This window comes from Gossypium hirsutum, chromosome A01 (assembly GCF_007990345.1).
Source record: "Gossypium hirsutum isolate 1008001.06 chromosome A01, Gossypium_hirsutum_v2.1, whole genome shotgun sequence".
NCBI classification, from domain to species: domain Eukaryota; kingdom Viridiplantae; phylum Streptophyta; class Magnoliopsida; order Malvales; family Malvaceae; genus Gossypium; species Gossypium hirsutum.
Genome location: NC_053424.1, coordinates 1015563 through 1087651, shown reverse-complemented (window position 1 = coordinate 1087651; position 72089 = coordinate 1015563). Strand labels below are relative to the sequence as shown.

The 72089-nt window shown below is 32.4% G+C and overlaps 5 protein-coding genes across 8 annotated transcripts; 4 read left to right on the top strand and 1 right to left on the bottom strand.

Annotated features, from left to right (window-relative positions):
* Window positions 1-16246: 16246 nt before the first annotated feature.
* On the top strand, window positions 16247-17581 carry LOC107934121 (uncharacterized). Its single transcript, XM_016866474.2, has one exon. The coding sequence runs from the start codon at window positions 16247-16249 to the stop codon at window positions 17579-17581; it is 1335 nt and encodes a 444-aa protein (XP_016721963.2).
* Window positions 17582-38766: 21185 nt separating this feature from the next.
* On the top strand, window positions 38767-45553 carry LOC107934132 (metacaspase-1). 2 transcript variants are annotated; one of them, XM_016866486.2, is made up of 7 exons: window positions 38769-39256; window positions 40321-40651; window positions 41322-41433; window positions 41570-41758; window positions 44270-44357; window positions 44490-44678; window positions 45406-45553. In XM_016866486.2, the coding sequence occupies exons 1-5, from the start codon at window positions 38836-38838 to the stop codon at window positions 44285-44287; spliced, it is 1071 nt and encodes a 356-aa protein (XP_016721975.1). In that variant the 5' UTR covers window positions 38769-38835; the 3' UTR covers window positions 44288-44357; window positions 44490-44678; window positions 45406-45553. The 2 variants fall into 2 exon arrangements, with proteins under 2 accessions (XP_016721974.1, XP_016721975.1); XM_016866485.2 differs by lacking the exons at window positions 44270-44357; window positions 44490-44678; window positions 45406-45553 and having other exon boundaries at window positions 38767-39256; window positions 41570-41914.
* A 1832-nt stretch (window positions 45554-47385) lies between these two features.
* Window positions 47386-51284, top strand: LOC107934101 (metacaspase-3). Of its 2 annotated transcripts, none has more exons than XR_001693805.2 (6): window positions 47386-47595; window positions 47944-48197; window positions 49115-49445; window positions 49658-49775; window positions 50002-50123; window positions 50323-50460. XR_001693805.2 is itself a non-coding variant. In XM_016866452.2 (6 exons), exons 1-6 carry the CDS (start codon window positions 47462-47464, stop codon window positions 51048-51050), a joined length of 1047 nt encoding a protein of 348 aa, XP_016721941.1. In that variant the 5' UTR covers window positions 47386-47461; the 3' UTR covers window positions 51051-51284. The 2 variants fall into 2 exon arrangements, 1 of the variants encoding a protein (XP_016721941.1); XM_016866452.2 differs by lacking the exon at window positions 50002-50123 and adding an exon at window positions 50991-51284 and having other exon boundaries at window positions 50323-50472.
* Window positions 51285-56665: 5381 nt separating this feature from the next.
* LOC107934155 (putative pumilio homolog 7, chloroplastic) lies at window positions 56666-60974 on the top strand. 2 transcript variants are annotated; one of them, XM_016866514.2, is made up of 6 exons: window positions 56666-58533; window positions 58612-58774; window positions 59171-59334; window positions 59738-59996; window positions 60080-60189; window positions 60483-60974. In XM_016866514.2, the coding sequence occupies exons 1-5, from the start codon at window positions 57215-57217 to the stop codon at window positions 60185-60187; spliced, it is 2013 nt and encodes a 670-aa protein (XP_016722003.2). In that variant the 5' UTR covers window positions 56666-57214; the 3' UTR covers window positions 60188-60189; window positions 60483-60974. The 2 variants fall into 2 exon arrangements, with proteins under 2 accessions (XP_016722003.2, XP_016722002.2); XM_016866513.2 differs by lacking the exon at window positions 60483-60974 and having other exon boundaries at window positions 56670-58533; window positions 60080-60452.
* Window positions 60975-63211: 2237 nt separating this feature from the next.
* On the bottom strand, window positions 63212-65458 carry LOC107934116 (peroxidase N1). The gene is made up of 3 exons (XM_016866467.2): window positions 64928-65458; window positions 64011-64173; window positions 63212-63872 (listed from the first exon to the last, which is right to left on the bottom strand). The coding sequence occupies exons 1-3, from the start codon at window positions 65321-65323 to the stop codon at window positions 63457-63459; spliced, it is 975 nt and encodes a 324-aa protein (XP_016721956.1). The 5' UTR covers window positions 65324-65458; the 3' UTR covers window positions 63212-63456.
* Window positions 65459-72089: the final 6631 nt, after the last annotated feature.

Sequence of the window (72089 nt, the reverse complement as noted above, 5' to 3'; positions counted from 1 at the left end):
TTTGGGGGCCGTTGACAAGTTCGGTGCCTAATAGCCATACACAGCAAAAATACATATAACTTCTCTCCACATTTTCAGTGGCCATGTTTATCATTCTTATTGGTGATATAGATTTGCTTCTCTTTGTTTTATTCGAAGACATGGTGGGTGATCGTTGATACATTTTAATGAAAACAAATGTTATGAATAGTATACTTATTTTAAGCACATGCACTATATAAAATTTTGAATATTGATTAAGGTCAATTAATCTCTTAAAAAAATATCTCCAAACTTTTAAATATTAAATATTTCATATATCTCAAGAGTAATATTTATAGTCTTTCAAAGTGTTATTAATATGATGATACTTGTATTTAAAGAATATATAAGATAACTTAGAAATCTAATTAAAAAATAGATATTTGAGTGTGGCAAATTCTTAACAAATCTTGTGAAAAAAGAAGCAGTACCATCATATCAGTACTAAATTGTAAAAGTTTAATTGTTATAGATTTTTAATTAGAAATAGGTTTGAGGACTTCAATTGCAATTAACCAAAGGTTCAAAATAACAATTAAACCATTTTGAAATGTGAGTTGCTGCTTTGTGATGGAAGAATCCACTTATTTTGATTAATGATAGATTGAGTTAATAAATTTTGATTAAATTAAGTTAACTAGATAATTAAAGATTAGATTAAAGTATAAATATAAAACCTTAGTGGAAATTTGTTCATCTTTCTTCTTCCTTGTCGTTCAAAGCCTAAAAACCTAAAAAAAAACCATTTTTGAACCTCAGCCAATTCGATCCATAATTGGTAAGCATTTCCAAGTCATTTTCTTGTAAAAAAAAGTTTGAGGTTGTGGGAGCTTGATTTAGCTAGCTCATGTACCAATTTTAAAATTGTTGAAGTTTTAAAAAATTTGAATTGTTGATTTCTTGAAGTTTTAGGTGTTAAATTGCTAGAAATTAAGTTTAGTTTAATAAAAGGACTAAACAGTAAGGATTAATTGATAGTTTAGTATATTAGGGAAAAATTGAAAACACATAAAATTGGAAGTAGGAATAAGAAATAAGAAGTCTGTAATGAGTAATAATGAAATTGAATTTCAATCCAAAGCTTTAAATTGAAAGTTATGTTAGTCTAGGTTTTAGGGACTAAATTCAATAAATTGATTTTTTTATAAATTGATAATTGATTGGGAATTTGTTGACTATTGACATTCTATATGTTCTATGTCAACCTGTAGCTAACGTCGACTCAGATTCATTGAGAAGGAAGGAAATGAAAATCTAAAATCGTTGATGAGTAGCTCAGAATTTTGGTTTCTATTTCTATGATTCGAGAGCCATTTATTTTTTACATGTTTATATCACTCTACATTATATGGAGTTGGAGGTGAGTTCTTGATGATTTCTTAAACGGAATTGATGTGATTTAGATTAGATATCAAAACAAGTACTAAATTGAATAGAATAGAAAATTGCATGACTTAATATATGAAATTGTTATAAAATTGAGTTGGTACTTGTTATATTCTATGTTGAATTTATAAATTAATGATGAAATAAGCATGATAAAGCATAAATTGAATTGTACAATGAAGTTAGAATTTGGTTACACTATTAGTTGTTCGGACTGAGTCGAATATATTTCACGTTGCTGTTAGAGGATGGGTGTTGTTGATGCTAACTATGGTGAAGGGAGAGGTGAAAGCTTACTTGTTTAAGTTGGAGTTTGTGACCGTTGATGGGAGACGGAATGGGAGTTGTTGAGGTCGAGACTATGCTGAGGGAAGAGATTGGTGATGGAGATAATGGGTGAGTGGAAGGTAAGAGAATGTCAATGAGAGAGAATGGTAAGAAAGGTTGGTGATGATTAGCTGGAGTTGAGAGCTCTGGGAACTTTGCTAGTAATGGTTCGGTGAGGTTGAAGTTAGTGGGTTGATTTATATGACTATGAAAATGTATTGTTAGAGTTGAGATTAGGTCTTGGTTTACAATGGGCTATGGTGCAAATTTGCCAAGGTTTAGAGATTGGAGTTTTGAATGGTGGTGAGGATAGAGCTGAGATTGGGTCACTAGGTTTTATTTTGAGTAAAAAAATAAATACGAATAACTGAGTAAAATGTTACCAAATGACATGTTAGGGAGCAAAACGTAAGAAATTAAAGTTCAATGGCCAAAACCTATATTTAGCCAATCATAAGTGACTATTTTTTTTTTTTGAGTTTACCCAAATTCATTATTAGTTCCAAAAAAAAAAAAGATTTTTGTCTCAAAATCCTTTTGGTCTATTTTTAGGGAAATAATACATCATTAGTTCTTTTTAAATATAGTACATACAATAAGAAAATGCTTAGACTTTACTATCTTACATTATAGATTTACAAAAAAAGTACCATGGAGGCCTATCTATTCAAAAAGTGGGTAAATTTGTCCTTGTACGTTAGATCAAATAGCAAATTGGCTATTCTGTTAACACTTCCATCCATTTCTATTTTTAAAAATTGGTCATTGTATACCAATGTGAGATACACATGGTATGCCATGTGCCACTATTTGGTTATTTCATAATCCACATTTGTTATTAACAGTGCAAACGTATGAAATTTTTAACGGATAGGATGAATTTTCTCTTCGATCTAACATATTAATTGCTCAAAAATAAAATATGTCATCTACTTTATTAAAATGAAAAATAAATATATCTATTGGAAAAGTTTACATAATTGAGAAAATAAGTGACAAAATGTGCTAATAAATGTTAACGTAACTTTTTTTCTTTTTAAAAGTAAATTGTTGCATTACATATTTTGCAAAAACTATGGATGTTGCTTTTATTATTTTTTGCATTTTTTTTATTATTTTTAACCGCTTTAGCCACCTCTTTAAAAAACTTTAGGTCTGATGTTTCTTTCTAAACATCATGGGGGTCTATTATGCCATTTTACGCTTCATCCCACCAGCAGATTCAGTAGCAACTTCTACTTTCGATTCTGGAGAAGCTGCAATCTCATCAGCTAAGCCAGAAGTTGGCCCATCCATACTTTGGGAATTATCTCCAGCAGAGCTTTTAAAGTTTTCAACGAGATTAGTTGCCCCTGAACTCAAAAGTACATTGTCGGCTTCCCGGGATACTTCCTCATCTATAGCCTCCTCATCTTGTCCCACTACGAATTGGATTGAAAGCACCAAAGCCAATAAGAACACAACAAAAGGAACCTTTACCATCTTTTATGTTTTTTAAAAGGTTAAGGAAAAAAGTGAGATATATTCTTATTGATGCTTAAGGATGAAAATGAGACAAAATTTAAAGTGTTTAAAATGATATAATTTTGGCGATTTTTGGGGGCCGTTGACAAGTCTGGTGCCTAATAGCCATACACAGTAGAAATACATATAACGTCTCTCCACATTTTCAGTGGCCATGTTTATCATTCTTATTGGTGATATAGATTTGCTTCTTTTTGTTTTACTCGAAGACATGGTGGGTGATCGTTGATACATTTTAATGAAAACAAATGTTATGAATAGTATACTTATTTTAAGCACGTGCACTATATAAAATTTTGAATATTGATTACGGTCAATTAATCTCTTAAAAAAATTTCTCCAAACTTTTAAATATTAAATATTTCATATATCTCAAGAGTAATATTTATAGTCTTTCAAAGTGCTATTAATACGATGGTACTCGTATTTTGACAATATATAAGATAACTAAGAAATCTAATTAAAAATAGATATTTGAGTGTGTGGCAAATTCTTAACAAATATTGTGAAAAAAAAAACAATACCATCATTCCAATACTAAATTGTAAAAGTTCAATTGTTATAGATTTTAATTAGAAATGGGCTTGAGGACTTTAATTGCAATTAACCAAAGGTTCAAAATGACAATTAAACCATTTTGAAATATGAGTTGGTGCTTTGTGATGGAAGAATCCACTTATTTTGATTAAGGATAGATTGAGTTAATAAATTTTGATTAAATTAAGTTAACTAAATAATTAAAGATTAGATTAAAGTATAAATATAAAACCTTAGTGGAAATTTGTTCATCTTTCTTCTTCCTTGTCGTCCAAAGCCTAAAAACCTAAAAAAAAAACCATTTTTGAAGCTCAGTCAATTCGATCTATAATTGGTAAGCATTTTCAAGTGATTTTCTTGTAAAAAAAGTTTTGAGATCGTGGAAGCTTGATTTAGCTAGCTCATGTACCAATTTTAAAATTGTTGAAGTTTTAAAAAAATTGTCATTGTTGATTTCTTGAAGTTTTAGGTGTTAAATTGCAAGAAATTAAGTTTAGTTTAATAAAAGGACTAAACTGTAAGGATTAATTGATAGTTTAGTATATTAGGGAAAAATTGAATAAAACGTAAAATTTGAAGTGGGATTAAGAAATAGGAAGTTTGTAATGAGTAATAATGAAATTGAATCTCAATCCAAAGCTTTAAATTGAAAGTTATGTTAGTCTCGGTTTCAGGGATTAAATTGAATAAATTGTATTTTTTTATAAATTCATAATTGATTCGGAATTTGTTGACTGTTGACAGTTCTATATGTTCTATGACAATTCTTAGTTGACATCAACTCAGATTCGTTGAGAAGGAAATGAAAATCCAAAGTCGTTGATGAGTAGCTCAGAATTTTGGTTTTTATTTCTATGATTTGAAAACCATTTATTTTCTGCATGTTTATATCACTCTACACAGTTGGAGGAGAGTTGAACAAAATTGATGTGATTTAGATTAGATATCGAAACAAGTACTAAATTGAATGGAATAGAAAATTGCATGACTTACTTAATATATGGAATTGTTATAAAATTGAGTTGGCACATGTTATATTCTATGTTGAATTTATAAACTAATGATGAAATAAGCATGATAAAGCATAAATTGAATTGTATAATGAAGTTAGAATTTGGTTGCCCTATTAGTTGTTTGGACTGAGTCAAATATATTTGGCGTTGCTGTTAGAGGATGGGTGTTGTTGATGCTAACTACGGTGAAGGGAGAGGTGAAAGCTTTCTTATTTAAGTTGGAGTTTGTGATCATTGACGGGAAACAGGATGGGAGTTGTTGAGGCCGAGAAAATGCTGAGGGAAGAGATTGGTGATGCAGATAATGGGTGAGTGGAAGCTAAGAGAATGTCAATGAGAGTGAATGGTAAGAAAGGTTGGTGATGATTAGCTGGAGTTGAGAGCTCTGGGAACTTTGCTAGTAATGGTTCGGTGAGGTTGAAGTTGGTGGGTTGATTTAGATGACTATGAAAATGTATTGTTAGTGTTGAGATTAGGTCTCAGTTTACAGTGGGCTATGGTGCAGATTTGCCAAGGTATAGAGATTGGAGTTTTGAAAGGTGGTGAGGATAGACTTGAGATTGGGTCACTAGGTTTTATTTTGAGTAAAAAAATAAATACGAATAACTGAGTAAAATGTTACAAAATGACACGGTAGGGAGCAAAACGTAAGAAATTAAAGTTCAATGGCCAAAAACTATATTTAACCAATCATAAGTGACTTTTTTTTTGAGTTTACCCAAATTCTTTATTAGTTTAAATCCCAAAAAAATATATATGATTTTTGTCTCAAAATCCTTTTGGTCTTTTTTTATGGAAATAATAAATCATTGGCCCTTTTTAAATATAGTACATACAGTAAGAAAATGCTTCGACTTTACTATCTTACATTACAGATTTTTATGATAAAAGTACTATGGGGGCCCTTGTACTAGGACATTTTGCCACATCTATTCAAAAAGTGGGTAAATTTGTCTCTGCACGTTAGATCAAACAGCAAATTGGCTATTCCCGTTAAAATTTCCATCTATTTTTATAATTAAAAATTGATCATTGTATGCCAACGTGAGATACACATGGATGCCATGTGTCACTATTTGGTTATTTCATGATCCACATTTGTTATTAACAGTGCAAACGCATGAAATTTTTAACGGATAAGACAAATTTTCTATTCGATCTAACATATTAATTGCTCAAAAATAAAATATGCCATCTACTTTATTAAATTAAAAAATAAATATATCTATTGGAAACGTGTATATAATTTAGAAAATAAGTGATAAAATGTGCCAATAAATGTTAACGTAACTTTTTTTATTTTTAAAAGTAAATTATTGCATTACATATTTTACAAAAACTATGGATGTTGCTTTTATTATTTTTTGCATTGTTTTTATTATTTTGAACGACTTTAGCCACCTCTTTAAAAAAATTTGGGTCTGATGTTTCTTTCTAAACATCATTGGGATTATTATGCCATTTTACGCTTCATCCCACCGGCAGATTCAATAGCAACTTCTACTTCCGATTCTGGAGAAGCTGCAATCTCATCAGCTAAGCCAGAAGTTGGCCCATCCACACTCTGGGAATTATCTCCAGCAGAGCTTTTAAGGTTTTCAACGAGATTAGTTGCCCCTGAACTCAAAAGTACATCATCGGCTTCCCGGGATACTTCCTCATCTATAGCCTCCTCATCTTGTCCCACTACGAATTGGATTGAGAGCACCAAAGCCAATGAGAACACAACAAAAGGAACCTTTACCATCTTTTATGTTTTTTAAAAGGTTAAGGAAAAAAGTAGGATATATTTTTATTGATGCTTAAGGATGAAAATGAGACAAAATTTAAAGTGTTTAAAATGAGTATGTTTTGGCGAATTTTGGGGGCCGTTGACAAGTCCGATGCCTAATAGCCATACACAGCAAAAATACATATAACTTCTCTCCACATTTTCAGTGGCCATGTTTATCATTCTTATTGGTGATATAGATTTGCTTCTCTTTGTTTTACTCGAAGACATGGTGGGTGATCGTTGATACATTTTAATGAAAACAAATGTTATGAATAGTATACTTATTTTAAGCACATGCACTATATAAAATTTTGAATATTGATTAAGGTCAATTAATCTCTTAAAAAAATTTCTCCAAACTTTTAAATATTAAATATTTCATATATCTCAAGAGTAATATTTATAGTCTTTCAAAGTGCTATTAATATGATGATACTTGTATTTAAAGAATATATAAGATAACTTAGAAATCTAATTAAAAAATAGATATTTGAGTGTGGCAAATTCTTAACAAATCTTGTGAAAAAAGAAGCAATACCATCATATCAATACTAAATTGTAAAAGTTTAATTGTTATAGATTTTTAATTAGAAATAGGTTTGAGGACTTCAATTGCAATTAACCAAAGGTTCAAAATAACAATTAAACCATTTTGAAATGTGAGTTGCTGCTTTGTGATGGAAGAGTCCACTTATTTTGATTAATGATAGATTGAGTTAATAAATTTTAATTAAATTAAGTTAACTAGATAATTAAAGATTAGATTAAAGTATAAATATAAAACCTTAGTGGAAATTTGTTCATCTTTCTTCTTCCTTGTCGTTCAAAGCCTAAAAACCTAAAAAAAAAAACCATTTTTGAACCTCAGCAATTCGATCCATAATTGGTAAGCATTTCCAAGTCATTTTCTTGTAAAAAAAAGTTTGAGGTTGTGGGAGCTTGATTTAGCTAGCTCATGTACCAATTTTAAAATTGTTGAAGTTTTAAAAAATTTGAATTGTTGATTTCTTGAAGTTTTAGGTGTTAAATTGCTAGAAATTAAGATTAGTTTAATAAAAGGACTAAACAGTAAGGATTAATTGATAGTTTAGTATATTAGGGAAAAATTGAAAAAACATAAAATTGGAAGTAGGAATAAGAAATAGGAAGTCTAAAATGAGTAATAATGAAATTGAATTTCAATCCAAAGCTTTAAATTGAAAGTTATGTTAGTCTAGGTTTTAGGGACTAAATTGAATAAATTGATTTTTTTATAAATTGATAATTGATTGGGAATTTGTTGACTATTGACATTCTATATGATCTATGTCAATCTGTAGCTAACGTCGACTCAGATTCATTGAGAAGGAAGGAAATGAAAATCTAAAATCGTTGATGAGTAGCTCAGAATTTTGGTTTCTATTTCTATGATTCAAGAGCCATTTATTTTCTACATGTTTATATCACTCTACATTATATGGAGTTGGAGGTGAGTTCTTGATGATTTCTTGAACGGAATTGATGTGATTTAGATTAGATATCAAAACAAGTACTAAATTGAATAGAATAGAAAATTGCATGACTTAATATATGAAATTGTTATAAAATTGAGTTGGTACCTGTTATATTCTATGTTGAATTTAAAATTAATGATGAAATAAGCATGATAAAGCATAAATTGAATTGTACAATGAAGTTAGAATTTGGTTACACTATTAGTTGTTCGGACTGAGTCGAATATATTTCACGTTGCTGTTAGAGGATGGGTGTTGTTGATGCTAACTATGGTGAAGGGAGAGGTGAAAGCTTACTTGTTTAAGTTGGAGTTTGTGACCGTTGATGGGAGACGAGATGGGAGTTGTTGAGGTCAAGACTATGCTGAGGGAAGAGATTGGTGATGGAGATAATGGGTGAGTGGAAGGTAAGAGAATGTCAATGAGAGAGAATGGTAAGAAAGGTTGGTGATGATTAGCTGGAGTTGAGAGCTCTGGGAACTTTGCTAGTAATGGTTCGGTGAGGTTGAAGTTGGTGGGTTGATTTATATGACTATGAAAATGTATTGTTAGAGTTGAGATTAGGTCTAGATTTACAGTGGGCTATGGTGCAAATTTGCCAAGGTTTAGAGATTGGAGTTTTGAATGGTGGTGAGGATAGAGCTGAGATTGGGTCACTAGGTTTTATTTTGAGTAAAAAAATAAATACGAATAACTGAGTAAAATGTTACCAAATGACATGTTAGGGAGCAAAACGTAAGAAATTAAAGTTCAATGGCCAAAACCTATATTTAGTCAATCATAAGTGACTATTTTTTTTTTGAGTTTACCCAAATTCATTATTAGTTCCAAAAAAAAAAGATTTTTGTCTCAAAATCCTTTTGGTCTATTTTTAGGAAAATAATACGTCATTAGTTCTTTTTAAATATAGTACATACAATAAGAAAATGCTTCGACTTTACTATCTTACATTATAGATTTACAAAAAAAGGTACCATGGAGGCCTATCTATTCAAAAAGTGGGTAAATTTGTCCCTGCACGTTAGATCAAATAGCAAATTGGCTATTCTGTTAACACTTTCATCTATTTCTATTTTTAAAAATTGGTCATTGTATACCAACGTGAGATACACATGGTATGCCATGTGCCACTATTTGGTTATTTCATAATCCACATTTGTTATTAACAGTGCAAACGTATGAAATTTTTAACGGATAGGATGAATTTTCTCTTCGATCTAACATATTAATTGCTCAAAAATAAAATATGCCATCTACTTTATTAAAATAAAAAATAAATATATCTATTGAAAACGTGTATATAATTGAGAAAATAAGTGACAAAATGTGCCAATAAATGTTAACGTAACTTTTTTTTATTTTTAAAAGTAAATTATTGCATTACATATTTTGCAAAAACTATGAATGTTGCTTTTATTATTTTTTGCATTGTTTTTATTATTTTTAACCGCTTTAGCCACCTCTTTAAAAAACTTTAGGTCTGATGTTTCTTTCTAAACATCATGGGGGTCTATTATGCCATTTTACGCTTCATCTCACCGGCAGATTCAGTAGCAACTTCTACTTCCGATTCTGGAGAAGCTGCAATCTCATCAGCTAAGCCAGAAGTTGGCCCATCCACACTTTGGGAATTATCTCCAGCAGAGCTTTTAAAATTTTCAACGAGATTAGTTGCCCCTGAACTCAAAAGTACATTGTCGGCTTCCCGGGATACTTCCTCATCTATAGCCTCCTCATCCTGTCCCACTACGAATTGGATTGAAAGCACCAAAGCCAATAAGAACACAACAAAAGGAACCTTTACCATCTTTTATGTTTTTTAAAAGGTTATGGAAAAAAGTGAGATATATTCTTATTGATGCTTAAGGATGAAAATGAGACAAAATTTAAAGTGTTTAAAATGAGATAGTTTTGGCGAATTTTGGGGCCTGTTGACTAGTCTGGTGTCTAATAGCCATACACATCAAAAATACATATAACTTCTCTCCACATTTTCAATAGCCATGTTTATCACTCTTATTGGTGATTTAGATTTGCTTCTCTTTGTTTCACTCAAAGGTATGGTGGGTGATCGTTGATACGTTTTAAAGAAAACAAATGTTATGAATAGTATACTTATTGTAAGCACGTGCACTATATAAAATTTTGAATATTGATTAAGGTCAATTAATCTCTTAAAAAAATTTCTCCAAACTTTTAAATATTAAATATTTCATATATCTCAAGAGTAATATTTATAGTCTTTTAAAGTGCTATTAATACGATGATACTTATATTTCGAGAATATATAAAATAACTTAGAAATCTAATTTAAAAATAGATATTTGATTGTGTGACATATCGTGCAAATTTTCTTATTTTCGATTCAATCTCAAAACTACAACAAACTACAACAATAATTATAAGAATATGCTCAAAATTAATAAAATGAAATTAAGATGAAAAAAAATATATGTTCGAAATAATAGACCAACTCATACAATCAATTATTTATACAAAGTGGAAAACTTTGGTCTCAACTTTTTATATCTCAATTACATATTACAAACACCTTTGAGTTCATTAAAGCATTTTTTTAATTAAGTGAGATTAAATAAATACGTAAATGTAAAATACTCACTTGATAAGTACAAAATTTATGGGATAAATTATTAAAATAATCACTTATGTTTGGTTAAATTTACGTTTTAGTTATTAAACTTTAATTTGTTATATTTAATTGCATAAGTTATCTGCTAAATAATATTCTCTATAGTTAGAAGTGTAAAGAGAATCACAGGTAGCCCATTAAATACCACATGACTTCCATGTCATTTCCATATAATCTAAAGACATTTCTTCCTTATCTCTTTATCTCTTTTTCCCTGATTTTCCTTATGTTATCTTCTTTTTCTTCTTATTTTTTTCCTTCCTTCGTTACCTTTTTATTTTCCCAAAAAGTGAAATTCATCTTTATCTCAACTATAAAATCTTGCCCACCTCTTAGCCGCGTCGCCTTCGCCATTCCCGATTGTATTCTCTGGTGATAGTAAGAATGGGTATGGTTAGATTTTTCATAAATCAATTCATATTGTTAAAAAATCCATTTAGGGATTTGAATCCAATAACCTCGTCCCCCACCGTTTTCCGTCGGATCATTCTCGTTTTGAAGTTAAAAAAAAATGAAAAAGAATAGCCGGGCAAAATGTTACAGAACGACAACACTAGTGATCAAAATGTAATAAATTAAAGTTTAGTAGCCAAAACGTAAACTTAACCAAATATAAGTTACTTCTTTTTGAATTTACCCAAATTCACTTTTAGTTTCAATCCAAAAAGATATATGATTTTTATCACAAAATCTTTTTGGTCTTTTTTTAAGGAAATAATACTTTTTTTAAAGGTAAATTGATTAATTCATTCAATGGAACCATACAATTCAAAGGGAAAATAATAACAAACACTCGTCGTAGATGGTCAAGGATAAACTCCATCAATACAACAAAGGCTTTAGCCTCCGCATCAATATAACATTATGACACGTTGACAATTGGCTTTGTCACAACTCAAGCACGACATATCTGGAGTGATTGCAAGCACTTAATACGATAAGGAAATCAGCCCCGGATAGTCCAAAGCGGCGAGCAAAAATCGACAAAAGAATCGAGGATTCACCAAACTAGAGAGGACAACAACAAAATCATCCCTAAAATCACTTATAAAACTAAGATTACATGCATAAACAAGACTAAAAAACGTGCTATAAGAGCAGACAAAAACTTTTAAAACTAAAGATTTGCTAAACAATAGAAAAACAAACAAAAAAACATATAAAACCTAAGACAACACGGGTCCAAATCGACACATGAAATCATTTATTATTCTGAAATACTCTCAAAACAAAAACAAATTAAGAAGTTGACGAAGAGCCACCGACTTTCCAAGAAAAACTACTGGTGGCCGATGGAGTTTTAGCGAACGACAGGCATCGCCATCTGTCCATCACTTGTGAAGACAACAAAGATACCCACAAAAAAAGATTTGCAAACTGAAAAGAGAGAAGACGTGTGTAGTGAATGAGAAGAAGAAAGAAAGAAATGATTGATGGGAGAGGAAAAAGACAGGCGATAGTCAGCCCGGAGGCCGACATTGCCGCTGAGCAAAACAAAAGATAAGAAGCAATCGACTTGGAGAAAAAAGGAGAATCTTTGGTTCTTTTTAAATATGCTACATATAGTAAGAAAAATGCTTCGACTTTACTATCATACATTACAATTTTTTACGATAAAAGTACCATGGAAAGCCCTATATTAGTAGTCGAATTGCATTTTACTCCCTCTACTCAAAAAGTGGGCAAATTTGTCCCTTCACGTTAGATCAAAGAGTGATTTGGTCTTCCTATTAAAAACTTCATTCATTTATACTATTAAAAATTGGTCCTTGTATGTCAGCATGAGATACACATGGCACACCATATGTTACTATTTGATTATTTTATCAACCACACTAGTTATTAATAGTAAAAATGTATGAAAATTTTAACGGGAAGGACGAATTTTCTCTTCAATCTAAGGAACTAATTTGCCCCTTTTTTATTAGAGGGAGTAAAATATAATTTAACTCCTAATATAAGGACCTCCATACTATTTTTACAGATTTTTATTTACATTTATGTACTATTCATTTCATTCTTGAAAAGTTAAAAGAGGTATTAAAAGATCATTCCACAAAATAAATAATATTAATTGCTCAAAATAAAATATGTTATCTACTTTATTAAATTCAAAAATAAATATATCTATTGGTAAAGTATATGATATATAGTTACAAAAATAAGTGAAAAAAATGTGTCAACTAACGTTAAATTTGTTGTGTGTGTTAGCATTATCTTTTGCATTGTTTTTATAATATTGAACGGCTTTAGCTATCTCTTTCTTAAACTTTGGGTCTGAAGTTGCTTTCTAAGCATCATCGGGGTCTACTATGACATTTCCTTCAACAAGCCGCTGGCAAAATCAATAGCAACTTCTACTTCCGATTTTGGGAAAGCTGCATCCTTATCAGTATCTGCATCAGTTAAGGCAGAACTTGGCCCATCCACTCTCTCGGAATCATCTCCGGCGAGCTTTTAATCTTTTCAACAAGTTTATCCATTCCCGACATAAAGTTAGTGTAAGACCCAAATTTTGCCCGGGGCCCAATAAAATCACAGCCCAAAAATCAAAACTCAACTAAAACCCAAAATACCCCAAGCCCAAATAAAACCCAAAATAAAAAATAAAAAAAATAAAAAAATGAAGAAAAAGAAAAAACCTAACATCTTCACCCTATGTGCCGCCCTAAGCGCCGCCCTAGTCTTCTTTTGTCTACCACTTATAAAAAGAAAAGATAGTAAATAATAATAAAAAAATATTGTAAGAAGGCTATAAAAGGCATCATAAAACCAAATGTAGAGGAAGGAGAAGGGGGATAAAAAAAACATTGTATTTTCACATAGAGATCAAAAATCCAAAGCAAAAAAAAAAAGTTGATTTTAATTTCTTGTATTCCCTTTGTTCATTTTTCATTTTTTTATTTTATTTTATTTTGTTTATTTTATATACATATATATACATAATTTAATTGAATTACTTATTTGAATTCCCTTACAAACATGTTTATATTTTTCCCTTTAAATCTATTTATGCATACCATTTGTTCCCCAATTTTAAATTATACTTTGTTTATTTCAAACACTTGCCTATATTACTATTTTTTTATATACAATGTTTATATTAAGTTTTATGCTTTATGTATCTTGTTAATTGTTGGTAAGTAAATCTTGTTTCAAATTATTTTGTATAATTATTGATTTATATTATATAGTATATCATTCGTATATTCTTTTGTATACTCTTACATGGTTGCATTTATATAATTCAGTTATGTTACAACTTGCTAATATGTACATTATTCGTTTTAAAATTTTATATAGGTACACATTACTATTGCTATGCACATAATATATATTATATATACATTTTTTTGAATCTTGGTTTTAAATTATTTTGCATAACACTAACTTTAAGTTTCCTCTTATAATACTTATTTTGAAGCTCATTTATATGTTAAACTTTATATACTTTATGTATTTTTTATTTTTATTTTTTATTTATTTTACGATCTATTGTAAATTTTTTGCATGTATTATCTGTTTATGTGTATATATATATAATTTAACTACTTTTAAATTGTTCATTTCAAGTTTATTTGTTTTAACATTTTTTATTACCTTTTAAAATATTTTTCTTAAAATAGATTTTTATTTAACCATTAGTTAGAAACGTTAAATAGTGTATGTGGTAAGATTATTATCATTGGGCATGTTTTGATTTTCGTGTTTGTACTTTTCAAAAATTTGTATAATATATTATTGATATATGTTTTCCATATTTGTTACTTTGTTTTGCATCCCCATGTATTATATTATGATTGAGATTGCCAACCTATTTGCCTGAAATTATTCATTTCATTTTCTTTGCTTCAATTGAATCGAATAAATACGTTGCAAGTTTGTTTCCATAATCACTCACTTTTAAAAAAATAAAAAAATAAAATTTCAAAGCGAGGTAATATTTCGTGTTTGGTAATTCGAGAAATTGTGCCCTAACGTGTTGGGTTTCGATTTTCTGTTTGACCAAATAAATATTCTCTCGAGATTTCGTCCATGTTCTTTTCAAATTAAAAATAAGGCAATATTTCGAATTTAGGAAATTCAAGAAATAGTACCCTAACTTACTAGGTTTCAATTTTTCTTGTTTAACCTAAATAACTAAATATCCTTTTGAAATTTCAAATGCATGAGTTTTGGAATTATAAATGATCTTGTATCGAGGATTTGAAATGTTGTGCTGGGTTGCGCTTTTTCATTTGTTCAAAACGATCGAAGATCCCTTTAGAATTTCACTCACGTTTTCTAAAAACTCTTTAAAATGAAAGAAATGTTCGATGTTTGGCAATTCGGGGAATAGTGCCCTATCGTGTTGGGTTGCAATCTCCCGTTTGTTCAAAATAATCGAATGTCTCTTCGGAATTTCACTCGTATCTTCCAAGGTGAGGCAATGGTCAATGTTTGGAAATTCGAGGAATCGTGCCCTACTGAGCTGGGTATCGATTTTTCGTTAGACCAAATAGTTGGGCATCCTTTTGTTATTTTTGAATTATAAATTTTCGAACATCGAAACAAGAAGATTTTTGGCAAAGGACTCGGGTTATTCAAATGTTATTAACAAGAACCACATTTCAAAAACATTTTTAATTTTAGACAAAAGGACAGTATTTAATCGATTTGGTACCAATTTTGGGCGTAATGAGGGTGCTAATCCTTCCTCATACGTAACCGACTCCCGAGCCTATTTTCTCATATTTTCGTAGACCAAAATCATTATTTTAGTAAACCAAAATGTTTTATTAAAACAACCCAAATTTCTTGGTGATCCGATCACACCTAAACAAGAAAAGATTGGTAGCGACTCCATTTTCATTTTCCAAAAAGTCGATCCATCATTTTTAAATCGAAATAAAAAAATAGTTTCGACAGCTTGGCGACTCCGCTGGGGACAATAAGAGAGTCAAGCCGCAAAATTGATTATTTTCTGTCTTTTTGTTGAAAATTTAAAATTTGGTTTTTAATAAACGATCCTTTTACTTTATTCGTTTTGGTTCAAGTTCCATAGAATAATATTGCATGGCATTGCATGACCACTGTGATCACACCTTCTAAGTTGGGAGTAAGAAACTATGCTTTCGTGAGGTTTTCACCTCCGCATGGGCTAGTGGATTGCTTTCGGGGTACATCCGTACCTATGATTTCGTGAGATTTTCATCTCCGCATGGTCATAGGGAAATGTATCCCCCCGAACCGAACTCGATCTATATGAGCCTATAATGGGAGAGGATTGAGGAATCTGTTGGTTCGGGTACCTTATCTCTAGAACTAAACCGCATATAGTGAACCTTAGGAACCATCCTTGGGTAAAGCCGCGTCAAGCCTTAGTACTTACCCGTATATGCGTCATAATGTGCTTGCATTCTATCGCTATTATTGACACTAACCGATGTTTTGTTTTGTTTTGTCTTTTTTTTTTTTGCATAACATTGCATAGTAAAGGAGGCGTTAATCCGTATTCAATTACTAAGTTAGAAAATTTGACATGGAGAATGAATTTCTTGGTAAAGTCGAGGATAATGCGGTCGTTCGTGCATGGTCGGAGAGGCTGCAATCAGAGAGAGGGGATAGCTTGGTAGAAGGGTATGTATCGGAGCTGCAAGATTTCACTCGCGTCAATGTAGTACAGAACGAGCTGCAAGAGTTGAGAGACATTTGGGCTAGCTGGAATGAAGGAATCAAGCAATTCTTTTACCAAAATTATGGTGATGTATCCTACCTGCTAGACATTAGAGTGGATAAGCACTTGTTCCGAGCCTTGGTGCATTTTTGGAATTCTGCGTACAAGTGTTTCACTTTTGGAGAAGTGGATTTGGTACCTACCATAGAGGAATACACTACTTTGCTCAGGTGTCCTAAAATTCAGGTTCGGAAGACTTATGCTCGGGTTTTTAGTAGTCAGACTTTCGTGAAGAAACTGATGAGCATTTCTAGGATGAGCGAGCCTTGGGTCACTGCTCGGATTCAGCAAAAAGGAGATAGCAAATGTATCCCTTGGGAGAATTTGCGAGATTTGATCTTGACACATCCAGATGAAAGAAAGAGGGTTGATCTATTTGCCTTAAGCATCTACAGATTAGTGATCTTTCCTAAGGTTTTGAGGCACGTGAACGAGGCAGTCATTGACTTGTTTGATCACCTTAAAAAGGGAATCACACCGGTACCGGCAATATTGGCAGAAACATTCAGATCTTTGAGCTCATGTCGGAAGACAGGCAAGGGGCGATTCATTGGATGTGCACAATTATTGATGGCATGGTTCCACGGGTACTTTTGGAAGGTAGACAAAGTTTCCTATCGAGTCTTCTCTGAGGGTTATTTCCCGTTGAAAGAAGAAGCAGCTATACAAAGGAGAGAGGATATCTTAGAGGAGAAGTGGATGGACATTCTTCAGAACCTCAAGGAGGGGGATATCGAGTGGAGAGCTTATTGGATGGTTCCTAATGAGATCATGTACCGATGTGGTAACTTCGATTGGGTGCCATTGTTAGGAATTTGGGGAGCTACCGGGTATACTCCACTGTTAGTCTTGAGGCAATATAAATCGAGGCAGTTTGTACCCATGACCTATGGGCTTACTCAGAGTGAATTCTCATTTAAAGATGCTCATTATAAGAAGAGAGTTCGGGAGTTATCGGATGCTTGGAAGCAAACTTGTTGGATGAAGAGGTTAGTCGTCGATTCCATGGTAACGCCCGAGTATAGTGAGTGGTTTAAGAAGAGGATTAATGATAATATTCCTAGGCCAAGCTTAGAGAATGTTCGACCTATCAGGGAACAACTAAAAACTGCACCATCAGAATTGGAAATTATAAGGTAAGATTTTGAGAAGAAGAATTCGGAGCTCGGGAAGAAGATCGAACAGTTGGAGGAAGAGAAGATGCATCTAAGGTTAGACGTTGATGTTCAGAGGTTAGAGGCTGAGAAATGGAAAAAAGGAAAAACTAAGGCCGAAGAAGACCTAGACAGCTTGAAGACGGACTACAAGAAGCTGCGCCTATCTATGAGGACTACGGGTTTAGGTAAGACTTCCGAACAATGGCGTCACGAAATTCGAGAAGAAAAAGTCAATACCGATCGATGGGAAAGAAAATTTCGAGAGGTTCAATCACGAAACGAAGATTTGGAGAAGAGTCTATCGGAAAGCAGAAATGAGAGAGGGGAATTAAGTGCTAGAGTGGCAGAACTCGAGAAGTCTCTACATCAGTACCAAAACCGCAACACCGCAATAGAGTTGAGGGCAAGCTTGAGCAAGATAGAAGAAATGAAAGGAATGATAGAAGATTTAGAAGCGTCACTGTAGAACTGCGAGATGCGGATCCAGTTTTTTGAGGCAAACGAGGATCGTTGGAAAGAGCAGCTTCACCATGCGCAAGACCAAGTCAGAAACAGAGATTACCTTATGGGGGAAGCCATAACCTAGATTCGGGAAGTAGCAGACTACTTGCAAACTTTAGCGGTTCAGGCAGACACACTGAGCGTGAAGTATGAGTTGGAGTTAGACCGCGGACAAGAGCTGGCCTCGTTGCTTAGAAAAATTAGGACTTTGAGTGTTAGAACGAGATGTTATTTGTAACTCGACCTTATGTAAAAGATTTTATTTTCAAAGTGAAATTTTCTAAGGGCAATTGAATCAAAATTGATGCCTCATTTGCATTCATACATTTACATTACATCATATCATCATGCATTAAAGGCCATAAAAGTTTTCTAATTAATTAATTAAAAATTATTTCAGTAACCTGGAAACCAACGAAAACCAACCAACCACGCACCCCTACGGTACAAGAAAAAATCAATGGATAAGAAACTCGAGAAATTGGAGCAAATGCAAAAGGACATGCAAGAACAAATGCAGTCCCAGATGGAAGAGAAGCTAACCAAAATTCAACGAGAGATGAAGGAGCAAATGATGGAGTCCCAGAGAGAGATGATGTCCCAGTTATCCAAATTACTATTGAGAGTAATAGATAAGGGAAAGGGCCCCGTGGACCAAGTTGAGGAAACTAATGAAGATCTCCAATACCCCCTGGCTTTACTCCAACGTATATACCGATGAAGCCCGAGATTAACCTACAAAAACCATCAGTCACAATCATGCCCTAGCAAGTTCAGGCCGAAGCTTCAATTCCGATGAACTTCCAAATCAGCTCAGGCTCTAACTTTATCAACAACCCGAACTATTCGCCTGTTCCCGACTTGGATGAAGTGGCTGAAGAGGAAAAGGCAAGGATAGATTCACAAAAACAATTAGAAGAACGGTGTAGATGGCTTGAACAGAAATTCAAAGCCATGAAGAGCGCGGATCATCATCAAGGGATTGACGCCAAGGATCTGAGCCTGGTCCCAGATTTAGTCCTCCCCCCTAAATTCAAAATGCCTGAATTCGAGAAATACAATGGAACAAGCTGCCCTGAAGCCCACATCACCATGTTCTGCAGGCGAATGATGGGATATGTTAACAATGACCAGCTACTAATCCACTACTTTCAAGATAGTCTGGTTGGAGTGGCGTCTAAGTGGTACAATCAACTGAGTCAAGCCAAGATTAACTCATGGAAGGACCTGGCTCAGGCCTTTATGAAGCAATACAATCATGTGACGGACATGACCCCCGACAGGATCACTCTCCAGAATATGGAGAAAAAGTCAAATGAAAGCTTCAGACAGTATGCACAAAGGTGGAGAGAGGTGCCATACAAGTTCAGCCGCCACTTCTAGAAAAAGAGACAATAATACTCTTTATTAACACCTTGAAAGCCCCTTTTATCACTCATATGTTGGGAAGCGCCACCAAGAGCTTCTCTGACATAGTGATGACGGGAGAAATAATCGAAAATGTTGTAAAGAGCGGCAAGATAGAATTGGGAGAAAGTGCTAAGAAGTCAGCCCCGAGGAAAAGGGATAATGAAGTGAACAACACGAACACATTCAACAAGGGGCAGTCCAAATCATTTATTGTAAATCAACCCAAAACGATGACCACCAATCAACAAAGCCCTGTAAGACAAGAATCCAATGCAAGGAAGAACACAGAAAGGCCACAATTCACCCCTATACCTATGACGTATAAGGAGTTGTACCAGAACTTGTTCAACGCTCATGTGGTATCCCCTTTCTACCTGGAGCCACTGTAGCCCCCGTATCCCAAATGGTATGACATAAACGCCCAATGTGAATACCACGCAGGAATTATCGGGCATTCAATTGAAAATTGCACTGCATTCAAGAAAGTGGTCGAAAGACTCATTAAGGTGGGAATCGTGAGATTTGATGACTCAGCCATACCCAATGTAGCAGGAAACCCACTCCCCAATCACACCGACCAAGAAGTGAATGGGATAAGCGAAGGCAAAAACAAGAAGATTAAGTGTGAGGTTGCGAAAGTCAGGACTCCGTTGAGACAAGTGTGGAGGGAGATGCTCATGAGAGGTTTGATCGCGTTGGATTTGTGAAGAGAATCCAAAGAAGAGAGGAACTACTGCAGGTTCCACAATGAGGTGGGGCATGAAATCCAAGAGTGTGTGGAGTTCAGGGCCCTAGTGCAGAACATGATGAACAATAAGGAAATGGAATTCTATGAAGAGACTAAAAACCCCGTAGAGAGAGACATATGTGCGTCGGAGGGATATTCGACGGTACAAAATCAAACAGTTAACTACCCCATGGTTATCATATCGAGACCTAAAAATAATGAAGCTAGAATTCAACTACCACCAAGGGTCATAATCTAGAGACCTGCAGTCTTCCATTACAAAGATAGCAAAAGGGTCCCATGGAATTATGATTGTAATGTGACAATTCTGGGGAAGGAAAGCCTGGTCGACACTTTAAAAGAGGACCAAGATAGGGGCTCCTATACACGTAGCCGGAGACGTTACGCTACAGCGAGTGAGAAGGCACAACCCGTAAAAGGAAATGCCCTAGTGGTCGAAAAGGTGAAGGAAAAAGCGACCAAATCTGAACTTCCTATCAATGAGCTAGTTAACGAAGAAGAGGCTAAGGAGTTTTTAAAATTCCTAAAGCATAGTGAATACAGCGTGGTGGAACAGCTACATAAACAACCAGCTCGTATCTCAGTGCTGGCCTTACTTCTAAGCTCGGAAATTCATCGCAGCGCGCTAATAAAGATCTTGAATGAAACGTATGTTGCCAATGATATCTCCGTTAACAAACTGGACCGATTGGTTAGTAACATAAGTTCCGACAACTATATCTTCTTCAATGACGATGATATACCACCCGGTGGCATGGGGTCGACTAAAGCATTGAACATTACCACATGCTGTAAAGGGTATACGCTGCTAGGCGTACTGATTGACAATGGGTCGGCTTTGAACGTCCTGCCTTTGACCACACTGAATAGATTACCTATAGACAGCTCTCACATGAAGGAGTGCCAGAACATCGTAAAGGCATTTGATGGCACGGAGAGAAATGTGATGGGCAGAATCGAGGTACCTCTTCAGATTGGGCCAAACACATATGAGGTGGACTTCCTCGTAATGGACATCAAGCCCTCATACAATTGCTTGTTGGGAAGGCCCTGGATATATTCGGTTGGGGCAGTGCCTTCCTCGTTGCATCAGAAATTGAAGCTAGTATCGAAGGGAGATTGATAACGATCAAGGCTGAGGAAGATATTATTGCAACTGTGAGCAATAATACACCCTATTTGGAGACAGATGACGAAGCAATTGAATGCTCATTTCGATCTTTGGAATTTGTTAATGCGACGTTCATCACCGACGGAAGCAAAATTCTGGTGCCAAAATTGTCCAAAACCACGAGGATGAGCCTCCAGCTGACGATCAGACGAGGGCCCTACCCGAAAAGGGACTTGGGAGACATCTGCAAGGAAAGGTTGAAACGTCAATGCCAAAAGACAAGAGAGACCGCTTCGGTTTAGGATTTAAGTCGGATGTGAAACAAAGGAGAAGGGAGCTACAAAAGAAGCAAAAAAGAAGAAGAGCTCGATTAATGGGGAAGGAAATCAAGTGGGAACCAATGACATTCCCCCATATATCGAAAATATTTGTGTCCGGGGGAATCATTCATCCCGAGAGAGACACACCAATGGCGGGAGCTATAGAAGAAAGGCTGGAAAGCTTGGACATCAACGTCATATGCGAAGAGGAGACCGGAAGAGAGAATTTGTCGGACATTTACCTCTGCACGCCTAGAAGTGTTCTGGACAATTGGACTGCGGAAGAGATTCCTGTAGCTTTTAGAACGGATTCAGAGTAATGTCCAAAACACACTTATTGCTCTAGGCCTAGGAGTAATAAGAATCTTTTTTTAAATAGGCCGATGTTTAAAAACGATAATAAAATGCACGATTATTATCATTTTTGAGCAAATGTTATCTCGTCCTTTCAATTTCGTTCATAACCATACAAATGATTACTTTCGAATTCTTTTATTCTTGAAACATTCTTCTAAATATTCTTTCATTTGTCATTCATAATCATATCATGCAAATAAATGTTTCGAATTCTTTTGATTCTTTGTATCTGCCTTCGTCCTCATAACAGGTCCCCAGATATTAATGATACGAGTGACACTGCTAGCGACTTAGAATTTCTTTTCGAGCAAGATGGGTGTATGGATGATTCTCAGGATTTTGAAGATAACCAAGGCTGTAACCTATCTCCTGATTTGTTGAGGATAGTAGAACAAGACGAGAAACAAATCCTACCTCACAAAGAATTAGTCGAAATTGTGAGCTTAGGAGAAGGACAAGAGGTGAAGATCGGAACATGTATCACTGCGGAGATGAAGCAAGACCTCATTAAATTACTTCAAGAATTCAAAGATATCTTCGCATGGTCATACCAAGATATGCCCGGGTTGGACACTAACATCGTGGTGCACTGACTCCCCATAAAAGAAGAGTGTAAGCCTGTTCAGCAAAAACTACAAAGAATGAGGCCCGATGTCTTGCTAAAAATAAAGGAAGAAGTTTGAAAGCAGTTTGACGCTGGATTCCTGAAGGTGGTAAAATACTCAGATTGGGTAGCCAACATCGTCCCTGTCCCTAAGAAAGATGGAAAAGTGCGAATGTGTGTGGACTACAGAGATTTGAATAAAGCCAGCCCAAAAGACAATTTTCCACTACCTCATATTGACACCCTAGTGGACAACACGGCGGGACACTCACTGTTTTCATTCATGGACGGTTTTTCAGGATATAACCAGATCAAGATGCATCCTGAAGATATGGAGAAAACCACATTTGTAACCATGTGGGGCACGTTCTGTTACAAGGCGATGCCGTTTGGACTGAAGAATGCGGGGGCAACTTATCAAAGAGCCATGGTAACCCTTTTTCATGACATGATGCATAAAGAAATTGAGGTCTATGTGGATGACATGATAGCTAAGTCTCGAACAGAAAAGGAGCACATACAAGTCCTAGAAAAATTGTTCTTGAGGTTGATAAAGTTTCAGCTAAAACTCAACCCCGCCAAATGTACCTTTGGAGCCAAGTTTGGAAAGCTGCTCGGATTCATGGTTAGTGAGAAAGGGATCGAGATTGTTCCAGACAAAGTTAAAGCCATACAAGAGCTATCCCCGCCGCGCACTCAGAAAGAAGTTCGAGGCTTTCTAGGAAGATTAAATTACATTGCTCGGTTTATTTCACAACTGAACTAGAAATGTGACCCTGTCTTTTGCCTCCTCAAGAAACATAACCCAGGTGAATGGGATGAAGAATGCCAAAGGGCATTCGACAAGGTCAAACAGTATTTATCTAACGCCTCGGTGCTGATGCCACCTAACCCCGATAAGCCGTCGATACTGTATTTGGCAGTATTCGAGAACTCCATGGGATGTGTATTGGGTCAGCATGATGAGTCGGGGAGGAAAGAAAAAGCTATTTACTATCTCAGTAAAAAGTTCACGAAATGTGAGGCAAGGTACCCGCCGATAGAGAAGTTGTGTTGTGCCCTAATTTGGACAACCCGAAGACTGAGGCAATATATGTTATATCACACCTCTTGGCTTATCTCAAAATTAGACCCCTTGAAGTATATGATAGAGTCAACAGCTTTGAATGGAAGGATGGCCCGATGGCAAACTCTACTTTCTGAATTCGACATAGTCTATGTGAACCAGAAAGCAGTAAAAGGAAGTGCAATAGCAGATTTTCTGGCCAGTAGAGCCTTGGAAGACTTCGAACTTTTGAACTTTGACTTTCCGAATGAAGACCTAATGTGTGTTGCTACCACTGAAGAAGATGACCCGGAAGAGCTTCCTTGGAAACTAAACTTTGATGGGGCATCAAATGCTGTGGGTAATAGAATCGGGGTAGTCTTGGTATCCCCAAGAGGAAATCATTATCCATTCACTAGTAAATTGGATTTTAATTGTACGAATAACATGGCGAAATACGAAGCGTGCATCATGAGTATCTGTGTAGCCATAGAACGCAAGATTAAAGTGCTAGAGGTGTATGAGGATTCTGCGCTAGTGATTTATCAACTCAAGGGAGAATGGGAGACCAGAGACCCCAAGTTGATTGACTATAGGAAACTGGTCCTTGAATTGGTCAAAGAGTTTGATGACATTACCTTCTGTTACCTTCCACGAGATGAAAACCAGATGGCCGATGCTTTGGCCACCTTAGCTTCCATGATCAAGGTGAACAAACAAGAAGATGTCAAACCCATCCGGATAAGCATTTATGAAACTCCGGCCCACTGTTATAGTATAGAGGAAGATGAGAAAAAAGATGATCACCCTTGGTATAACAATATATTACAATACGTGAAGAATCGTGAGTACCTGGACCAGGCAGGCGAGAATGACAAAAGGACGCTGAGAAGATTGGCCATCGACTACGTCTTAGATGGAGAGATCCTATACAAAAGAAGATAGGATCAAGTGTTATTAAGATGCGTAGATGCTGTAGAGGCTAAGAGAATCTTGAAAGAAGTCCATGAAGGCATCTGCGGAACACACGCTAATGGCTTTACAATGGCCAGGCAAATTATGAGATTCAGGTATTATTATTCTACTATTGAAGGAGACTGTATCAATCACGCCAAGAGGTGTCATAAATGCCAAATCTACGGAGACAAAATTCATGTGCCTCATTCACCGCTGCATGTCATGGTCTCCCCATGGCCTTTCTCTATGTGGGGTATGGATGTGATTGGACCGATATCACCTAAGGCTTCTAATGGGCATCGGTTCATCTTTGTGGTTATTGACTACTTCACCAAATGGGTAGAAGCCGCTTCACATGCCAACGTGACAAAGTCGGCAGTGAGCAAATTTCTGAAAAAGGAGATCATATGTCGATACGGAATGCCGGAGAGGATTACATCTGACAATGCCTTAAACTTGAACAATAGTATGATAGTGGAAGTCTACAGCCAATTCAAGATCAAACACCACAATTCGTCACCGTATCGCCCGAAAATGAATGGGGCAGTGGAAGCGGCCAATAAAAATATTAAGAAGATCATGGGGAAGATGACTGAGACTTACAAAGATTGGCATGAGAAGTTACCATTTGCCCTCTTTGCTTATCGAACATCAGTCAGAACCTCAACTGGGGCAACGCCTTTCTCTTTAGTTTACGGAATTGAAACAGTTTTGCCAATCGAAGTCGAGATCCTATCCCTTCGAGTGCTGTCGGAGTTAAAGTTAGACAAAACAGAATGGATCCAGTCTCGATACGATCAATTGAACTTGATTGAGGAAAAGAGGCTAAGAGCTACCCGTCATGGTCAGATGTACCAAAAACAAATGATGCGGTCTTATGACAAAAAGGGAGACCTGGTTTTGAAAAAGATTCTTGCCATACAGAAAGATTTTCGAGGAAAATAGATGCCTAATTAGGAGGGGCCTTACGTGGTGAAGAAAGCTTTCTCCGGAGGAGCATTAATTCTAGCCGAGATGGATGAAAAAAACCTACCCCATCCCGTAAATTTGGATGCCGTCAAGAATTATTTTACCTAAAAAAGGAAAGGTCTAGGTGAAAACCCGCAAAGGGCGCTTTGAGACCAAAAAAAATGGAAAGGCCAAGGTGAAAACCCGCAAAAGGGCACTTTGAGACCAAAGGGGTTTTTGAGTTGAAAACCCAAAATCGGGCAGCTAAATTTTTAAATGTAGGGCATGTGGTAGTCTTGTCCTCAAAGAGGAAGAACAACATATCTTGGGGCATCAAAAAAATACGTGGGATCTCTTGAACACACATTTAGCTCGAAAGAATCTTCGAAAAATTGGAATAGTGAAGCTCGTGTTGCGATATATGGGGCACCTTTTTTGCACCTTATCAGATTTGTTATCCTATATATTCACATCAAAATTTACTTAATAAAATTCCATTTGTCCATTATGATAATCTCTTTCGAGCATTTTTATTGAAATCATGATTTTTGGACTTATCATATTCACACAAAAGAAGTTACGCATATTACTCTGGAAAGTCTCTAAATAGTATAAGGACCTGAAACAGGGCCACTAGTCAGAACTAACCAGACTCAAAAGTGGAAAACATTGGGAAAAGAGTAGTCTAAATTATGACTATTTCTTCAAATTTTCTGTCAGAGATAACAGCTAAGCAAGAAGACGCGATAGTACATCAATGAGTAAACCCGTATGAACTATGAGCAATGATACTTTAAGCGTTTAAAAAGGAATCACTCTCATAACATTTCTACATTCATAACCATTCATTTAGTTAGGAACATTTGATTCATTTCATAACATCCTAATTATTTGACATAAAGCATCACATTTTGTTAGGAGCATTTGATTCATTTCAATCATAGCATCCTAATTATTTGGCATAAGCATGGATACATAAAACTGATTTTACAGATCATGTTCCTCAGAGGACAGTGCAATAGAATCGGTGAATTCACAGGTCTAACCCCCTAAGCAGTGGGGCAACAAATTGAAGATATCGAAGATGATTTGGCATTTCTGTATCAGGCGGGGAGCAGATCGAATACATAGCTGATTTGGCTTTTACGTGTTTATGTTGAAGCAGATCCAAGATGATTTGGCATCTCTGTATCAGGCGGGGAGCAGATCGAAGACATAGCTGATTTGGCTTTCACGTGTTTACGTTGAAGCAAATCCAAGATGATTTGGCGTCTCTGTAGCGGCAGAGAGCAAATCGAAGATGATTTGGCATCTCTGTAGCGGCGAACAGCAGATCGAAGATAACAGATTTGGCGTCTCTGTAGCGGCGGAGAGCAGATCGAAGATAGCAGATTTTGCGTCTCTGTAGTGGCGGAGAGCAGATCGAAGATAACAGATTTTGCGTCTCTATAGCGGCGGAGAGCAGATCGATGATAACAGATTTGGCGTCTCTGTAGCAGCGGAGAGCAGATCGAAGATAACAGATTTGGCATCTCTATAGCGGCAGAGAGCAGATCGAAGATAACAGATTTGGCGTCTCTGTAGCGGCGGAGAGCAGATTGAAGATAACAGATTTAGCGTCTCTGTAGCGGCGGAGAGCAGATTGAAGATAACGGATTTGGCGTCTGTATTAGACGGGGAGCAGATTGAAGATAACAGATTTGGCGTCTCTGTAGCGGCAGAGAGCAGATCGAAGATAATAGATTTGGCGTCTCAGTAACGGCAGAGAGCAGATCGAAGATAACAGATTTGGCGTCTCTGTAGCGGAAGAGAGCAGATCAAAGATAACAGATTTGGCGTCTCTGTAGCGACGAAGAGCAGATCGAAGATAACAGATTTGGCGTCTCTGTAACGGCGGAGAGCAGATCGAAGATAACGGATTTGGCGTCTCTGTATTAGACGGGGAACAGATCAAAGATAGCAGATATCGCCTTCCTGAGTTGCAGTGAAGCAGATTGAAGCCGTCAAGAAGCCATTTAAAGAAGATCAAAGATCAAGAACTCAAGACTCGGTGAGCCTGGGCAAAATTGGTCTTTTTATAGTTTTTGCTCTATTCCTGTTAACACAGCAATGAGCAAAGAGGGGCAGTTGTAAGACCCAAATTTTGCCCGGGGCCCAATAAAATCACAGCCCAAATACCAAAAATCAACTAAAACCCAAAATACCCCAAGCCCAAATACAACCCAAAATAAAAAATAAAAAAATAAAAAAATGAAGAAAAAAAAAACCTAACCTCTTCACCCTATGTGACGCCCTAAGCGCCGCCCTAGTCTTCTTTTGTCTACCACTTGTAAAAAGAAAAGATAGTAAATAATAATAAAAAATGTTGTAAGAAGGCTATAAAAGCCATCATAAAACCAAATGTAGAGGAAGGAGAAGGGGGATAAAAAAAACATTGTATTTTCACATAGAGATCAAAAATCCAAAGCAAAAAAAAAGGTTGATTTTAATTTCTTGTATTCCCTTTGTTCATTTTTCATTTTTGTTGTTTTATTTTATTTTGTTTATTTTATATACATATATATATACATAATTTAATTGAATTATTTATTTGAATTCCCTTGCAAACATGTTTATATTTTTCCCTTTAAATCTATTTATGTATACCATTTGTTCACCAATTTTAAATTATACTTTGTTTATTTCAAACACTTGTCTATATTACTATTTTTTTATATATACAATGTTTGTATTAAGTTTTATGCTTTATGTATCTTGTTAATTGTTGGTAAGTAAATCTTGTTTCAAATTATTTTGTATAATTATTGATTTATATTATATAGTATATCATTCGTATATTCTTTTGTATACTCTTACATGGTTGCATTTATATAATTCATTTATGTTACAACTTGCTAATATGTACATTATTCGTTTTAAAATTTTATATAGGTACACATTACTATTGCTATGCACATAATATATATTATATATACATTTTTTTGAATCTTGGTTTTAAATTATTTTGCATAACACTAACTTTAAGTTTCCTCTTATAATACTTATTTTGAAGCTCATTTATATGTTAAACTTTATATACTTTATGTATTTTTTATTTTTATTTTTTATTTATTTTACGATCTATTGTAAATTTTTGCATGTATTATCTGTTTATGTGTATATATATATAATTTAACTACTTTTAAATTGTTCATTTCAAGTTTATTTGTTTTAACATTTTTATTACCTTTTAAAATATTTTTCTTAAAATAGATTTTTATTTAACCATTAGTTAGAAACGTTAAATAGTGTATGTGGTAAGATTATTATCATTGGGCATGTTTTGATTTTCGTGTTTGTACTTTTCAAAAATTTGTATAATATATTATTGATATATGTTTTCCATATTTGTTACTTTGTTTTGCATCCCCATGTATTATATTATGATTGAGATTGCCAACCTATTTGCCTGAAATTATTCATTTCATTTTCTTTGCTTCAATTGAATCGAATAAATACGTTGCAAGTTTGTTTCCATAATCACTCCCTTTTAAAAAAAATAAAAAAATAAATAAAATTTCAAAGCGAGGTAATATTTCGTGTTTGGTAATTCGAGAAATTGTGCCCTAACGTGTTGGGTTTCGATTTTCTGTTTGACCAAATAAATATTCTCTCGAGATTTCGTCCATGTTCTTTTCAAATTAAAAATAAGGCAATATTTCGAATTTAGGAAATTCAAGAAAATAGTACCCTAACTTACTAGGTTTCAATTTTTCTTGTTTAACCTAAATAACTAAATATCCTTTTGAAATTTCAAATGCATGAGTTTTGGAAATTATAAAATGATCTTGTATCGAGGATTTGAAATGTTGTGCTGGATTGTGCTTTTTCATTTGTTCAAAACGATCGAAGATCCCTTTAGAATTTCACTCACGTTTTCTAAAAACTCTTTAAAATGAAAGAAATGTTCGATGTTTGGCAATTCGGGGAATAGTGCCCTATCGTGTTGGGTTGCAATCTCTCGTTTGTTCAAAATAATCGAATGTCTCTTCGGAATTTCACTCGTATCTTCCAAGGTGAGGCAATGGTCAATGTTTGGAAATTCGAGGAATCGTACCCTACTGAGCTGGGTATCGATTTTTCGTTGGACCAAATAGTTGGGCATCATTTTGTTATTTTCGAATTATAAATTTTCGAACGTCGAAACAAGAAGATTTTTGGCAAAGGACTCGGGTTATTCAAATGTTATTAACAAGAACCACATTTCAAAAACATTTTTAATTTTAGACAAAAGGACAGTATTTAGTCGATTTGGTACCAATTTTGGGCGTAATGAGGGTGCTAATCCTTCCTCATACATAACTGACTCCCGAGCCTATTTTCTCATATTTTCGTAGACCAAAATCATTGTTTTAGTAAACCAAAATGTTTTATTAAAACAACCCAAATTTCTAGGTGATCCGATCATACCTAAACAAGAAAAGATTGGTGGCGACTCCATTTCCATTTTCCAAAAAGTCGATCCATCATTTTTAAATCGAAATAAAAAATGGTTTCGACAGTTAGGGTCCGTCATTACTTTGTTCAAATGATCCTGTTGTATTCTGACATCTTTCAATGTTGAGAAAAAGCCGGTCATAATCCCTTCGAGTCCCGGGGATGCTGCCTCATCAAAAGCGTTCTCATTTTGTCCTACTACGAATTGGATTGAAAACACCAAAATCATCTAGAAGACAACAAAAGAAACTTTCGCCATCTTGTTTATTTTTTAATAGGGTTAACAAAAAATTAAGATATATTTTTATTGACGCAAAAGAATGAAAATGAGACAAAATTTAAAGATTTTATAATGAGATATTTTTGACGAATTTAAGGCCGTTGATTGGTCCGGTGTTTAATAGCTATGCACTACTAAAATATATATAACTTCTCTCTACATCTTCAAATGCCTTGTTTTTCACTATTATTAGTGGTTTTAATTTACTTCTCTTTATTTTACTTAATGATGTTGTGGGTGATCGTTGATATTATAAATAGTATACTTATTTTAATCATGTGCACCATACAAAATTTTGAATATTGATTAAGGTTAATAAATCTTTTAACAATTTTTCCTTTAAACTTTTAAATAATAAATATTTCATATATATCAAGAGTAATAATATATTAGTATCGTGATATTTGTATTTTTAGAATAGACAACATAGAAATTTAATTTAAAAATAGACATTTGAGTGATTCCTAACATATATTGTGAAATAAAAAAAAATCAGCACCAATATTTAAAAAAATAACTTTCCTGTTTTGGATTCGATCCCAAAAGGGATAAATTTTGAATTTATACGTGAATTTTGTTTCAATATATAATTTAATGTATGAATTTTAATTTGGTGAAACTAAACATATGAAACTTGAATTGTGGGATTAATTTACCTTCTTTTTTTTATTGGATACGACAAAATACAATTTAACTCCTAGTACAAGAATTTCCATAATACTTTTTACTGATTTTCACTTGTATTATTGTACTATTAAAAGAAGAAATAATAGATCAATTTGTAAATTTAAGAATATTAATTTCTCAAATAAAATATGTTATCTACTTTATTAAAATGAAAATTAAACATATTTATCGGTAACTATATATAGTTGAGAAAATAAATAACAAAAAGAATGTGCCAACATATGTTAAAAGTAAATTATTACATGATATATTTTACAAAAACTGTGGGAGCCTCGCGCATCTCAATGTGAAGTTCTCACGCCATGTGGGATTGGCGAGGGCAAAGGCTTGTCCAAAAATAGCTTCTCACTCCAACATTGACAAGCTTGTAGATGGGAGTTTTTGTGAATCGAATTTGATCATATAATACTCATTTTCTAAATTCATGAGATTGATTGTAGTTAATGGTTTCCAAGTACAATAAAGCTTACTCAAAAGGGTGTTAAATCCAATTCTCCCTCAATTTAATTTGATTATTATAATAGATGTTGAGAATGATAATAGAATGATAGCCCAAGAAAAAAAAAGTAAAAACACATAAATATTACGTAGAAACCCTTTCGAGAAAAAAATCATAGGCAGAGAAGAAGAATTTCACTAATGTTGAAAAACAATTGATATAAAAGAAGTTTCAACTAAATCTATTCAAAAGAAAGAAAAACCTTATTCTAATCAATGTCACTGTATTTATTTCTTCAATAAGTGATGGGATTCGGATCACACAAACTTTAACAATTATAACTACTTTTCTCATACTTTTATGTAAGAATGAGTGAATTTGCTCAAAAAATTTGATCGAAGGGATTTCATCAACAATTTCAGTGAAAACATCATCCTCTAAGAGTTTGATATCTTCCTCACTTGTATTACTTTTCGCATCTACCACATTCCGCATTGCACTCAAGAGAGTCTCTTTAAACAATCAATTTTTTTGTAACACCCCAATTTTCGAGAATTCTGTGAATGTTGGCATAGGTTTAATTATGTTAGTGGGCCTCTAGAAGGCCCAAGCTTAAGATAGAATCTGGCAATTTTAGTTAATTTTTTTTCCATAAGAAAAAGCGGGTGAAATTATGAAATAAGACCTATGTGAAAATGTTTGAAAATGCTATAGGCTAAATTGAAGTGGTCAAATAAATAGGAGTGCAAAATAGGAGGATTTACATGTCAAACCTCCCATTTTACATGTAGTGGCTGGTCATCATGTTGGTGGTAGACAATATGTGCACTTGATAATAATAATTTATGGTACAAATTGTTAAAAATTGATAATGGGTTAGGAAAATGTTCCATGATGGGCATGATAAGCATTATGGGCATTTTTATTGGAATTATGGCATGAGTATGGCACAAATATTAGTATATCATTTATGTGTCATAAAATGTTGAGTGATAAGAATAACAAAAGGAAGTAAAGGAAGGTTTTTGTTCATTCTTTGTTCTTCATGGCCGAATTTGAGAGAGAGCAAATAGGGGAGGAAACCCTTGAATATTAGGTCACTAGGAGGAGGAAAATTGAAGGTAAGTTCTTGGTACTTTGCTTCTATTTTGATGTTCATGGGTTCTACTTGATTCTACCTTAACTCTTGAAGCATATTTTGGTTTTTGGTTGTGTTGTGAGCATTTGGTCATGAATTAAAATGAAGGAAATGGTTGTTGTTTCATGTTCTTTTGATGAAAAATGGAAGATAGGTGAAGTTGAGCCAAACAAATTAGCATGCATGTGCCTTAGATGCTAAGGGAAAAAAAATCGGCTAACATGTTGTGCTTTAAAATGATGAAATGGAGATTATACTTAAGTAAAATCATAGATATGTGATGATTGATTGGTGATATACATGTTTAAATAACATGCATGCAAGTTAGGTGTGTGAAAGAGTGATTTGGTAATAAATCTGCTTGGGACAGCAGCAGTAACGTGACTTTGGAAAATCACCATAAATTGTGGGAGATGAGTTAGAAGCTGAGTAAATTATGTAATTAAAGCTTAATGAGTCTAGTTTCAAATGAAATAAACGAGAACATATTTTGAATTCTGTACAATGAGAAATTTGATTCGTAAAGAAGAGTGGTCAGATTAGTCAAACAGTGAAACATGGGAAACTTTGAGAAAAATCTGGTATTGATTGGCTAAACCAAAAAATTATGAAAATTTTATGGATAGAAGATATATGAGTCTATTTTCAGGGAAAATTAACGGAACTTGATTTGGAGTTTTGTAGCTCCAGTTATAAATGATTTAGTGACTGTTGCTCAGGAAGACAGCTTGCAGTGAAATTATGATTATGTGGTAAACATTGACAAATTTGTTAATGAGTTGCTTATTGATTTCTTATAAGCTTACTCTGATCTGTAGGTGTAATTGGCCAAATATTGTAAGGGGTTAATACGTAGTTCATATTTGAATAGTTAGATTAACGTGTTAGTAATCCAATTGTAGGCAGTTCGTGTGTAGATCTCGTCAGCATATCGTCGCAAACAGGTGTGTAACTAACACCCTCTTATAGACTAGATCGGCACAAGCTGAAAAGCCGGTATTTTGAGATCTTGCAAGTGTGTGAATGCTCATGAGATTAATAGTTTGATGTATATGGTAAATTAAAGTGATAAGACTGCAGAGTACGCGATTCCGTGCATTTCGATGTTTTTGGGCTTAATGGGCCAAAAACAGGATAATGGGCCAACGGGCCCAAGTTGGTAAGAAAACGCGGTAAGTGTTTCTGATCGTACGTAAATGGCTATGTTATGTATGAAAACCTTAAGAATAGTGAAATTACTTGAACACCCCTATGTATGCAAAATTACCGTTATACCCCTAGGGTTATTTTTTTCTGAAAAGCATGATGTTCTGTTTCTGTATACGTATGCCATGACATATTATTTCTGTTACATGGGGACATGGGTTATATTATGGAGGAAGCGTCCTGGTGGCTATGCCACAAATATCTGATCTGGTGGCTCTACCACATATATCTGTTCTGGTGGCTCTGCCACGATTATCTGTATCTGGTGACTCTGTCACATTATCTGTTCTGGCAGCCATGCTGTAAATTCTGTGGTGTGTAGCGGTTGGGTGGGTCAAGTTGTCTCCCCACACGGTGTAAGGTTGGTACGGGGGTGTATATGGTTGGATATGGTTGGGTTTCTGCATAAACATGTAATATCTTTCTGTTCTGTTATGGGCCTATGAGCTTTATTCTCAATTTTTGTTCTGGGCTAAGGCAAACTTATTCTGTTTCTGTGGTTTGAGCTGATTTAGACTATGGTTGGGTTATTTTACACAGTGAGTTTTTCCAAACTCACCCCTTATTTTTCATCCACGTAGGTAAACCCCAACCATAGTGGGCTTGGAGCTATGAGGGAATTCGGAGTGGCCACACGTTCTGCAAATTCCTGTTTTCTTCTGGTGAATTGGACATCTTTTCTTTTATTTTTATGATTTGGGTTTTAAGTTGTAATAAGGCCGCTTAATTATTTTTGATGGTTTTGATATGTTTTATTAAGATAGGTATTACTTATATTAACTGTTGGAACTGGATAGCTTTAGGGCGCGTTTTCAAAAAAAACAGTAATTGATTTCAAAATAACACAACAACAAGCAAAGCTTCCGCAATGAAGATATTTTCCAAAATTAATCACTTTTCCTAAGAAGGACTTAATCAAATCGGTTTCCTAGAAATATACATGACGTTAAGGTGTGGCAATGGCGGTGTGCATGTCTAGGATTGGATCCGAATGGAGCTTGGTACTTAAGCAGTCCGATGGACTCACCTCCTCTTTTCTGATTTCCTACCTGGTGCACAGCTTCCATTCACTTTAACCTATACTGAAATTATCTTTTAAAACACTAAGTAAGTTTTTCTAGATCAACAATATAAAATGTTTTGAACGCTTCGATGTGGCATGTCGGATCCGACCATAACGTCTGGGCCGGGTTTGGGGTGTTACATTTTTTTCTTCCTCTCTTAATCGAATCTTTTTGGTATCCCACCCTACGCCGAATGAAAGAAGCGACAAAGACAATCCACTTCGACGATATCTCTAGAAGAGAACATTGTTATCATAGATTGGTACACACACATCTTTATACATTAAGAAATTATGCAAATAATATTTGTTTAACATTGTTACAAATTTATCATTAAGTAAATAATATATATCAGTTAAGTGATTATGTGGTATTTTTCTTATTACTTGACATATCAAAGTGAAACTTTATGATGATGTGTACTATTTAGTTTTACATGTTCCACTAACAAATATTTAAAAATCTAAAAACGATAAATCTTAAAAATAAAAATTTTAGAGCAAAATAAAAAAAATTTACAAAATCTCATAAAAGGTTCCAAAAGAAAATGAAAAAATTGAAAAGAATCCTTAAAAAAATATAAAAATTTTGGTATATATATTGAGGTTTGGTATAGTATGTTTAACATGGCATAAATTGACAACTAATGTAAGAATAAGATTTGTTTATATAAGATCGACAATAAATCTCATTAATTCATAGATGACAAATTCGAACAAAAACTCTTAACAATTTACAGGATTTTAGGTACACGTAACTTTTTTGCAGCTATAAGTACGACACAGCTTCATGAACTCTTCCCATTTATCCGACACATTGCCATGTGGTAGCTTTTCCGCAATCCTTTTACGCAATTTAACGAACACTTAACCTGCAATGATTTTCAGAATTCTATTTAAACGAACAATCTTTAGGATATCTTTCAGAAGCTTCAAAATTTTCATTCACATTAAACATATTGTAAAGAACGCAAAAAGATTATACGGTACAAAATGGCGGATTCCAAGGTTGAAGTTAGAGGACTCGCTGCGTGTAACGATAGGTGTGGCTGTCCTTCGCCATGCCCCGGCGGCACGACTTGCAGGTTTTCGCCCTATTATTTTCTCTGATTTATTTTAGGGTAAACTATAAATTAGTCACCTAATTTATTTTTGTTTTGATCACTCAATTATAATTTTTTTTAATTTAATTACTAGTTATTTTAGACCATTTCTGTTTTAGGCACTCACGTTTTAGATCGTTCTATTTTGGGTACTTTCTGTAAAATGATTAACGGAAGTGATGATGTAGCATTTTTATAACTGATATAATAACATATTTATTTCTCAATACTTTCACATTCTATCAATTTGATTCTCAAACATATATAATTAAATATAAATTATATATTATAAAAAGGTAGCAAATGTAATATTATTTATAATTATAAGGCTCAAATATGTATTTAGCCCTCAAACTTGAGACCTTCTCCCAAGTTGGTACTTATGATTTCCTGTACCTTAAGTTGATACTAAGATTTTCATTTTGTCAAGGGCTCCATTACTTTTTGGTAATGCTATTAAAAATAGGACACGTGATATTCTTAGGTTGTGATACGTTGCACCGATGATGCCTTAGTTTGTTTTCTCATAAAAATATTTAAAAAATTAAAAACAATATTCGGTTGCCTTATACATATGTGGACCATAGTTTAACGTAAGGTATATATATCTTTTATTAATTAATTTTTTATATTTTTTAAAGTTTCTTCTTATAAAAGTCCCTCTCGACTTGAGTTAGGTTGGATCGGTTTTTTTTTTTAATTATTCATAGTAATTCGGTTCGACATTGTTTTTTTTTTTATTCTTTTTCATATTAAATTTAAGTCTTGGATTCTTTTATTTATTTTCAAAAATGTCATGATTTTTTTATATTATTTAATAAAATTTTAAAAAATTTTGTAATAAAAAATATTTTTCCAAATAAATAAAAATAATTTTTACTATTTTAAATATATATTTATTTTTATATCCTAAAAATTAAATAAAAATTCAAATTGTATCAAATAAATATAGTTTTTTAACTTATTATATTGATTTTTTTCCGTACAAATTAAGAATATTCTTGATGGACTGTCTTCAAGTGAGAGGAAAAAGAAATATACTTACCACGATCTAAAATGTTCTTAAATTAGATTTTTTATAATCATTTAACTTTTTGTCAATTAGATAATTATTTGAAATTTCTCAACCGTAAGGTAAAAAAACGACTATTTAATTCTTTGGTTAAATATGTTGATTGAGGCTTAATTCAATTGTTATTAATATTGTTACCTATACAGAAGGACGTGAGTTTAAGTGTACTGAAGCACTTTATCCTCATATTTAAGGGTAGGAATGAGTTATGAGTAGTTTTAAAAATTATATCCACTTTAAAACTTTCAAACACTTTCGCAGTTGAACTAAATTTTCAAAAATAAAAACTATTTGGTTAAATATATATAAATTATCTTAAATTTTGTATATTCTTAAAAATTCGATTATAAAAAATTTAAGTTATGAAAAGAAAATAATTAAGAATTTAGAATAAAAATTGAAGTTGGATTAACTTAAAAGTGGAGTTTTTGTTAAGAACATAAAAAAAAATACTTTACTAGAAAAATGAAAAAAAAAAAGAAAAAGAAAAAGAAAAGGAAATGTGAATAGAATTTGAAAATAACTTATTTTCAAAAAGAAAATGCATCTGATTCTTACTCTTTATTCTATTAATAAAGAAGAAAAAAGTTTGGTGGAGAATTTTACTTTATTTAAATAATATTTATAGTTTTATATTTATATTAAATTTTTAATTGAGTTTATGTTACGAGTCAATCAGGTATTAACTTAATCGAAAATTATTAAAACGAATAATATTTGATATATCGTAAGTGCATAAATTCTATACACTATAAGTGAATAATAGAATGACACGTAAATTAAACAAAAATATGGAGGACCTAAAAGTAAATTTTAATTATTTTATTCAAACATTATTTGTAAATATTATAAAAATATTTCTTACGTGATTTTCTTTTTCACAATCCAAGTAGATTACAAGTTAAAATACCGGTCTAATTATTAATTCCGTCCATTTATTTTATGAAAATTAAGAAGTTAGTCCTTCTATTTTTGTTTATTAGAATTTGGCTTTTGTGCTTTAGAAAATCTAAAAATTAGTCCAATTGAATGTCACTGTTAAATCTTTAACAATTCAATAATATATATGCAATTACATAAAAAAAAAAGGTTTATATGCAATAAGTTAGTAAAAATCGATAGTTCAGCAATTTGCATGCAACAAAGTAGCAAAAATTAGTAGTTTAAATTCACGTGTTTACTGAGAATTAGGTTAATTTCTCGGGTTTTGTAAACTACAAAGATCAAATTTTGATAAATTAAAGTAGAAAGACTGACCTTTTAGTTTTTATAAAGTAGAAAGGCGAAATTCATGACTAGACATTAAAAAAAGTTTACTTTGATATAAATTTTGAATTAAGAGCTTATTTATAATAAATATATAAAAATTTACGAATAAGACCTTGTGTTCTAGAAAGATTGTAATTTCAAGTTCAAATTTCACTATACGTGATTATCTTACATGGATTTTAATCTGGATTTTATTTTGGTTTAAGTTCCAATGTGTGTGGACCTTATTCGTATTTATTCTAAATTAGGTCTAAATGTATTGTAATTGTCACCGTTTGCGAATTATACCGATTCATTTTAATTGTAGCCCCGAATTTAACAAGTATAAATTGTGTTATTAATTAGATTTTTAATTTTTAAATTAAGTAAAAGGATTAAATTTCAAAAGTTAGAAGAATACAGGGACTGAGGCTAAAAATGAACATCTCCTCATATAATAATATAAGATGAGTTGAAATGTTCCATTAGAACTTCAAGAAAGATATAACCTTTTATCTGATGAAATGGTAATCAAAATCGTGTGCCTCCGTTGCCGGCAGAAGCTAACGGCGCCGGCCTATGCCGAGAAAATTACTTGCGGAAAATGCGGCGAGGTCAATCCAATTATAAAGAAACCGTCGCCGGCGACTTCCCTAGAGCAGGGGAAGATAAGTAAACCTATGGAGAAACTGAAGAAATTACTGCTCGGTAACACCCAGAGACTTTCGGATTCATCGGGGTCATCATCCTCGCCACCGTCCAAGCTTTGTGCTTTGGACGAATCCGGCAACCAACCGCCGGCGAAGAAACGAGCGGTGCTTTGTGGCGTGAGTTACAAGAAATGGAAGTATAAGCTTAAAGGGACCATTAACGATGTGATGAACATGAAAACTTTATTGACTCAAACGTACGGATTTCTAGAGCGAAATATTTTAGTGCTCACAGGTGAGTATTTTTTAAATATGTCATAAGTCCCTGAATTTTTAAAAATTTAGAATTTAGTTTTTATATTTTCTAGATTTCAAAATTTAGGTTCAATTGTTAACACGGTTAATTTTTTTTGTTAAATTCAAGTTCATTACAATGCCATTTTTAAATTATATGGCTATCAAGTGAGTATTTTATTTTATTTCAAATTTTCATACTAAAAAATTTAATAAAACAAATCCAACAATGTTAACAGTTGAATTTAAAATTTAAAATTTAAAAAATAAATGGACCAAATTCTTAGAAATGAAATTATAGGGACTAAATTTTAAATTTTAAAAAATATAAAGACTTATGACATATATTAACTTTTTAAAATCAAATTAATATTAGTTTAATTATGATTTCATCCCTCTATTTCATAATGTTAATAATATATCTAAATTGATAATACTAGTCATTGGTGTCGTTAACGTAATTTTAGGTTTTAAATTTTTGGACTAATTTTAACAAAATGATTTTGTTTTATAAATTTTGAAAATTAAAAATGTATTTCATTAATATTTCTAAAAAGAAATTCTAAGTAAATAAAAATCATCAATAATTCTTATATAATTTTTAAAAATATTTTTATATACTTTTATGTTATTTTCTTTATTTTAAATATGAAATATTTTTCACATAATAAAAAAATTTAAAATTAAATAAAAATAAGATTCGATTCTGTAACCATAACTATAAAGATGAATTCTAAAAGTCGTCCAAACCATTGTTTTTTAAACCAAACTGATAGTTGAACTGTTAGGCCACCGCTTGTTAGTCCAACCGATTCGATTAAAAAATTATTAAAAATAAAAATAAAATCTATTCAATCAATTTTTTAACTAGTTTAATCGGTTCGTACTAGTTCTCACTCTAATTGATGTAAAATCATTCTTCGGACTGGTTCCCAATTTAATTGATCAAACCAATCTAACCGATTCAAATATCCTTGGTCCAAATACCATAGTTCGAGTCGACTTTCAAGTTTTTTTTTTCTCAGCACTAATAACAAAAAAAACAATATCTAATTCAACCCACAGAGGAAGAATCAGACACTCGACTGATTCCAACGAAGGCTAACATCGAGACATGCTTGAAATGGCTGGTGAACGGTTGTCAGAAGGGAGATTCATTGGTTTTCTATTACTCGGGTCACGGGTTACGACAACCTGATTTCAATCAAGATGAACGTGATGGGTTCGACGAAACCATTTGCCCTGTTGATTTCCTTAGAGAAGGAATGATTGTCGATAATGACATTTACGCCACCATTGTTAAGCCATTATCGGAAGGTGTTACGCTTCACGCCATTGTTGATGCTTGCCATAGCGGAACTATTCTTGATCTAGAGCATGTCTATGAAAGAGACAAGTAAGTACAAGACACCCCTAATTTTTTCACTTGTATTATAATCTAGTTTTATGGAAGTTTGTCTTATAACTATACTTATCAATAGAATGAATATTGGAGTAGTTCAAGTCAAGTTAATTTTGAGTTGAGTGATTAGGATTGAATTATTTCAGTTCGGGTTAATTTTAGGTCTACGATTACTTTGAATTTGAATAATGAAGTACCTGTAAGCCCTCTAATCCCTACAGTGGCAGAAATTGCATGCTTAAACAGGTTCGAATCCACATCCTCCAGCTTATTACAACAATAATAATGCCAACTGAGCCAAGACTTAATCAATATTATTTAAGGTCTTTTTTAAGTTTAACATTATTTGGGGTCTTGAATACTTCAAATTTGAGTCATTTTTTGTTTTGGTTATTCTGGATTCAGGTCATTAAAGACTTTTAGATCATTTCAAATTATGCTTATTTCAGGTGTGGAATATCTTGTTTTCGAGTTATTTCATGTTTGAATTGTAGTTTTTGTTTTGTGTCAATTCATATTCATGTTGGACGAGTTCAAGTTGTTCACCTTTTGTGATTAAATTAGGTTGATCAAATTAGATTTTTGTATTCAGATAAAATTTAAAACAAAACCTACTTACATCCCATACATATTCAAAAATTAATCATAATCTAGATTTTATCAGGAGAATGTGGGTAGATAATAGTCCTCCATCAGGAGTGAGAAAAAAAACAAGTGGTGGCATAGCATATTCTATAAGTACTTGCGAAGATAATCAAATTGCTGCGGACACATCTGTAAGAAATTCCCCAACTTATCTTAGTTTTCTCATCTCTTATTGACTTTAGGTCTCGAGTTCAAATCAAGACAATTCCTTTACAAATTGTGATAATTTTTTTTCTAATAACAATATATATATATATACACATGTAGGCTTTAAATTCCAAGACAATGAACGGAGCAATGACATATATTTTAATAGACGTTGTGAGAGGCAACCTAAATATAACATATGGAGACCTACTTGACCAAATTGAGACGAGAATTGAAGATGCCAACCAACAAGGATGGTTTGGTGGTTCAAGAATATTAAGCAAATTGTTTGGTCCCAATCTCACTCAGGTATATATATATAATGCAATTACTTGTGCATTAACTTATTGAAGAGTTGAGTTTTTTTTAAGGTTAAATTCTGTTATTATTCCCTGTAGTATGTATAAGTTGTGGATTTAATTTTTACACTTGAATTTGACTAATTTTAGTTGTTATACTTTTTAAATTGGCCGATTTTAATTTTTATACTTTTCGAATTTTAAAAATTTCAATCATGAACTCAAACAGTAGTCGTTAAATTTGTTAATTATTAGTCTTGTATCATGCGTAAAGATTGTAGATTTAGTACATATGATCATATATTTGTGATATAAGATTTTGAAAATAGTAGAATTTCATGAATTTAACGACTACCGTTTGATTAAGAATAAAATTTTGAAATTCAAAAAATATAATAACTAAAAAGTTCAAATCAAAGTATAGAGATTATATCCACAATTTATGCATGGTAAATGGACTAATAGCATAATTTAACCTTTTTTGAACAATAGCAATAATATAATAAGGGTGAATGTAATTTGCAGGATAAAATCAAATCGAATTAGACTCTCTACTATTAAATGAATTAATTTAGTCTTTATATTATTAAAAAGAATAAAATAAGTCCAAATTTAAGTTAAGGAACATGACTTTGACACTTTATTCTCTTTTGACTGTATACAGAAGCCTCTACTTTCAGCTTCTGAAGAGTTTCCAGTTTACAATAGGAAATTTAAACTTTAATTGTACTATATATTTAATTATTTAGTTAAATATGTCGATTGAGTCTTAATTCGGTTGGCATTAACATTGTTGCCTATACAGAAGGACATGGGTTTAAGCGTGCTAAAACACGTTTATCCTCCTATTTAAGGGTTGGGATGAGTTATGAGTAATTTTAAGCATTGTATCAACTTAAAAACTTTTAAATACTTTCGCAATTCAATTAAATTTTCGAAATTCAATTAAATTTTCGAAAGAAAACTATTTGGTTATATATATATAAATTATCTTAAACTTTGTGTATCGTTAAAAATTCGAATATTTAAAATGATTATAAAAAATTTAAGTTATGAAATAAATTTAAGAAATTAGAATAAAAATTGAAGTTGGATTAACTTAAAAATGGAATTTTTGTTAAAAATATAAAAAATATACTTTACTATAGAAAAAAGAAAACAAAGAAAGAAAAGGAAATGTGAATAGAATTTGGAAATAAGTTATTTTTAAAAAAAAATGCATCTGATTCTTACTCTTTATTCTATTAATAAAGAATAAAAAAGTTTGGTGGAAAATTTTACTTTATTTAAATAATATTTATACTTTTATACTTATATTAAATTTTTAATTAAGTTAGTGTTACAAGTCAATCAAGTATTAACTTAATCGAAAATTATTAAAACGAATAATATTTGGTATATCGTAGGTGTATAAATTCTATACAGCATAAGTGAATAATAGAATGAAATGTAAATTAAACAAAAATACGGAGGAACTAAAAATAAATTTTAATTATTTTATTCAAACATTATTTGTAAATATTGTAAATGTATTTGTTAAGTGATTTTCTTTTTCACAATCCAGGTAGATTACAAGTTAAAATACCGGTATAATTATTAATTCCTGTCCATTTATTTTATGAAAATTAAGAAGTTAGTCCTTCTATTTTCGTTTATTAGAATTTGGCTTTTGTATTTTACCAAATCTAAAAATTAGTCCAATAGAATGTCACTGTTAAATCTTCAACAATTCAATAATATATACGCAATTACATAAAAAAATGTTTTTATGTAATAAGTTAGTAAAAATCGATAGTTTAGCAATTTGCATGCAACAAAGCAGCAAAAATAGAAGTTTGTCTTATAACTATACTTATCAATAGAATAAATATTGGATTAGTTCAATTCAAATTAATATTGAGTTGAGTGATTATGATTAGATTATTTCGGTTCAAGTTATTTTGAGTTCCAATCATTTGGGTTTGAGTCATGATTCTTTTTTTAGTTGTGTCATTTTGGGTTCAGATTACTTGAGTTATTTTATACAATGTTTAAACTACTTGTAAGCCATTTAATCCCTAAAGTGGTGGAGATTGCCTGCTTAAGCAAGTTTGAACCCAAATCTTCTAGCTTATTGCAACAATAACAATGCCGACTGAGCCAAGACTTAATCAATATTATTTAAGGTCTTTTTTTTAAGTTTAGCATTATTTGGGGTCTTGAATTCTTCAAATTTGAGTCATTTTCAATTTGGCTTGTTTGGATTCAGGTCATTAAAGGCTTTTAGATCATTTCAAGTTTTGCTTATTTCAGGTGTGGGTTATCTTGTTTTTGGGTGACTTGATGTTTGAATCGTTCGAGTTCAATTTACTTTCCATTTCGTGTAAATTCATATTCATGTTAGACGAGTTCAAGTTGTTCACCTTTTGTGATTAAATTAGGTTGATCGAATCAGATTTTCGTATTTAGATCAAAATTTAAAACAAAACCTACTTACATCCCATATTTATTCAAAAATTAATCATAATCTAGATTTTATCAGGAGAATGTGGGTAGATAATAGTCCTCCATCAGGTGTGAGAAAAAAAACAAGTGCTTACGAAGATTATCAAGTTGCTGCGGATACATCTGTAAGAAATTTCCCAACTTATCTTTGGTTTCTCATCTCTTATTGACTTTAGGTCTCGAGTTCAAACCAAGACAATTCCTTTACAAATTGTGATAATTTTTTTTCTAATAACAATATATATATATACATGTAGGCTTTAAATTCAAATACAATGAATGGAGCAATGACATATATTTTAATAGATGTTGTGAGATGCAACCCAAATATAACATATGGAGACCTTCTTGACCAAATTGAGACGAGAATTGAAGATGCCAACCAACAAGGATGCTTTGGTGGTTCAAGAATATTAAGCAAATTGTTTGGTCCCAATCTCACTCAGGTATTCATATATATATATATGTATATATATAATACAATCACCTGTGCATAAACTTATTCAAGAGTTTCTGGATAAATTATTTATGAATTTGGATTGATTCGATTTGACCTGAATTATTGTTTAATAGTTTTTTAAAGTCAAATTGTATTATTATTCTCTGTCTTATGCATAAGTTGTGGATTTAGTTTTTACACTTTAATTTGATTAATTTTAGTCATTATACTTTTTAAATTAGCCGATTTTAATTTTTATACTTTTTGAATTTTAAAAATTTCAATCATGAACTCAAACAGTAGCCGTTAAATTTGTTGGCTATTAGTCTTGTATCATGCGTAAAATTGTAGATTTAGTACATGTGATCATATATTTGTGATATAAGATTTTGAAAATAGTAGAATTTCATGAATTTAATTACTACCCTTTGATTAAGAATAAAATTTTGAAATTCAAAAAATAAATTTACGAAAAATGTTCAATCAAAGTATAGAAATTATATCCACAATTTATGCATAGTAAATGGAATAATAGCATAATTTAACCTTTTTTGAACAATAGCAATAATATAATAAGGGTGAATGTACTTTGCCGGATGAAATCAAATCTAATTAGACTCTTTACTATTAAATGAATCGATTTAGTTTTTATATTATTAAAAAGAATCAAATAAATCCAAATTTAAGTTAAGAAACATGACTTTGACACTTTGTTTTCTTTTGAATGCATACAGAAGCCTGTGCTTTCAGCTTCTGAAGAGTTTCCAATTTACGAGAGGAAATTTAGACTTTAATTGTATTCTATATTTATATTGGATCCGCCATTGAAGCAACAGCTGTTGGAGGAAAATACACTGTATACAAAGAGGTTATATATATATATGCCAATAGGATTTGAATCCTTATTTTTGTTAAAATTTCCACATATTTTTATTGTCAAAAATTGGTCACTGTATATTAGCATGAGGCATATATGATAATGGATGAAATTTTTAACAAAAAGGACTAATTTGCTCATTTTTAATAAAAGAAACAAAAACGCAATCTGATTCTTAATGTAAGAGTCTCTTTGGTACTTTTATCCATTAACATGTCATTATACACTTCCTATATAAAGAACTAAGTTGGTTAGCATCTTTCATTACTCTAATTTTTTGTTTACGACTTTAAAAAATGATTTTTCAATAAAGAACCAATTCGACGTTTATGCGTGAATATAAGAACATGACAATAATTTATGTAACACAATTTAATTTATTGAAAATTGTTTAAATATAAAGGGTAAACTACACTAGTAGTCACTCAACTATTAGTAATATTTTTTTTGGTCACCTAATTATGAAAAGTTACAAAATGATCATCCAACTGTGAAAAGTTACAAGATGATCACCCAACTATTCAAATTTATCTTTTCAGGTCACCAGTTGACTAGCGATGACAATTTTTAAAATTGACATAATAACTTTAACCATCGATATTTATACATTGTATCAATTTAATTTCGATTCCAAAAAAATCTAGCCCTCAACATTTACACAAAATTAATAGGACAAAATACACTGACACAACATATAGTGAGAAAGAGATAACCTAAAGTATAAAAAACAGATCCCAAAATTTAAAAGGAAAAATATATTGATATGCCAAAAATTCTAAATTGTGAGTCAAAAGTAATTTCTCTTCCACTAAGTAGGATTTCTTGTTTGCCCATGAATTAAAAACATGGGCTCCATGGTTTGATTCTTCATTCACAAGTGGCCTTTGCCAATTGCCATGGTTGTTTAAAATGGTGAGTTTCATTATTATACAATAATTTGTATAATGTTGGTAGCAAACTCCTTTTGATTTTTGAAACAATTTAATTTCTATCAATTTTAAAAGTGAGTACTTAAGACGGTTAATTTTACCTAATATGATTATTATAATAAAAAAATTAGTCCTCAAAATTTACACATGTTATTTGTTTTTACATATATATTTGAAGCTAAAGATTTTAAAATTTTATATATTTTTCAAAATATTTTTTAGAATTAGGATCAAATTGATAAAATATGTAAATATTGATGACTTAATTTATTATTATATCAATTAAAATTATATATAATTGGCGAAAAATATTAATTGTTGTGATTAATTATTTTTAGTTTCTCGCTTTCAAAATTGAAAAGGATAAAGTTACTTCGATTTTTTTTAAAAAACTAACTTGTTTAATATTGAAATATTTAGAAGGACTAAAGAAGCATTTTTACCTTTAATGTTGAAAAAAGGTCATGATTTGACCTCTATTGTTTAAAATCAAAGCAGAATCTAATTCCCTATAATGAACCAAAAGTTTGCACTTTTGAATTTATTGTTTAAAATAAATTAAATAAAGATATTTTAAAAGATGAAAATATCATCAATACCCGATGAAAATGCATTTCAATATACTTGAACTAATATTCTCATATATTGATAATAATACCTGATGCTATTCGAGTTAAGACTTAATTAGTAATAATATATTAGTTTTTTCTTAACTAAATTGAGATAAATATAAATATTTTTTAAAAAATAGCAACCGCCCTTTAGATCCTATGTTTTATGAATAGCAATTAAGTTACTCTGCCACAACGAATCTTATCAGAAAACAAATGAATCTGGTTCTCCACCAATTATGCTTGCGGATTCGATTATTGTCTACAATGATTGAACGAAAAGGGTATAAATCTAGCTTAATCCCCACAACTTCTTTTCACACGGTTCCGGTTCTTCGATATCATCGGGGTTATTTAACGGCTGTTCAAATCGATGGCACGAAGAGAACGATGCAGCGGATGCGGGATTAACATGTTGGTTTCACCCGAGGCACGAGTCGTTCGTTGTTCCGAGTGCCACACCCTTACCAATCTTGTCCCAATGAATGCTCGACCGGGCCGAACCAGGTTCTTTTCAAGCACTGCAGTTTTTATTATTACTACCAACCGGAAAACGTGTACGCAGTCGTAATTAACATTCGTGTTTCCGTTGTTTCAGTTTGGTTATTGACAATACCGAAGGTTTTTTTTTTGGTAAATTATATGAGTAGTCACCCAATTATGAAAAGTTACAAATTAGTCACTTAATTATTTAATTTTATTTTTTTGTCACCCAATTATCTTAGATTTTAGGTGTTTTCATTTTTACATTAGTCAACTAGTGACAAAAAAAACAAATTGAATAATTGAATGACCAACTTGTAACTTTTCACAATTGAATAATAGTTGAGTGAGTATTAATGTTTGTTATGATAGGTATAATGGGCCGCCGAGAATGCATGAAAATCCATACGGGAACGGCCCAAGCCCGCAACATCCACAATATCCACAACCGCGACCATCCTTATCTCCAGTTCCGATTTACGGGAGAAAACGAGCACTTCTTTGTGGTGTGAATTACCATGGAAAGAGTTATAAACTCAAAGGAAGTATCAATGATGTCAAGAGTATGAAGTACCTTCTTGTGGAGACATTAGGATTTCCCAATGATTCCATTTTAATGCTCACAGGTAATCTCGGGTTTTTAAATGTTGAGATTTAAATTTAATTTTAAATTTTTTTGCTTAACGAGCGGTTGAATAGAGATCTGTTTATGGGCTAAGCTAATTGCTCAAGCTCGAAGGCCTATTCGAAATTTAGGAGGGTTTAGATAAAAATATTAAACTTAAAAAATGAGTTTGTACAAAAAAATTAGGCCCATTTAAAATATGGGTCGAGCTCGAGTTTGAACATTTAAGACCTAAGCTTAACCCAATTCTTTTTTTAGGTTTATAATGTTTTATAATGAGAATATTAATAAATGTTAAGACGACTACATATAAAATTTTAATAAATAAAAGTAAAATATTTAAAATATTTTATTTATTAAAAATAAAATGGGCAGTCTTAAAATGGGCTTCAATTAACTATTTACAAATATAAGCAGGTTTGAGCAAAATTTTAAGTTCATATTTCAAATCGAGCCAAACTTGAGTAAGTATAAAGTGTACTAATATTATGTTTAGGTTCGACTCATGAACACTTCTAGAATAGACTAACTCAATATGGAATCCAGTTCGTAAACATATATAAGCTACCAAAGAAATAAATAGGGATGTAAACTAAACACATATGCTCACAAGCTATTTGAGTTTTTGAGTCGAGTTTTGGTAGCTTTAAGTTATTGAACAATCAAAATTTGAGTATTTCAATACTTGGTATATATTATTTTGAAATCGAGCACAAGCACAAATATTGTCGTGCATGAGAATGAATTTTGTTTTTTTTTGTTTTTCTAGGAAAACAAACCTGTTCGAGCATTTGACTCTTAAACCCGACTTTTAAATCTAAAACTATATTGAACTTCACTCGAATTTGGAGTCGAGTTTTAAACTTTCTCATACTTGTGCCGAATGCATTTTCATACCCGTCACTTCTGCATATGTAGAAAATGAAAGGGAGCCTTCAAAGATCCCGACAAAACAGAATATCCGAAAGGCTTTGAAATGGCTGGTCTACGGATGCCAACCGGGGGACTCGTTGGTGTTCCATTTCTCTGGTCACGGCACTCGACAAAAAGATTACAACCATGACGAAGTTGACGGATTTGACGAAGCATTGTGCCCTCTTGATCACGAAACCGAAGGGAACATAATCGACGACGAAATCAACGACACCATCGTAAAACCGTTGACTCGAGGAACCACACTGCACGCGATCATCGATGCCTGCTACAGTGGAACAGTCCTCGATCTCCCTTTCGTTTGCAGGATGAACAAGTTAGTTAGTTAATTCGTAAAATTTATACACTATATTACCCGGACTAGATCGATAGTGTTGGACACGGGTATGTGTCCTGTAGGTTTTTTGGAAGATCTTTGGAGTATCATCTCCTCGTATTCATGTCTGGGTAGACAAATAATTTTCTAAAAAAATGAAAAATCTGAGCAACGTTTATTGGGTTTATATTTGATTTTTTGGTATTATGTAGGGAAGGGCGTTATATGTGGGAAGATCAAAGAAATCCCCTATTTTACAAGCGTACTAGTGGAGGATTAGCCTTTTGTTTTAGTGCTTGTGATGATCATCAAACCTCTGCAGATACCACTGTGAGTAAAATCTTTCGAGTTGGGTTCGAAAAAATTTGAATTTGGTTGAATCATTATCGAGTCAAGTTTGAACGGATTGGGATAATGAGTAGGTCGAATTCAAGTATTGTTAATGCTTAAATTGAGTTGGGTTGGAGTTTAGTTAACTTTTTTATTTTTAATTAATATCATAAAAAAAATTTCGAACTCAAACTCATCACAAATTAACGATATCATTTTTTACTAGGTAAATGAGCTTGATTGAAACTTACTGAAGAGCTCGAGGAGTTTGATATTTCATCTCGAATCAGGCTCAAGCTTTAAAAGTAAAATTCAATTGAGTTAAAATGAAGTTTGAAGACATTGGAGGTTTTTTTATAGCTTGAACTCGACTTAGTTCGATTATACTCTTATTTCGAAGAGTCTTCGAATTTAGAACTGAGCTTTGATTTTGCAACTATTTTAAATCATCATATTGGAATCTCAATATCAGCATCATTTGGTCTTTAAAGCATTTGAGTGAAAATATCATTAGCTTTAGTGTGTTGTTTGAATTGTTATGTTGTAGGCTTTCACAGGAACCAATGTGAGAACCGGCGCGATGACATATAGCTTCGTACAAGCGATTCAAAATGAACGGAGGTTGACTTATGGGCATTTGCTTAATGCAATGCGTTACACGATTGGTGATGTTAGCAAAGCTCATGGAGCATCACAGGTATCTAAACCAAGGTTTTCAAAACTAAATTGGTGATTGAACTGGTTAGATCATTCATTTTCAGTCTAACTTGTCCAACCTGTTTCATAGGTTCAATTGAATAAATTATTTAGAAAAAAGGCCATATTTTCCCATTTGGGGGTTAACTAATTCAATTTTTATTTTGGACCGATACCCTAACCAATTCCCTATCTAACTAATCCGATTTTACCATGAGAAAATACGTATTAAATACGTGATAGTAATTTTAAAAAATGACATAATTAAAAGATGATCCCGAATACGAAAATAAGGTTCTTTTTTTTTCTGTAATATGAAATTGGTGATAAACAATTTGTAATTCTATCTATAAGTCAAGTCGAGCCACAATTCGATTCTAAAAAAAAATTTATACCTAAACCCAAATTTGAATATATTCGACAACTCATTTTTACAACTGAATATGTTTGTTCGAGTCACGCTCCCACTCTTTGAACCTATCACCATCTTTTCTAAGTCGGTTTATTCTTGATTTGCAGGAGCCACAATTAACTTCATCAGATAAATTTGATATCTACTCTAAACCAATTGTGCTCTAGTATTTTTTTGTTGCTCATAATGAATTGCATCCCGTTATACTCGGAGATTTCTCTATCCGTTCCATATTCGTGCAATACTTGTGTTTACAATACATTAATCCATGTTCATGAGAATGAAATATATTCATGATCAGTTGTTTATCTCTTCGAAGAGCATTTGTGATGAGAGAATTAATCACTGTTATCGATGATAGATACCCACATTTCAATAAAAAATAATTTTAGTTATATAAATTTTAGTGTGTTCATATTTACTCATAGTAAAAATTTATGTTATTTATAAAGTTATGCACCTTAATAATTTATATTATATAAATTTTAATTTATTTTAAGATATTGATGGTTTGCTTATCTTAAAATGAAGAGTGTTTGGTACGATGGAAAGTAATTATTAACATATATTGGATAGATTATATTAGTAGTCATTTAACTATTTTTTTTTCATTTTTAGTCACACAACTATTTAATTTTGTCTTTTTTTATCACTAGCTGGCTAACGTAAAAATGGAAACACTTAAAAATCTAAAATAGTAGGGTGACCAAAAAGACAAATTTGAATAGTTGAGTGATAACTTTGTAACTTTTCATAGTTAGGTGGCCAAAAAAAGAAATTTATTAATTGTTGAATAACCATTTTATAACTTTTAGGGTGACAAAAAAAACATAGTCTAGTGAATACTAATATAATTTACCCTGTATTTTTAATTTATATGATACTTGTACTAATTATAAAACCATAACAATTATTAAAATTGAAATTTATTTTAAATAATATCTAACTCAATTGTAATTATATCACTAACAGTAAACTACAAAAATAGTCACTTTTGTTTGCCTCAGATTACATTTTAGTTATTTATGTTTGGAATGTTACGTTTTAGTCACTTGCATTAGTGTTTTGTTACAAAGTAGTCACTTTACCGTTAAACTCTGTTATCCTTCTAACGACAGTCTTACGTGGCAGTCCAAATGAGTTTTTAATGCCAATTTCGATGTCCAGTTGAGATGAGAATAAATTTTTAATTAAATAAATTTAATTAATTAAAAAATTTAAATTAAGTACACATTGAATTGGAAAAGAAAAATCTTTCGTCTCATTTTTCTTTTAGTTTTCTTTTCCATTTTTATTGAAGAAACTATTATCATCTTTGTTGAATCAAAACAATAAAAATCAAATTGAGTGTTTCATCAACCGGTTCGATTTTTTTATTCAACATGGAAAAACAAAGGATGAATTCAATGGAGGATCCAAGTATATCTTATTTGCATCCGTTTGTCTATTTTATTGAATAAGTAGTTTTATTCTAAAATAGTATACTGTTTAATGACAGCCCTAAATTAAAAACCTTGATATTTTCTTTCTTTGCATCTATTCGTCCGGGTATGTCTTACTTTTTGATATTTTCTTCACAAAAGAAGAAAACATTAAAAAGAACCCCAAAAGATCCAAAGTTTAGTGTTTTATCTCTGAAATTCTATTTACTTTCTTTTCCCAAATTTTTCGAGATCCAATTTTTTCTTTCTTCAAATAGAAAGTCCATATCCAAAAATGCCATCAGCAACCACTACTTACGACACCATCACCTCCAACCCAACCACCTTTTCCTCACATGCCAAACACACGCGCCGCTTGTGGCTAGAGCTATTCCCCCTCTCCTCTTTTTACCTCCCCATCTTTGCTTAACACTTCTGGCACCCATCATTCTGCGAGTTACATCCCTTTGATTTTATAGGAAAAAAAATTAAGATTTTTAGGATTTATTCTTTTGTCCAATTACCATATCCTACCCACTTTTATTTTTAATGAAAATTTCTTTAGGCAAGAGCTTATCTATAATTTTAAAACAGGGTTGAGCATATTTGTCATGTTATGAAGAAGTCAAAGAAGGAAAAGAAAACATTTCAGTAATTCCATGACTTAGTTATTGCTTCTTTTTAATCAAGGGAAAATTAGGTTTTAGGGCATAATTTTATATTCTAATTTCATAAAAAAATTTAAAATTTTATTTTCCTCTCAACTGGACATTCAAGTTAGCATTTAAAACCTATTTGCACTGCACGTAAGATTATCGCTAGGGAGAAAACGGAGCTTAACGTCAAAGTGACCAATTCGTAACAAAACACTAACGTAAGTGACTAAAATGTAACATTTTAAATATAAATGACTAAAATACAATCTAAAACAAACAAAATTGACTATTTTTATAGTTTACCTATCACTAAACTACACACCCGAGGGCTTAAAAGATGATCAACAATTAAAACGCTGAACAGAACAAAGAGCGTAACAAAGAACAATTTTATAGTACCAACAAATGTTGGATTAAATGGTAAGCTACCTTGATATATTGGTATGAATTTTAGAGACGGGCAGTCTTAAAACTCGAACATATATCATAAAACGTACATGGAGAATTAAAAAAATAATTTTGCAGTGAGAAAATTGCAATCTGGTTTTTTCTCTCGGGAATAATGTCAAACACTAGGAGTGCAAAGAACTTGGGTTAACAGTTTATCCAAGTTCACAAAATAACCGTCGGGACTAGCAGCTTTCTTTGCTTTCTTCTTCCATTCAATGGCTTTTGTTTTCATTTCCACACCCTTTTCTCCTTCTATTAACTCCCTAACAAGCTTCTCCACTTTATCTCTCTTAACATTCTCATCTATCTAAATACCAACACCCAATCTCGAGAACGCCCACGGCCCACCAACGTTTGTTAATTGGTCTGCCCATTTATTTCAATGGTGAAATTTCAATTTTAGCTCCTAAACTATGTTAAAACTTGAGATTTAATCTAAATTTGAGGATCAATTTTAAAAAATTAAAAGATAAAAACTACGAAATTTAAGAATTAAATACTTTATCCTTAATAATAATTATTTGGACATCTAGCATGTGACCAAAGATATTTAAAAAAAGAAATAATATTTAAGTAGCTTTTAAAATATCAAAATAGATAGATTTGGTAAATTTTTAAATAAAAAAATTGTTTTTAAAAATTAGAAAGTATTCTATTTTCTAATCATTATAGAATTTAAATTTATAATTTTTAATGACACTTGTCATAACCTGATTGGACTTAATATATGAATGGGCTGAATTAGTTGGGTCGAACCCAAAAGTCTACTCGCTTTCCGACAAAGGAATGATTTTTTTAAAACAATAATAATAATTTTTTTTGTAAATACCACTTTTGTCCCTTTCATTTCTTGGGGACAAAGCAAAAAACACCAAAGGTAAAGCTAATGGCTAATCTTCATTGGTGCCCAATAAATTCATATTTAATTTTAAATTACAATAAAGTCACCATCTTTTTTATTTTTATTATTATTTTTTGCAATGTCATAAGAAAAAAAAAAGAATTTATGCTATGTTTTTATTCTTACCAAATTGATTCCTTTTTTATGTTATTATATCTAATTCGATGCTTAAAATATCTATAATCATTTCTCAATTCTTAATTAATGCATTTCATTGTACTCGAACCCACATTCTCTTATATTAGTAACAATACCGACGCCAATCAAACTAATTGTTTAATATAAAATTTTTTAAATTCAAAAGTAAATATAAAAAATCTTTATGTGTTTTATTTATTTAGTTTTTATTTTTTTAAATATCAATAAAAAACATATATATTACGATATTTAAATTTTCTCGTGAAGTTAATGGCTCACTATCACTGTATCAAATAAATATCTTTTAGGTTTTAAAGATAACTTTTATTTTCTCGCTAAGTTTAAATCATGATTTAGCCTTGAATTATATTCATTTTTTAGTTTTGGTACTTAAATTTCTTTTGTCCCACATTAATATTTGAAATTTCATTTTCGTCTTAATTTATAATTTTGGTACTTAAATTTGCTAATAAAAACGTGAGACATAGCACATTTTTATTGAAAGTTGATTTTTTTTTAAAATTAAATTGAGAATAAAATAATAATTTAAGAATGAAAAATAAGTCAAAAATTTTAAGCAGCAAAGTAGGAAAAAAAAGGAAATATAATTTAATGCGAATTTGTTTTTTAAGCAAAATAACAATAAATAGGAATATGTTTAAGAATGTAATACAACATTTTTATTCGGTAAATTTCAAAATTATATCAACACAAAATAAAATTAAAAACAGAAAATACTGGAGTTTTTAGATTTTATAAACAGAATTAGAGATTGACAAATATTTTATAGGCGTATAGTAAAATATTAAAAATATAAATATTAAAAAAACATAAATTTAAAAATAACTTAAACACGATTATGATATAAAAAATTTAAGAACATGAAATAAATACTTAAAAAAGAGAGGATAAAACAACATTTAATCTCTGAATTTGACAATTTTTTTCAATTTAATCCTTGATTTTTTTTATTTATTTATACCAATCTTAGAACTCGACAACTTCTCGCAATTTTGATCAATGTGATGAGTAATGACGAGATACTTTGATGCTATGTCACACCATTACCTAAAAATTTATATTTTTATAAAAAAATTCAAAGATAAAAATATAACAGTTACCAAGTTTAAAGAATAAACGTTGTGTGATTCTAAAAAAAAAATTAATATTTTAAAATACTTAAAAAATATGTCACACCATCATTTCAAAGATTCAAAATTATATTTTTTTTTAGGAGTTGAGTGTGTGTTATTAGTGCACCAAATAATTGTAAATAATATTAAATATGTATTTAAAATATAATGGTATAAATTTTTACACGTATTTAGGTCTAAAAAAAATAAAAAAATAAAAAAAGAATTATTATGTTTTTGTTGAAAAGAATTAAAATTAATTAATTATATTCATCTGGTGGTTATGAAATGAATAAATTTCTGCCTAACCTATAAAAAACCTTAAAGAGAGAGGAAACAACCTCAAAAAGGGGAAAAGAGAGACGTGAGTGGGTGTATTCCATATATGCCTTTTTTCAAGAATACAGAAAATATATTTTAAAAAATAATTAAAACCCCTAAAAATAGGATCATTTGGCAAATATAAGAATTAAAAAAATTAATTTAATTATGTTAATAATTTGGGAAACCTAATTCCTCGCGATAAACTTTTAAGGAGGCGTTACGTATGATATCTGGAAAAGGAAAATATTTTCGTGTTATCAATACGATGATGGGGTAAAACATTATTTCATCCATCTAGAAAAAATATATATTTAAAATTATAAATAATTTGATGGAAAAATATATTAAAAATTTAAGTGCGAAGCTCTTTTAAGTAAATTATAAAAAAGTAAACAGAAATGGTTTTAATTTTAATTTTATTTGTTGAGAAAATTCAAAAATAAAATTAATTAATATAAATAGTGATACATTACATGCATGCATAATATTTAATTAATAATTAATGACAATTCTTTTTATTTTACCACGCGCCATTTCAAGTGAGTGGATTCAAAAGTTCCGAACCTTCAGGAGACAAACGCTCGATTACGATTTGAGTAACGAAAAGCTCGACTGCGTGTACTTCACGCATACGAGTAAGAGTGTATTGCTTATTTAAGTTGTAGTGAAAAAGGTACCAAAAGTGAAAAAAAAGAAAAAAAAATTGCTTGAAGAAGAAAATCCCAGCGAGAGTCAGTCTGCAATCTGTCTTTGTTTCTTTATAAATTTGTAAACCAAAAAAATTACTTTCTTTATTTAATATTATTATTTTTATATTAATTATATAATTATTTTGTTGGAGAAAAATATAAATAGCGTTTGTTCTTCTCAGAGTCCAGCTTTAATGGCGTGAGAGCGTACACAAAGGGAAGAGAGTATATATATGTATAGGTGTGTATGTATATGTATATGTTTTTTTTCTTAAAAGTAAAACCGTATGTGATCTCCTTCAATCTTTGCATGCTTCACCAAACTCTTTCACAAAAAAAGAAAACCCAAAAACCCAAAATATGATTTTTGATATCAATGAAATGAAATGCCATTTGGTTTCCAATCCTTAAAGAAAACCCACACTTTTTATCTTTTGCTTTTTCTCAAAATCTGAGCAAAACCCAGATGTTAAAAAGTGCTATTCTGTTCTGGGTATTTGTTGTTTTTTTAAGTTTTTTTTTTTGTTTGATTTAATCTGATGTTTGTGTTTTGATTGTTTCTTTTGTTTTTGTTGTTCTTGTTCTTGTTCTTGTTGTTGCGTCTGTTTGTTTGTGTTTGATGTTGGAATCTACTGCTGAGATTGGGAACATGAAGGATGATGATGAGTTTGAAATGTTATTAGATGAGATCCCTCATGCAACATCTCATAATCATCATCATCATCAACATGAGAGGAAGAATCATGTAAATGGGTCATTACATGGCATGTATGGTAATGGTTTTATGTATGATGATGACCCATCATCAAGTTACTTGCATAATCGTACATGCGTTTCCCCTGTAAGCGGTTTCTCTTTACTATCAGATGGTTCCTCTTCAAGCTTGTTTTCACACAATGGGCAGTCTTTATCTGACCATGGATCACCACCACCACCATTAGAGGACTTTAAGCCACACTTGTTTGGTGAACTTGATCTCTGTAGAAGCCTTAGTAAACTGTATATTAGCAATGATCAAGAGAATTTTGGTTCTAGTTTTAGAGATTTCTCCCTTGAATCCAATGGGATTCAACGTTTTGATCAATTCAATGTTGAGAAACATGGTGTTCGTGATACATTGAGGAAAGGGTTTTCTGAATTTATGCCTTTGAGTTTCAATGGTGGGATGAATATGGCATTTTCTGGTTTGCCCCATAATTTATTAGGTCCTCAAATGTATCCTCAAGGGATGAATTGTTGGAATGGTGCAATGAGATCACCATGGCAGAACAAGGAACAAGCTTGTAATGTATTGAATTTAAACCCTTCTTTGAGTAATGGTGACCTGATTGTTTGTGGTTCTCCCCGGCCAGTTCGAAACATGTTAAACCAGGGGCTGCCATTGTCCAATGGCTTGGCTAGACCTAGAGCTCATTCAAATGTTGGGGCTTTTAGTAATGAGGATAGTTTCATTATTCAAGGAGATGGTTTAAATTATGTAATGATCAATAAGGGGCTTGATTGTTCGAGAGGGCTAAACAAGGCAAAGGATATTGGTGCGAGTAAGCATCGAGAAGGAAGGTTGCAACTCGATAGTTGGTCTCAATTCGCACCAGCTTGTGGAAATTCTAAGAATGCTGCTAAGTTATGTACCTCGTTTTCTTTGCCCCCTAAGTATAACTCAATGGCTGAAGCTCGTGGATATATATACTTGATAGTGAAAGATCAACATGGTTGTAGGTTTTTACAACGGCTATTCGATGAGGGTACCCGAGAGGATGTTGAAATAATATTCAAGGAGATTATTGATCATGTAGTCGAACTTATGATGAACCCTTTTGGGAATTACCTTATGCAGAAGTTATTGGAAGTGTGTAATGAACAACAGAGAATGCAGATTTTGTTAGTGGCTACCGAGGAACCGGGTCAACTTGTTAGAATATCTCTAAACACGCATGGGTATGTATGAGAACACCGTGCTTTTGATATGTTTGTATTTGCTGATTGTATTTCTAATATTGTCTTTCCTTGTTTCAGGACTCGTGTGGTGCAAAAGTTGATTGAGACACTAAAAACCAGGCAACAAATTTTGCTTGTTGTATCAGCTCTTGAGCCCGGTTTTTTATCACTCATCAAGGACTTGAATGGCAATCATGTTGTACAGCGTTGCTTGCAATGTCTTAGCTGTGAAGATAACAAGGTAAAGCCTTCCATCTTATAGATTTCTAGGTGTTAACAGAGGGAATCTTTTCTGTTCCATTCTGGTTTTGTTCCTTAATTCAAAGTAAAATGTTGTCTCTTTTCGGGGTCTATATGTGCAAATGTCATACATGATTGCATTCCTTAAATCACAACCAAATTAAGCTTTAGTGACACAAAAACTGGAATGCATCATATTGCATATCGAAACTTCACAACTGAAAAGAAGTACTTGGTGATACTTAGTGTAACTTAGTAGTTTTGTTTAAAATTCAATTAAGACAATGATGCAGGTGTGCATATCGAGTTTTGTTTGTTCATCTCTTTTTCTCGAGCCATTTACTTTCGTCAGTAGCAGACATTGACAATGGCCTTTTTTCCCTGATCATTTTGACAGTTTATTTTCATTGCTGCTGCAAAGTATTGTGTTGATATTGCAACTCATCAACACGGCTGTTGTGTGTTGCAACGATGCATCAGTCATTCCACCGGGGAATATCGAGATAATTTGGTTGAAGAAATATCCTCCAATGGACTTCTACTTGCACAGGACGCATATGGGTAAGTATCTCTGCTTGCATTTTCCCGGCAAGAAAGAGAAAGAAAAAGAAAACTCGACTTTCATAATTTTGACATGTAGTTGTTTATACAATTATGAATTTCTGGTTTACTGAGTAGCCAAACTTTCTGGTTTGACTGATAATGCAAAATGGTGCAGTAAGCTGAAAATCTTCTTTGCATGTTTGAATGTATTAATGGCTTATTTTGTATCATGGACTTGTATTACGATAAAAAATTCAGACATTAAACATGCTCAGCAAGTCATCATATCGGTTTAATGTTCATATTATTATTGGAAAACAACCGTTTCTTCTTGTTTGGCCCATATTGTAACGAGACTGATCAGTTCATTCTAAAAACGGTATTCCCCGGTGCCCCTTAATTTTTGTTTTTCGTTTTGCAGAAATTATGTTGTTCAGTTCATCTTGGAGTTAAAAATTCCATCTGCCACTTCAACTTTGATCTCTCAATTCGAAGGGAACTACGTGCACCTCTCGTCTCAGAAGTTCAGCAGTCACGTGGTCGAAAAATGTCTCATGGTGTTAAATGATGAGAGCCGATCGAAACTCATTCATGAATTGCTGTCTACAGATCACTTTGAACGGTTGCTTCAAGATCCGCATGCAAACTACGTTGTGCAAACCGCTCTCCGTGTATCCGAGGTTCGGGAATCAATCACTTTTCCCATTATTTACAAAACCCCCACTCCCTTGTTTTGATTCTTCAGTTTTCTTCTTTATATTAGGGATCTCTGCACAATTCACTCGTTGAAGCAATCGAGTCCCATAAAGCAATATCACGCAACAGCCCGTATTCGAAGAGGATTCTCTCTCAGAAGCTACTCAAAAAGTGAATGTACATTCTCCCCCTTTACTTTTTGTTGTTTTGTGTCAACTAAAACTATCATCTATATATATATGTGGAAAAACCGGACTTGAAACCCTAAAAATGAGCTCGTGCGTTTAACCTGAGGAAGAGTTTTTGTCTTCTAAAAATGGCATGGGAAATCCCCTTCCATGTGCTCCAAAGAGTGTAAAAGATAAAAAAAAGCAATTTTGAACTATAAAGTTGCTTAATTTTTGGACATTGTAGTATTTATGTTGGCTTGTTGATCTTTATCTATGGTATTTGGATGTTTTCTTTTGCAGTTGTACAATGTAAAGAATGTTAGGGTTTTTTTTCTTCTTTTTTCGGGTTCCCGTAGTTTGGAAATCGAGAAAGAAAGGGTTGCAGATCTTGAGATTCGAATCTTTGATTTATAAGATCTTACTTGTTAAAGAGTGATTGTATGAACCAAGTGAATGCAACAAATCGAAGGTTTTTTTTTCACTTTGGAAATAATGAAAGGGGTTGAAGATTTCGAGATTCAAATATCGGATTTGCAGTTGTTTTTTTAAGAATATTAGTTGGTATGAACCAAATTTTGATTACAACTCGTATTCGACATTCATTCTATTCCGTAAATAGTGGAAGGGGTCGAAGATTTTGAGATTTGAATATCGAAATTGCAATTGTTTTTTAAAAGAGATTAGTTGTGTGAACTAAACTTTGATTACATACTCGTATTTGACATTCATTCTTTCCCATGAAGGGGTTGAAGTTTTCGAGATTCAAATATAGAATCAAATTTTTATTTCAAACTCATATTTGACATAGAAGAAAGTGCACTCTCTCAAAATAGTGGAAGGATTGAAGATTTTAGGATTTGAATATCATAGCAATTACCATTTAAAAGATTAGTTGTATGAATACTCGAATTCGATATTGATTCTCATGAAAAAAAAGATAAAAAATTTTGAGATTCTAGTATCGTATTTGTAATTATATTTAATTTAATTATAACCTCAAATTTTACATTCATAAACATTATTTAAAAAAGAAAAAAAAACCTTATTTACAGTTTGATTTAAATTGTTATTTAATAATTATAGAATATATAAATATTAATATAAAATCTTACAAAATATTCATTCTCAATTAAATTTCAATAGATTAATTTATTAAAAAAATTATTTAAAAACTGATGTATGGGCAAAAACAACACAATTACAATAATTAAAATAGTATTTAATTAATTAATTTTAAAATTATGAACCCGACAAGACCAAGTCACCTACGGGAAGTAGCGCGTCATAAAATATTCCTCGCCAAGTCTTTCTGGACACGTGTCGACATTCTGAAGCATACACTTGACGGAGCCAATCACGTCCCTGAAACTGATCGGATCTAATCGGCCTACCCTCATTCCACGTGTCCTTCTTAGCTTCATTTTCCTTTACGTTTTAATTTTTTTTGAATAAATAATAATAATTTTAATCTCATTCAACGAAACATACATTTTAATAAATAAAATTTTCTAAAATAATAGACCCAATTAATGCATTTTATTATCTGTAATTTAATTTTTTCCCAATGTTAATTTTCAAGAAACATTATTTAATAATTTTATTTTCAAACATATAAAAAATATTACCTTATAAATTATATATGAGAAAATCAAGACAAGCTTAATTTTTTTTAAAATTCTATTTGGATCGAACTTGGATAGAAAAATAAACTCATATTTTGTATTATGCTAAACTTGGTTAAAGAGAATAAGTAGAATATTAGAATCTGGTTTGAATCCAACCCAATTCAATCGTGAATTTATGTATATAATTTTAATATTTAATTATATCTTATTTTATATTTTACTAATAAAAAGAATACACAAAAATGATCGATATTGGTTAAATTCTATTGTGAGTTCTTGTAATATGTATAATTTGTGAATTTAGTTCTTGTATTTAATTTAGCCGGTCCCTATATTTTTAAATTTAAAATTTTAGCTATGGAAAAAAAAATATAGCTATTAAATTCATTAATTTTACTATTTTTAAATTATTATGCGACAGACATATTATCACGTATGTAATGTCATGTCAATTTATTATTTTCACATATTACTTACTAATGGCTGGTTAACGAATTTAATGGTTATTGATTGCGTTATAGCTAGAATTTTAAATTTTAAAAAAAATATAGAGAATAAAAATGATCAAATTGAAGAACATTGATTAAATCTACAACTTTATGTATAGTACAAGATTGACAATAAAATTTAACCGAACAGATTTAGCTACTACCACTTGAGTCACGATTTAAGTTGAACAATTTTAAAAAGCATAGGAATTAAAATTGACTAAATTAAAATATAGTATAGAGACTAAATTCATAACTTACACATAGTAGAGAAGTTGGTAGCAGAATTTGACATGAATAAAACATTTGGTCGTTGGCTTGAAACAATGTTTTGAAATTGTAAGGCCATATGATATCGATAGTTCCGCTCCATATTAGCTTCGCAAATTGCTGGTAGGCATTTTCTGAGAAATGGTAGGCATCGAAAAAGAGATACTCGTCGGGGTTCTCACATAAAACGAATTCTGTTACCCCTCTCTTCCCTCCGCAGCTATAAACACCTCTGCCTTCACCGTACCCACAACATGCTGTTGCTTCCTTGAAACCTTTCATATCACCACCCACAGAAAACATATAATTATTCCGGACTCAATGTGAATGTTGAATGTAGAAACTGACACAAATATTTCAAAATTTTGGCCATATCTCATATTTAAGCATGTAGAAATTTGACACAAATAGTTCATGGTCTGTTCGTGATATATTGCGGTGAGTGTTGGCAATGAAAAGTGTTGAAACTAAGATTAAATGAATCTGAGTTTTAAAGATTTTAAGTGATAGATTAATTTCGAGTTCTGATTATTTTAAATTTGAAACACTTTTCAAATAGATTTATTTAAGTTTAGAAACAGTCTAGCATATTTAACACGAAAGACAATGAGCATTACTATTTAGATGATTAAATTAGAATTATAATATCCAAAATAATTCACTCTTCACTGTTTTTAACAAAACAAATTCTTAGAATTCAAATATAAACTTATAAAATGATGACAATTTTTTCTTCTAAGATTTTTAATATCCGATAATCACATTACGCATTGATTAGAGCCGGAACACATTTTCGAAAGAGATAAAGGTCTTTTGATTCATATTTCCTCCATTCGCAAGACTTGAAATCGAGACATTTCATTATCCGAAAACTCGCAATGGTGAAATAAATTAGTTAATGGCCGAGCAAACTCTTCGAATTTCACTGTTACTACCCGTCTTCACACCTATATTGCTCATCTTCACCATGGACTTCGCGAATTCCTTTCCGAAGTTCAATTTTCGGACGCCTTTCTCGCCCAAGAACTGTTGTACAAAAGTCCTCGTCGATGCATCGGTCCACAACTTCTGGTCCGACTCAAGCACTCCCCGACCGTTTTTCAAGTTGGTGAAGAAAGATGTGTCGAACTTGTTAGCACTACCGGTATCCAAATCAACACGTCGGAAGTTGTTTCCGTTTTGCGGGCAAAATGATCTGAGTTGAGGGAGGAATGATGGGTTGATCGTTGGGTCCGGACCACCATTGGTGAAGTTGTTTAGTCTATAGTTAAATACCAAGCAAGCTGCTGTCCCTATGCTGTGTCCTCCTATATGATGGAATTTAAAAATAGGGTTAAGTTTGGGTTAAACTTATATATATTATGAATGTCATGTATATTTATGTATGCTTGATTCTCGATTTAACCGATTAATTAGATTCGAGTTAAAAAAAAAAAATTGCTTACCAACAAGGGCGACAAGGTCTTGAGTGTTGAGACCAAAGCGAGCGAACTGTTGCTTTTGGGACTCAATGGAGTCCGTAAATCCAGGCAATTTTGCGGCATCTGACTGCAATGAAACCCTCCCATCTCTACGTCCCGTCGGCACCTTCCAATTTATTCCTTTTGTCTGCATTTTTCAAAGTATTAGACTTTTAGCGACGAAAAATAAGTCGTCACTAAAAACTGTAATATAATAGTTTAATTATGGTTTTAGTCCCTCTTTTATGTTCAAAATTTATATTTTACCTCCCTACTTTGATTTGGTCTTTTTTATTTTGGGATAAAACAACATTTAGCCCTTGAACTTGGTAATGTTTTTTTTTTTTTAGTTTGGACACTAAACTCTTTTTCAGGACGGCATTAGTCTTGGAACTTGGCAATTTTTTTCAATTTGGTCCATAAATTTGGATAACATTAAGGCTTAAAAGTTTAAAAAGAAATTATATAAAATCTGAAAAATTTTAAGGACATTATATTAAAAAAATTTTCAGGTGATGACATAGTATAATACCAAAGTATCATTTCATTACACTTTAACAGAATTCAAGTTTAGAGACCAAATTGAAAAAAGCTAAGTTCTAGCACCAATATTGACCAAGGAATTTTTAAGGATCAAGGTAGAAAAGAATGCCAAGTTCAAGGACTAAATATTTGATTTATTCCTTTTTTTATTTTTTTTTATGAAGTTGAATTGATAACATTATCATCCTTCGTTGCATTATGATGAGGTGAATTTTTTTACTGTTACTTAATCTCCACAACTAACATTATAAAAGCAAATTATCAAACTACGATAAAAATTAAAAATGCAAATTTTAGTTAGTACAGGGACTAAAATTAGTATTAGACCAATATTAGAGAATTCGAGTGTTTTTGTTTACCAAGACGACGGAATCACGAGCGGCGAGAGCTAGAATATCAGCACACGAAACGACGCCGGGACAAGCAGCTTCAAGCTTAGCTTTAGCATCGTCGATGACTTCAAAGCCTCTCAACAAGCTATTCTGAACGGCTTTCCTCTCCGTATTAGGACCGTCGATAAGGACGGAGCCGTCACAGCCATTAACGAAGCAATCATGAAAATGCATCCTCAACAACCCTGGCGCAATAGCTGGATTTGAACGGAAATGGGATTCAACAGTCGACTTAACGATGGATTCAGCTCGTGGGCATGTTTTTGAATAGAACCCGACCCGAGTAGTTCCTTGCCCGAAACCAGTCGCAGGCATTGATAACAATGTGACAGCCATTGTAAGGAATATGTAAGAAGGCTCCATTGTTGATGAGGTTGAAGAAAGTGATTTTGGGAGTGATGGATGGTTTGGTTTTGAGGGTTTATTTATAGGGAAAAAAAGGTTAGGGTCAAAAGTAAAGAAAGTCGGCTATAAAGGAATCGCCATTAACAAAGGAGAAAAGAAGGTTTTGGAACAATAATGGAGTAACTATGAGTGTGTAAAGAAGGTTAGAGGAAGCTGCTGGGAACACTGTAATGGCGAGCTGGTGTTTTTGAGGTTCACGTGAAGAAATGTCCTTTTTTGTTCTTGAAGGACGTTGAGCGATTTTATTTGGCAAAAGATTCGTTGTATAATATTATATCGACATATCCATAAAACATGGAGAAACGTGATAGAATTATGAATAAAATTTCAATTTTATATCTCCCATGAAATCTATATTATATAAGGGTAGAGTGATTTTATTTTTTTTCTTTAAAAGTTTTATTTTTTTTATGTTAAAAACGGTTGTAGACTTAATCATGAGATGAGTCATTCATTTAAGTTGGGAGGTTTATCTGAAAAATAAGAGAATTTAGATAAAAATATATATTTGACAGAAAATAATGTTCGTCTAGAAAATGGGTCGAGTCTTAGGTAAGATTTTTTTGCCTAGGCCCTAACATGAATTTGTCTAAATTTTTTCTCTTATTGTCGTTTACTTCTGTTTTGCTGTCATTTTAATGTTGTTTTTACCGTTATTTTATTATTATGTGAATGTTGTATAATTCGTATATTATTATTAATATTGTTACTATTTTAGAGGTATTTTGCTTGCTAAATTGTAACTATTTTAGTGTTATTTAAGTATTAAGTGTAACACCCCTTACCCGAGACCGTTTCCGGAGTCGAGCACGAGGCATTACTTAGCTTATCTTACCAATTCGGAGCATAAAAACTAGGTTTGAAAATTTATTTCATTATTCGCAGCAAATCTGTCTAATCGCGCAGCAGTTACTAAATTAATTATAACTTGAGCTACAGAACTCGAAATTTAATTCCGTAAATTTTCCATGAAACTAGACTCATATATCTACTCACCATAAAATTTTTAGAATTTTTGGTTCAGCAAATTAGTACAGTTTATTAGCTAAAGTCTCCCCTGTTTCACCACCTGACTGCCCTGACCTCTAGTCACTAAAAATAAGTTTTCTCACTGTAGGATTTTCATATGAAGTTATTACTTGTTTCTACAGAAAATAGACTCATTAAGAAATCTAAGCATGTAAATTTCAACTCATAACCATTTTTTTACAATTTGTAATTATTTTCTAAACTCAGAACAGGGGACTCCAAAAATAGTTCTGACCCTATCTTACTAAAATTCACATATCTTAAAATATAAATTTCCTTTTTCTACACCGTTATTTTTCCATGAAATAGACTCAACAAGCTTTAATTCCATATATCATTCACCCTCTAATTCATTTTATACTATCTTGGGTGATTTTTCAAATTCACGTCACTGTGCTGCCTGAATTTTGTTTCTTTGCAAAATTTTATCCTTTCATGATTTCCATGCATAATTTATCACCTAATCTTTCATAACAACAAACACCTTCATCCTTAATCATTTTAATAACCATACATCATCAAATACTTACACATCACTCATTAGCAAAATCATCATTACAAACATACAAAATAACTAAATCCCTATACATGCCATAACTCAAACGTGTTTCGATATAAAATACCGAGCAGTTGTAGTTGATAGTGTGGACGATCTCCGACTTCTTTAGGATCCTTGAAGTAGCTTTGCAATACTATAAGAGAAAGAGAAATAAAAGAAGTAAGCATAAAGCTTAGTAAGTTTACTAGCAAATAAATAACAATATTTAACTTAAATAATTAAACTCAATGTCTATATCTCTAGTTTACTCTTTAGTTAATCTCATACTAGTTCTCTTACTTGTTTACTTAGAATACTTGTGTGCATAACTTACTCAATCCTTGCTGCATCGTTGAACATCAATTGATAGTATAATAAGTTCTTAAGTCTTACAACTTACCTGAGCTTGCCATTTATGCTTTAAACTGAACTTTCATGAACATGATTCGTTTACAAGCCCGTTGAGCTACATTGGAATAATAAGGATACTCGGGTCTCTTCTGATAATAACATGCCAAAGCCATGTCCCAGACATGGTCTTACATGGGATGTTCTCGTGATGGTGCCCATGCCATATCCCAGACATGGTCTTATAGGGGACCTCTCATCTCGGTGCCAACGCCATGTCCCAGACATGGTCTTACATGGGACCTCTCGTCTCGGTGCCCATGCCATGTCCCAGACATGGTCTTACAGGGGACCTCTCATGATCTTAAGGATGCCAATGCCATGTCCCAGACATGGTCTTACATGGGATCTCTTTACCCAAATGTCATGACATTCGTATCCAGTACCATCCTTATGTATCAACGGGACTTTTAAATTTTAATTCTCTATCATTTCATGCTTGGATCATCATCAAATAAATTCATAAAATAAATTCATAATTGCTGGAAATTAACAGCATTAATAATAAATATTGAAATATTGCATTTATTTACCGTAAACTTACCTCGGTACCAATTATAGCCAAATTCACCAACTTAGTCTTCAACTTTATTCTTCCCTTTGTCTAACCTCGAGTTTCGTACTTCTTGATCTAAAATAGTAAATTTAACTCATTTAATAATCACATTCATCAAAACAGCCCTCGACTCTAACTTTTTCAAAATTATAATTTTGCCCCTAAACTTTTACATAATTACATTTTTGCCCCAAGGCTCGGAAATTAAACTTCATCTCTTATTCTTATGTTTTATAACATTCTGAACATTTTTCCCTTCTATGGCAACATCAAATTCCCACTCTAACATGTACTTATGAACATTAGGTATTTTTACCGATTATGTCGTTTTACTCGTTTTCACTTAAAATCGCTTAGCAAAAGTTGTTTAACATAATTTCTAGCTTCATATTCTATCATAAAACATCAAAATAAACACTTTTCACCTATGGGTATTTTTCCAAATATAAACCCTAGGTTAAATTATTGCTAGAATAAGCTAAATTAAGCTACCGGGATCTCAAAAACGTAAAGAACATTAAAAACGGGGCTTGGGATCACTTACTATGGATCTTGGAAGCTTGAAAACCCTAACTATGGCTTCCCCCCTTGCTGATTTCGTTCATATGAAGAAGATGATGATTTTTGCCATCTTTTTCCCTTTTAATTCATTTTAATTACTAGATTACCAAATTGCCCCTAACTTAAAAATTTTCTATTTCACTTATCTCATGTCCATTTTCGTCTACCAAGTTACCAATGGTATAATTACCATATAAGGACCTCCAATTTAAAGTTTCATAACAATTGGACACCTCTAACATGTAGAACTCAACTTTTGCACTTTTTACAATTTAGTCCTTTTGACTAAATTGAGTGCCCAAACGTCGAAATTTTCGAACGAAATTTTCAAAAAATCATTTTGTGAAATTTTAGACCATAAAAATATAAGAAAAATAAAAATTTTCTCATCGGATTTGTGGTTCCGAAACCACTATTCCGATAACCTCAAATTTGGGCCATTACAACTCTCCCCCCCTTTTTAGGATTTTCGTCCTCGAAAATCTTACCAGTAAAGAGATTCGGGTATTGCTTCCTCATTGTCTCTTCCGGTTCCCATGTTGCTTCCTCAATCCCGTGCTTTTGCCATAGCACTTTCACCAGATTTACCTTTTTGTTTCTAAGCTCCTTTGTTTCTCGTGTTAATACTTTAACCGGTTCTTCATTATAAGTCATATCCGGCTGAATTTCTACTTCTGTTGGAGTAATAACATGTGAAGGATCTGATCGATACCATCGTAGCATAGATACATGAAATACATTATGAATTTTGTTGAGTTCCGGTGGTAAAGCCAATCGGTAAGCAACTGGTCCAATTCTTTCTATAATCTCATATGGTCCGATAAATCTTGGACTCAATTTACCCTTTCGATCGAACCGGAGAACTTTCTTCCAAGGAGACACTTTTAAGAATACTTTATCACCCACCTGAAATTCAATCTCCCTTCGTTTAAGATCGGCGTATGACTTTGACGATCAGAAGCTGCTTTAAACTATCCCGAATCAGTCTTACTTTTTCTTCTGTTTCCCGAATCAAATCAACCCCGTGTATCTTCTTTTCACTGAGCTCTGTCCAATATAATGGTGTTCTACATTTTCTACCATACAAAGCTTCATACGGAGCCATTTTAATACTGGACTGATAACTGTTATTATAAGCAAATTCAATCAAAGGTAGATACCTTTCCCAATTACCTTGAAACTCTAATGCACAACATCGGAGCATATCTTCCAATACCTGAATTACACGCTCAGATTGGCCATCTGTCTGAGGATGAAATGCAGTACTGAAATACAACTGAGTACCCAAAGCTTCTTGCAATTTGTTCCAGAAACGAGACGTAAATCGGGGATCTCTGTCTGATATAATGGAGACAGGCACTCCATGTAGTCTAACAATCTCAGATATATACAATCCAGCCAATTTATCTAAAGAATAATCCATACATACTGGGATAAAGTGCGCGGACTTTGTCAATCGGTCGACAATTACCCAAATGACATCTTTCTTCCTCGGAGATAACGGTAACCCAGATACAAAATCCATAGTGATTCTTTCCCATTGCCATTCCGGTATAGTGATTGGCTGAAGCAACCCCGAAGGTACCTGATGTTCAGCCTTAACCTGCTGACATACTAAACATCTTGATACAAACTCAGAGATATCACGTTTCATACTCGGCCACCAATACATCTTTTTCAAGTCATTATACATTTTATTACCTCCCGGATGTACGGACATAATACCACTGTGTGCTTCGTGTAAAATCTTCTGTACAAGTTCTGAATTCTTCGGTACACATACTCTGCCTCTAAATAATAAACAACCATCAGTTCCAATCTGAAATTCTAAATCATTACCTGACTCACAATGCACCCGTTTAGCCTGTAATTTCTCATCATTCCTCTGAGCTTCACATATTTGTTGACGAAATGTCAATTCAGCTCTCAATTCAGCTATGATTGAACCATCATTAAACAGTGACAACCGGGTATTCATAGCTCGTAAAGCAAATAGAGATTTTCGGCTCAAAGCATCAGCTACCACGTTAGCCTTACCCGGATGGTAATCAATAACCAAATCATAATCCTTTATCAATTCAAGCCACCTGCGTTGTCTCAAATTCAAATCTTTCTGTGTCATCAAATATTTCAAGCTTTTGTGATCAGTATAAATATGACACTTTTCACCATACAAATAATGCCGCCATATTTTCAATGCAAATACAATAGCAGCTAACTCGAGATCATGTACCGGGTAGTTTCTTTCATGTGGCTTAAGTTGTCTTGAAGCATAGGCTATTACTTTATCTTCTTGCATCAAGACACAACCCAAACCATTTAATGATGCATCACTATAACTAATAAATTCCTTACCCGATTCAGGCTGTACCAACACAGGTGCTTTCGTTAACAACTCCTTCAATCGGTCGAAACTTTGCTGGCATTTTTCTGTCCATTCAAATTTAACATCTTTCTGTAGTAAACGGGTCATTGGAGAAGCTATCATAGAAAACCCTTGTACAAATCTCCGATAATAACCAGCTAAACCCAAGAAACTTCTAACTTCAGATACATTCTTCGGTGGACTCCAATTGACAATAGCTGAAATTTTACTCGGATCTACCCTGATGCCTTCTGCGGATACAATATGTCCGAGAAAACCTACCTCTCGAAGCCAAAATTCACATTTACTGAATTTAGCATAAAGTTTCTTTTCACGCAGAATTTGCAACACTATTTTCAAATGTTCTGCATGCTCAGTTTCATCCCGAGAATAAACTAAAATGTCATCAATAAAAACTACTACAAACCTATCTAGATACGGTCTGAATATCCGGTTCATCAATCCATGAATACTGCAGGTGCATTAGTCAACCCAAACGGCATAACCAGAAACTCATAATGCCCATACCTGGTTCTGAAAGCTGTCTTTGGCACATCTGGCTCTTTTACCCGTAACTGATAATAACCCGATCGGAGATCAATCTTTGAAAATACTGTGGCACCTTTCAGTTGATCAAATAAGTCATCAATTCGAGGCAATGGGTACTTATTCTTTATAGTTACCTTATTAAGCTGCCGATAGTCATACACAATCTCAAAGACCCGTCTTTCTTTTCACAAACAGAACTGGAGCACCCCAAGGTGAATGACTCGGACGAACAAACCTCTGTCAACAAGTTCCTGTAACTGTGCCTTTAACTCTTTTAATTCTGTAGGAGCCATTCGATACGGAGCTATGGAAATTGGGGCAGTTCCGGAATCAGATCTATAGAAAATTCCACTTCTCTTTCTGGTGGCAACCCTGGTAACTCCTCTGGAAATACATCAGAAAATTCACATACAACTGGCACTGCCTGTATATTTGACTCAGATACCTTAGTATCCAACACATACGCCAAATAAACATCATACCCTTTTCTAACACACCTCTGAGCTGTCATAACTGAAATCATATCGGATAATCCCTTTGTCTGATTAGATTTAACCCAAAGTAATTCTCCATTCTGGCATTTCAACACAACATATTTTTGTCTACAGTTTACTACTGCATCATGCTGAGTTAACCAATCCATGCCCAATATCACATCAACTCATCAAAAGGCAATACATCAAGTCAACCGGGAAACAAATACCTTTTACCATCAGTG

Excerpts from the sequence above, each read along its gene's own strand:
- LOC107934116 (XM_016866467.2), bottom strand. The coding sequence starts at position 65,323 with ATGGAGCCTTCTTACATATTCCTTACAATGGCTGTCACATTGTTATCA. Across the intron at positions 64,174-64,927 it reads CTCGTGATTCCGTCGTCTTG|ACAAAAGGAATAAATTGGAA; the intron begins GTAAACAAAAAC and ends TGAAAAATGCAG. Across the intron at positions 63,873-64,010 it reads AGACCTTGTCGCCCTTGTTG|GAGGACACAGCATAGGGACA; the intron begins GTAAGCAATTTT and ends TCCATCATATAG.
- LOC107934155 (XM_016866514.2), top strand. The coding sequence starts at position 57,215 with ATGTTGGAATCTACTGCTGAGATTGGGAACATGAAGGATGATGATGAG. Across the intron at positions 58,534-58,611 it reads ATATCTCTAAACACGCATGG|GACTCGTGTGGTGCAAAAGT; the intron begins GTATGTATGAGA and ends TCCTTGTTTCAG. Across the intron at positions 59,335-59,737 it reads CTTGCACAGGACGCATATGG|AAATTATGTTGTTCAGTTCA; the intron begins GTAAGTATCTCT and ends TTCGTTTTGCAG.
- LOC107934101 (XM_016866452.2), top strand. The coding sequence starts at position 47,462 with ATGGCACGAAGAGAACGATGCAGCGGATGCGGGATTAACATGTTGGTT. Across the intron at positions 47,596-47,943 it reads GCTCGACCGGGCCGAACCAG|GTATAATGGGCCGCCGAGAA; the intron begins GTTCTTTTCAAG and ends TTGTTATGATAG. Across the intron at positions 49,446-49,657 it reads TTCGTTTGCAGGATGAACAA|GGAAGGGCGTTATATGTGGG; the intron begins GTTAGTTAGTTA and ends GGTATTATGTAG.
- LOC107934132 (XM_016866485.2), top strand. The coding sequence starts at position 38,836 with ATGGTAATCAAAATCGTGTGCCTCCGTTGCCGGCAGAAGCTAACGGCG. Across the intron at positions 39,257-40,320 it reads AAATATTTTAGTGCTCACAG|AGGAAGAATCAGACACTCGA; the intron begins GTGAGTATTTTT and ends TTCAACCCACAG. Across the intron at positions 41,434-41,569 it reads AAATTGCTGCGGACACATCT|GCTTTAAATTCCAAGACAAT; the intron begins GTAAGAAATTCC and ends ATACACATGTAG.
- LOC107934121 (XM_016866474.2), top strand. The coding sequence starts at position 16,247 with ATGGAGAATGAATTTCTTGGTAAAGTCGAGGATAATGCGGTCGTTCGT.